Raw genomic sequence first — 72,089 nt, forward strand, 5'->3', positions numbered from 1 at the left:
TATTTCCTTACTATATGTAACCACATGTGATATGGAATCCTTCTACTATCGCATGTGGAGATATTTGATCCTCGTAGGATCCTTTGGGATTTGTTAGTCCCTATATATTCACCTTGTAATAGCTAGAGATTTCTTAATGAATACAATCCTAATTTGATTGTCCAACATGGTATCCAGAGCCATATTGCTCTAACGAGAATTACCTTTTTTTTTTTTCCTTCCTCCATTTTCGTTCTCACTAAACCATGGCTGGAGCAAACGACTCAGCCCCATCTGATAACACAATCATGGACAGCAGCAGTGACCTTACCACGCTTCCTTCTGGCAACCCTTCTCTTCATCATGCTCATCACTATCTCTTTGTGAAACTCACCTCCAAAAACTACCTGTTCTGGCAAACCTAGGTAGAACCGTTTCTTGATGGCCAGGGATTGTTTGGCCATCTTGTTGGGATGACTCCTTGTCCAACCGATCCAACTGCTATAGCAACATGGCGATGCCAAGACTCATTACTCTGCAGTTTGCTATTGTCTTCTCTCTTTGAGGAGGTCTTCCCATTGATCCTTGGGAAGCGAACAAGCAAGGATATCTAGGACACCTTGCACACAGACTTTTCTTCCCCCTCAGAGAGCCGAATAATGGCCTTAACTATGGCTTTGTAAGAGTTGGAACAAAAATCTGACGAATCTGTGTCTGCATTCCTCCAACGTGCAAAGACCATATCTGAAGAATTGAGTGTTGCTGGACATCCCTTGCGCCAAAGTGCTTTCAATCTCCATATTTTCAAGGGATTGAAACCGGATTTTAATGATATTGTTTCTTCTCTCCTTACCAGGACCACACCATTGCCTTATGATGACCTGCATGCCATGCTTTTGAGTCATGAGTTCTTGCATGGCTCTAAGCTCTCGAAGCTTTCACTCACTGATGGTAACAATAATAGTGCATCTCCCTCTACCAATCAGGTCCAGAGGAGCTCTACACAAGGTGACAGCCATTCCACTTCTACTGGCCGAGGGGGTGGTCCTTGATGAGGCCGGGGAGGCCATGGAACAGGTGGTCGTGGTCATTCTCAGGGCACCCGCCTTTGGTGCCATTGGTGCAATCTGGACACTCATGACACTCAAAACTATTACAGTAAACCTAAACCACCACCTAATTTCCACACCCGTCAACTATCTCAATTCCAATATCAGCCACATACCACATCAGCCGCACACTACATCACCTACCATAACCAGTTTGCACCACCTCTCCTTCCTACGCCAACCTATGGAACCAATCAATCATTACCGTGGTACCCGGACACGGGCGCTACTCACCATGTGGCGCCTGATCTAAGTGCCTTAACCTCATATGACCCTTATATTGGTACAGATTCTCTGCAGGTCGGCAATGGTAAGACTGTTCCCATTTCACACATTGGTAGTTCTTTCATTCCAGCTAGTTCATCATCTAACAATTTCATTTTATTTGATGTGTTGCATGTCCCAGCAATTTCTAAACCACTTCTTTCTGTTAATCATTTTGCATCTGATAATGATGTATTTTTCGAGTTTCATCCATCTTCTTTTTTTGTGAAGGATCGGAGAACCAAAACCACCATCTTGTCAGGTCTGAGTAAAGGCGGTCTATACACCATTCCTGTGCCCATTTCTCCATCAGCTAATCTTACTTGTCGAACTACTCTTGATGGCTGGCACCAAAGACTTGGCCATCCACATTCGCAGCTCCTTTGACAACTAGTTAAAAATAATAATTTGCCATCTTTAAATTCCTCTTTGAATAATTTGTGTAATGCTTGTCAATTGGGAAAGGCTTGTCGCCAATCCTTGGGCGAAACATTTTCACGCAGTTTGTTTCCATTAGACCTTATATTTAGTGACGTTTGGGGGCCTTCCCCTACTCCCTCCCTTGTGGGTCATCGTTATTTTGTCATTTTCGTTGATGACTACTCTAAGTTTATTTTGTTTTACCCAATGGTTCGCAAATCTGAGGTTTTTGGAATATTTGTTAATTTTCAAAATCTTATGGAACGTCAATTTGACCAAAAAATTAAATCTGTCCAAACGGACTGGGGGGGTGAATTTTGAACATTGCCAAGATTTTTCCTTGATGTAGGAATTTCACATAGGCTCTCTGCGCCTCGTACACATGAGTAGCAAGGTGCAGTAGAACGCCGCCATAGGCATATTGTTGAAACTAGGCTGTCCTTGTTAGCTCATGCATCCGTTCCTACAGACTATTGGATTTTTGCATTTGAGACTGCGGTTTTCTTAATCAACCACATGCCTTCTCGTGTTTCTTCGGGAATTTCTCCCTATCAATTGCTTTTTCATCGTATTCCCAATTATTCTTTTCTTCATGTTTTTGGGTGTCTTTGCTATCCTTTGTTACGTCCTTTCAATGCGCACAAGATGGATTATAGATCCGCTCCTCATGTGTTCTTGGGTTACAGTCCCTCTCATTTAGCTTATAGATGTCTTGACAGACCCACTGGTCATATACAGGTGTTTTGGCATGTTTCCTTCTCAGAAAATGTTTTCCCATTTGCCACGGCTGCACCATCTCCTATGTTACCAACCCCACAGACCCTTCCATGGGCTGTCTCACCAAATATTGCTGCACCATTTCCGCAGACTGTGCCACCTCCTCCACCACCATCCCCACCATCAACCGCACCACCCACACCTCAACCAAATTTTCCAACCACCTAACCAACCCATCACGGCCCACCTTCCCCTCCCTCATGGGTTCCATCAGTTGAGCCAAGTCCATTGACCAGCCCACCATCACCACCACACCGCACCCGTCCCTTGGCTGATTTCTACCTAGATCCGGTTTCCTCGGATCCCCCACCATCTCAGCATTCCATGAGCCTATGCTCCAATAAGGCTGCATTACACACTCAGCCCTCATCTAATCACCCGGTTGAACCAACTTATTTTTCCCAGGCTATCAAGGTCCCTGAGTGGCGCCAAGCTATGGCTGATGAGTTCAATGCCTTTCTTCGTAATGGGACTTGGAGTTTGGTACCACCATCTCAAAATCAGAATTTAGTGGGATGCAAGTGGGTTTTCCACATCAAAAGGAAGGCTGATGGGTCCATTGAGAGATACAAGGCCAGGCTTGTGGCCAAGGGTTTCCACCAACAACAAGGGGTGGATTATGGAGAGACTTTTAGCCCAGTGGTAAAACAACCTACTATTCGGACAGTAATATCATTGGCGGTATCGAAAGGTTGGCCCATACACCAACTGGATGTCTAGAATGCTTTTCTCCATAGAGAATTAGCCAAAGAGGTTTATATGGCCCAATCCCCAGGCTTTGAAGACAAGAACAAACCGGCCCATGTTTGCAGATTGCATCATTCTTTATATGGGCTTAAGCAGGCCCCTAGGGCCTTGTTTCAACGGCTGTCCAGGTTCCTTCTCAACACAAGCTTTATTGCATCCAAAACTGATACATCTTTGTTTATCTCTCGACAGGGCCGATCAGTCATATATGTGTTAGTTTATGTTGATGATATCCTTGTGACTGGGGATTCACAGGCCAATATTTCAGCACTACTTGCCAGTTTGGCCCAAGAATTTTTGATTAAGGACCTGGGCCCATTGCATTATTTCTTGGGCATTGAGGCCACTACTACTCCAGGAGGGCTGGTTCTGTCTCAGCAACGGTATGTTACTGATTTATTGGACTGGGCAGGTATGAAAGATTGTAAACCACTATCTACCCCCATGTCCACCTCTACCAAGGCATTACAAGTAGGGGGTGTATCTTTTTCGGATCCCACTCAATACAGGTCGATTGTGGGAGCATTACAATATGTTACACTGACACGCCCTGACATGTCCTTCGTGGTGAACTGCGTTTGCCAGTTCATGCACTCACCAACAACAGATGATTGGAGCAATGCGAAATGGATTCTAAGGTACCTAAAGGGTACGATTTCGCATGGTCTATTTTTTCAACGATCACCATCCATGCAACTTCAGGCCTACACAGATGCTGACTAGGCCGGCAGCCTGCTTGATAGGTGTTCCACTGGGGGTTATGCAATATTTCTGGGCCCTAACCTTATTTCATGGAATTCAAGAAAGCAAAAGACAGTGTCCCATTCTTCAATGGAAGCTGAATACAAGGCACTAGCCGATGCGGCAGCAGAGTTGATTTGGTTACAGGTCCTGTTTAGAGAAATTGGGATTTCTCAGCCGGCTGCACCGATTTTGTGGTGTGACAATATCGGTACCACATATTTGTCAGCGAATCCCGTGTTCCATGCGCGCACCAAACATGTGGAGATCGATTTCCACTTCGTCCATGAGAGAGTTGCAGCTAAGGCCCTACAAGTACAGTTCATCTCCACTCATGATCAAATCGCAGATGTTTTGACCAAGGCATTGCCAACCGCTCGATTTCAGTTTATGAGAGACAAGCTAAAGCTCCATCACAACGGCCCTTCATCTTGAGGGGGTGTATTGACCAATATAGCCGTTCTCACTTGGAATGTGCTATATTGGGTCCTCTGCTTTGAAGATTTTCTACCATACTTATCTCCTACCATTTGTATCACTTACCATGTACTAACCTACCGTATACAGCACCTACCATGTATCCACGATTGTATGTATATTTCCTTACTATATGTAACCACATGTGATATGGAATCCTTCTATTATTGCATGTGGAGATATTTGATCCTTTGGGATTTATTAGTCCCTATATATTCACCTTGTAATAGATAGAGATTTCTTAATGAATACAATCCTAATTTGATCGTCCAACAGAGCCACATGCGATGATGGAAGAGGGTCTTGTGATGTTGAGTGGGTTCCCTAGTGCTTCTGCAAGTAAGGAGAGAGCTACAGTTGTGGTTGGGGATCCTATTGAGATCCCTAACGACAATACAAAGGGGGGCATGTGCAACGGTGGTTTAGTGGATGCTATGGTGGTTGGATCTTCACATGCGGTATCGGATGGGAATGGCACTTGTGTCCCAAATTTTGGGATTTTGGGCAGTTCTGAGCAGGCATTTTTGGAGGTCATTAGCGAGGAGAGTTCGGTGAAGAGGCCATGGTTGTCGGTGGCTAGGTAGTATCAATTTCTCGGTCAGAAGGTGGGTCTCCAAAGGCTTTCTTTGGGTTTAATGGTGCTGTCCAGAGAGCCAAAGATGATTTACTGTTGACAAAGGTGAATGGGGGTGGTTACAGATAGAGATGTTATGCTGGAGAAGTTGAAAGCTTTCAGTGCAGCGTTGGAGGGGAGACTTCGTACGACTTTTGAGAATGTGTAAGTGTTAGCTCCTATGATACACACAGGGGTTGGGCACAGGAAGGCTAAGCTTACGGCTGTTTTGAAGGGGACGAGCCAGCGGCGTGTCACTATGTCGTGGGACCCACAGCTAGAACAAGGAAATCCCATTAATGAATTACCTATTTTGGAATGCACGAGGGATAGGTAATAAGCCTACTTCTAGGCATCTAAAAGCTTTAGTGGACATGCATAAGCTTGATTTAGTGGGTGTGGCAAAAACTAAAGCTCAATTTTCTAAAGCGAGGAAGATTATGAAACGAATTGGCATGGATTCTATATGTTCTAACGGCACAAATTATGGGGAACGAATCTATATTTTTTTGGAGGAGTTCTTTCCAAGTTAACATTGTGGAAGAGAATCACCAGTTTGTCACTTTGGAGTGTACTGAGTCCACCAAGGTGATGAGGCTTTTAATAACTTTTGTTTACGGTTTTTGTTTGCTGGCGGACAAGAGAGATATGTGGGAGTGCTTGGAGTTGTTTTCTAGAACTACAACTATTCCTTGGGCCATTGGGGGTGATTTCAATATAGTGTTGTCTCCCTCAGAGAAGGTGGGTGGTCGCCCTGCATGTTCTTCATCTCTGGAGGAGTTTGGCAGCTTTGTAGATAATGCAGCCCTTATCGATGTCGGATATACTGGAAATGCCTTCACTTGAATGAATAATCAAGAGGGTGGGCGTAATGTCATGGCTCACTTGGACCGCTTTCTGATAAACAATTCTTGGTGGACAACTTTCCACTCTAGTCAGGTAAGCCATTTATACCGAGTTTGTTCAGATCATACCCCATTATGGCTAAATGTTTCTATGTATAGTACTTCCTTCATCTCCTCTTTTAAGTTCCAGCAGATGTGGTTACACCACCAGAACTTTCATGCTTTTGTCAAAGAGCAGTAGTCTAGGCCTATGTTTGGATCTCCGCTATATGTCCTCTATATGAAATTAAAGCTTTTACGTAGTGGCCTTTGTACATGGAACAGAGAGGTTTTTGGTGACATCCATCAAAATCTTAGGAATGCCGAGGATGAGGTTAGTAGGGTAGAAGCATCTTATGACCAGCTGTCTAGCCCCCAATCAAAAGATTTATTGAATGTGGCTAAGGAAAACCTACAGAGGGTCCTTCTTCAGGATGAGTTTTTTGGAGACAAAAGTCAAGGGTAACTTGGCTTAAGGAAGGGGAAAGGAATACAAAGTTTTTCCACACAATGGTAAATGTCAAAAGGAAGAAAGCCACAATTAGTAAAATTAAATTGGGAGAGGGGGTTTGGACTTATGAGCCAGATGAGGTGAAAGCTGAAGCAGTTCGACATTTCTCTAATACCTTCTCTTCTCAAGGTAGTAATGTGGATGAGGACCTACTTGATTGTATTCCTCAGTTGGTGACAAAAGAAGATAACACTGCCCTCTTACATTCCCCCTCCTTGGAAGAGGTGAAAGAGGCGGTCTTCTCGCTATCTAGTGATAGTGCTCCAGGTCCGGACGGTTTTTCTAGGTATTTTTTTACTTCTCGTTGGGATCTTGTTTGAAGTGATGTTTGGGCTTCGGTCAAGGATTTCTTCGCTGGAGGTTTCGTTCCTAAGAGCAACACGTCATCTAATCTAGTGCTCATAAAAAAGAGAACCCTGAGAGGAGCAATGAGCTTTTTTGCAGGGCAGATGCATTCATGATAATATTGCCCGTATCCAAGAAGTGGTGCAAGATTTGAATAGAAAAACTAGAGGTGGAAATGAGATTCTTAAGCTTGATATGGCTAAGGCGTATGACCGGTTAGAGTGGAATTTCCTCTACTTGGTGCTGAAAAAGTTCGGCTTTACGAATGCATGGATTGATTTAATTAAGAAAACCACGGAGAACTATTGTTTTTCTATAACTTGGGGTGGCGGTCTAATGGCTACTTCAAGTCTACACGGGGGTTGCGCCAAGGCGATCCTCTTTCTCCCGCCTTATTTATTATCGCGGAAGAAGTCCTTAATAGAGGCTTGAGGAATCTTTTTGTGGATGGGGCGGGCTGCATATTTTCAACTGCCTAGAGGCTGCCCAAGCATCTCCCACTCTTTGTTTGCTGACGATACCATTATTTTCACCAAGGGTTTGAAAATTTCTTTGAAGCAAATCCTTGGTTTTCTAGGTAGATATGAAGGTTTTTCTGGGCAGCTGGTCAATAAACAGAAAAGTTGTTACATCTTGAGTTATAAGACCACTGAAGCTAGGGCAAGAATGGTAGGGAACACTACAAGTTTTGTCAGGCATTCCCTCCCTCTAATATATCTGGGGCCCCCCCTTTTTACAAGATGAATAAAGACCTTTTTCTTTGATGAGCTATTGGGGAAAGTCAGGAATAAGGTTGCGGGTTGGAAAGGGAAGCTTCTATCTGCAGTGGGCCGGGTAACGCTCCTCAAACATGTGCTTTCCTCTATGCCAATCCATGTTCTTGCTACCTTGGATCTGCCAAAAGTAGTTTGTAAATTTTATGGAATCTGTGCTGATTTCCTCGGGGGAAGTTCAGATTGGGGTAAGTGTCATCATTGGGTGAGTTGGAGAAAAGTGTGCAAACCATTGATGGAAGGAGGGCTGGGGATTAGGTGTTTGGAAGATGTTGGCCTTTCACTGCGGTTAAAGGGCATTTGGCGTATTATTTCAGAAAAATCCTTGTGGAGTACTTTCTTTAAGGCAAAGTTTTTCAAGAATGCTCATTTTGTTTTAGCTTAACCGAGCAGAATCGGATCAAAATCGTGGAGAAACACTTTAGCATATAAGGATTTCATTCTCAACAGATCTAGGTGGATGCTCAATTCAGGTAATGTCAAGTTTTGGCTTGATGACTGGGTTGGGGTGGGCCCTCTGATCGATTTTATGGATAATGCCCTTCAGGTGGATCTCTCTTTGTGTTAATTTCAAAGAGAATGGTGAGTGGGATTCGACTGTCTTAAACCGAGTTGATTTAATGGCAGTAAGGGATAGTATTTCCAAGGGGAATTTTTTCATTACCAACAAGCATGATAGGCTGGTTTGGACTTCGTCCAGTGATGGGCTTTTCACTATCAAATCTGCCTGGAATGAATTAAGGCAACAGATGCCTGTTACTCCCTATGCTAAGTGGATTTGGAATCAGTCCATTCCAACGAAGGTTGCTGATAAACCCAAAGTTACCCCTGACCACTCAAGGATTGCCACGTGTCCTAGCCCAGGAAGGAGGACCAGCTAGGGACCAAGACCAAATAGGCACGGACCACGATGAACAGGCACCGATCAAGCACAGGCATGGACCCGTGGCGGATGGGCATTGACCGAGGCACAGGTGCTGACCGCGGACCTTGGGCGTGGCCGTGGGCTTCAGGCGTAGATGGCAGACCCAGGGCATGGACAGGCCCCAAGCACGGACCCCCTCGGGCATGGTCATCACGAGCGCAGTCTACCCTAGGGACGAACCCCTTTGGGCACAGTCTCCCTCGAACATGGCAGTAACCACCACCATCGACGAGATAAATCACATCACAAAGGACTCTAGGCCACCGCCTATCAGTCACATAGTCTGAACGGACTCATATACCAGGAACCTCATCTACCACGAAGATAGGTCTATCCAACAAGGATACCAAGTCTATCATGACACTATGTCTCACGGGAAGACAACCAATCAAGCATGAGCCCTGCTACTCAGGGACTCTATCAACTACGAGGACTACTCATCATCAACTGGGACTTTCCACACCGCCATACTCCACTATAAAAGGGAAGGTACTCTACCCCATCAACCCATCTTGAATTCTACTATTTGCTCAGAGATATCTGACTTTGGCATCGGAGAGTCCTAGGCCGGAACCACACCAGTTCTCCTTTGTCACCCTTGGTCCTTTTGCAGGTGATGGCACTTGAGGGACCGCTAAACGATTTCCTGACGCAATAGATTGGCGCCGTCTATGGGATTGACGCTAGCCATCATACCTACTAGCTTGTTTCCATAACTGTTCAACCATGGCACCACGAGGCAAGAAGACCGCTCCCTCCACCAACAATGCTGCGAGGGAGGGGAACGTATCACCACCTCTAGAGAGTTCACGTCGCAGAGCCACAGATTATGCCTCTCAGGAGAGGGAGGTCCCTAAGAACCAACAAGTTGGGGTAGACAACCTCAACCCTGAAATAGCCGTGGAAGCTACCCCTGTGGAGCCAATACCTAACCCCAACGCACTAGCGATGGTGGGACAGATCAATGACTTGCAGCGACAGATCCTCCATGACCAACAACTCTTCCGCGACTACCTGAGGCAGCGTGCAACATCACACCATTGTAGGATGGATCCTCGACGGGAGCAGAGCCCCAGGAGGACACCTCGTAGGGGTGATAGGTCAGAGAGGCACGCCAGCCAGTGGGGAGAGCCTTCCCAACCTCAGAGGAGAATGGTAGACCTTCTAGCACGGTCGGACCAGGGGAGAACACCATCACACCGATCCGTGGTACCTAACCCTGAAGGGTCCATCCGAAGATCGGTGTTCCAAGGTCGACTTAGAGGAAGTTATGTACCAGAGCAAAGCTGGACTTACCGTGAAGAAAACCCCTTGCGTTCGAGACAAGATTCATCATGACGTGACCCTTCCCCATCTCGCCAACAGTTGAGATGGGAGGGGACTTCTAGGAGAGGACGCAAATGAGCTCGTAGCGAATGACCAGTAAGGCGTGGGGAACAAGCACGGGATGAAGAGTGAGACAAGAGACTCCGAGAGTTGGACGAGAAACTAGAAGGGTTGAAGAGGCAGACCAAGGGTGAGACACACTCAATCCCTGGACAGCACCCATTCTCAGAAGAGATCATGTCCACCACACTTCCATCCAGGTTCAAGTTACCCACCTTAGAACTCTACAGTGGTACCACCGACCCTAATGACCACATTAATTACTTCAATGGGATGATGACCCTCTACGGTGTATCGGACGTGGTATCCTGTTGAGCATTCCCTACATCCCTCAAGGATGCAGCAACCTCATGGTTTTCCAAACTATGACCACGGTCAATTGGGTCGTTTACAGAGCTAAGCGAACAATTCGTGACCCGCTTCTAGAGCAGCGTCAAGCAGAAGAAGACCATGGTCAATCTACTTAACATGGTGCAGAACCCTGGGGAGTCCATCAGGGAGTATGTCAATAGGTTCACTAAGGAGTCCTTAGAAGTCAGAGACCTAGACGACCAGACCCAACATGCAACCTTGTCTGGGGGCATCAGAGACCTGGAGTTAATCAAGGACCTGGCACGCCATGAGACCAGGACCATGAAAGAGCTCCTAGAACGATGTAATGAGTTCGCCAACATGGCTGAAGTACTGCAGGCTCGGAAGAAGGTAATTGAAGCCAAAGCACAGGACATTAAGAGGTCAGCACCAGACTATTGAAAAGAAAGTAAAAGGTCGAGGACTGAGCATCGATAAGAGAGAGGCGATCGCTCGTCAGGAAGAGGCGATCGTCGCCCAGAGAGGAGTAAGAGAGCAAGTAGTCTAGAGTTCACACCGCTGAACACCACCAGGTCCCAAATCCTTATGCAGATCCAGGATTGTGATCCGATGGCCACGACCCATGCTAGCAGGACTTGAGAGGCGCAATCCCAACAAGTACTGTCTCTTCCACAAGGACTACAGGCATGACACGGAGGAATGCTACCAACTAAAGAAAGAAATAAAGTAACTTGTGAGAGTAGGAAGCTTGGACAAGTATGTGAAAGGAAGGCGTAATGGCCGTTCGGGCCAAGGAGATCGAGGCCGTGATCGAGAACAAGAAGAGCTGAGAGGGAAGAAAGAAGGGCGAACCGAGATAGAGAGAGAGAGACCGCACTGACGAAAGAAGAGATGTACCGGAACCCAGTGGCACCAAGGGAGCTCCCATCCTCACCATACTTGGAGGACCGGGGCAAGAATCAACCAGTAAGGCCAAAGCCCATGCTAGGTTCGTGGGAGTAGCAGATAAGCCAAGCAAGATAGCAAAGACTGAGATAGTGATCTCCTTCTCGGATGCAGACTTGGAAGGCGTGAGCTTTCCACATGAAGATGCCCTGGTCGTACAGGTGGAGATAGCCAACTGACCCGTACATAGGGTGCTGATAGATACAGGGGCATCCGTGGATGTGCTCTCACTGAAAGCCTATCGCCAATTCGGATTCGGAGACGATTAACTCAAGCATGAGCCCACTTACCTCCATGGGTTCTCGGGTGCCACTACCTCCATCAGAGGCACTATAGAGCTACCCATCACCTTTGGAGAGTGCCCTCAACAGGTGACCATCATGGTAGACTTCATGGTTGTCAGGTCCGTGGTCTCATTCAGTGGCCTCTTAGGGCGACCATCTCTGATAGCCCTTAGAGGTGTCGTGTCTCCACTCCACCTGAAGATGAAGTTCCCCACTGACAACTGAGTGGGGGAAGTCCGAGGCGATTAGAAGAAGGCCAGAGACTACTATGCCACCTTGGTGAAAAAGAACAATGGCAGCACACGAGGGATGGCGCTGTGCATGGAGAACCTGGTCAACGACCAGAGAGATGAACTAACAGAAAAGAGAGGAAGGCCAGTGGAGGACCTTATCCCATGGCCACTCAACAAGGATGACCCTTCCAAAGTCGTACAGGTTGCCTCATTGTTGAAAGATGAACAGAAAGAAGAGTTGGGACACCTCCTCCAGATCAACATGGATGTCTTCGCATGGTCAACTGCAGACATGCCAGGCATACCCAGATCCATAGCAGAGCATAGATTGCATGTAGACCCTACCAGGAAGCCCATCCAGTAGAAAAGGCAGAATTTTACCCTCGATCGACAGGCGGCTATCAAGGAAGAGGTCGAGAAGTTGAGCCGAGCAGGGTTCATTAGAGAGGAGAAGTTCCCTACCTGGCTCGCGAACGTGGTCATGGTACCCAAGCCTAATGGGAAGTGGAGAATGTGCGTCGACTACACGAACTTGAACAAGGCATGCCCAAAAGTCGAGTACCCACTACCCAGGATTGATCTGCTGATCGATGCCACCGTCGGACATGAGATGTTGAGTTTCATGGACACCAACTCTGGTTACAACCAGTTCCTCATGCATGAGGATGACGAGTCTTACACCGCCTTCTGAACGGACAAGGAGAACTATTACTATCGCATCATGCCATTTGGATTGAAGAATATAGGGGCCACCTACCAAAGGATGGTCAACAAGATGTTCGAGGAACAGATTGGGCGCAATATGGAGGTATACGTAGATGACATGCTTGTGAAAAGCATCCAACCTCATCAACACCTGGCCGACCTGGAGGAAGTGTTCACCGTGCTAAGAAGGAACCAGATGAAACTGAACCCTGCAAAGTGTGTAGTCGGAGTAACGTTAGGGAAATTCCTGGGGTTCATGGTCTCAGTGCGGGGAATAGACACCAACCCATCCAAGATCAAGGCCATCCAGGAGATGGCACCACCTTGGATGGTCAGAGAAGTGCAGAGGATGAATGGAAGGATTGCAGCCCTTTCGAGGTTCGTGTCACGCTAGGAGACAAGTGTTTGTCATTCTTCAAGATGTTGAAGAACCGCCGAAGTCCTAAAGACTTTGCATGGACGGAGGAGTGCCAAAAGGTGTTCGAAGAGCTGAAGGTATACCTCAAGAATCCACCACTGCTTCGGCGCCCAGAACCCAACGAAGAATTATAGATCTACTTGGCTGCGACCCCCGTCGCGGTGAGCGCAGTACTGTTAAAAGAGGAAGGTAAGATACTGAAGCCCATCTATTAGATTAGCCATGTCTTGATTGATGCAGAGACCAGGTACACAAGGATTGAGAAGGTAGCCTATGCACTGGTTGTTTGAGTTAAAATAATACCGCAAGCGTACGGGTCAATTGTAGCTACGGGTCGAACACGAGGAGATATACGTCACCCTATTTTACTAACTTAAAAGTAATGCAAAGTGAACCAATTTAAAGTGTTAAATTAAGCTAATTAAACTAACGGAAAATAATGCATCCTAACTCATAAGCATCTAACAAAATTACTCATCTAAGGGATTAAGTTGGCGTCCTAACACATGAGCATCTAACCTATCAAACTAACGTGAATTGGAAGGAATAAAAATGCAGCCACACTTCACAACCACACAAAAAAATAAAAGACTTCACAACCACAAGAAAAAAATAAAAGAAAGAGAGGGAGAAGAAGAAGAAGGAAGAGAGAGAATGAGATAGAGGAGAGGGAGAATGAGATTAAGGGTTTAGAGAATAAAATCCTGGATGTGCTTGAACCGGATTGAACTTGCTTGCATTAATGAATTAAACCTTGCATGAACACTTGAATAAACTTACCATGGCTTCCTCTTCTAAACCTCCAAGTCTTGTCATCAACATAGGAATTTAGACTAGAAAGCTTGAAACTAAACTAGAATGATTATAACCATATTGAAGACATGAATTGAAAGCATGAATCAAAAGCATTACAACCATAAAATAAATATCATAAAAGCAAACTAGAACTTAGAAAGCCAAAAATCACAAAGTAGAAGGAGAAGAAGAGAAGAAATTTCACTAAGTGAATGAACTAAAAATTACACTAAAAACTGAATTAAAATTGAACTAGAAACTAACTAAAAACTGAACTAAAAAACTAACTTGTTACAACCCAAAGGGCAAAGGGTATTTATAGGGGGAAGGGAGAAGAGAGAAGAGGGGAGTGGTAGGAGAAATGTTCCCTAAGAAAAGAGAATATTCTCTTCTCCTTCCACCTTTACAATGCTTTGATTGTAAAGTGAGTGAAAGAGGGAATTAGGTGCCCTAGCATGCGAATCTTTCGGCTGACAGAAAGATAACTTCTGATAATTATGCTAAGGCCCCTGGAATCAGAATTTCCACTTTACTTTGTCCCTGTCCGACTGTCAATAATTATAAATAAACCCCTATCCACAAAAATGGCCGTAACTTCTTCGTTGCAACTCGGAATTAAGTGTCGTTTGAACAGTTGAGAAGGTGACTCGACGGGCTACGCATCCATACTATTAACACCTCAAAATTATGCTAAGTGGCCCACTGTAATCACGTTCAAATTTGACTGATTGGCATGATTCTTTCAGTGCTCAATCCAAACTTGATTTTCTCGACTCTTGGGCGCTTCCGGCTACTGCCAAACACCACTAAACAGCTTAAAAACGGCTTCTTAGCATCATTTGCTCCATTTTCACAAGAATTCACCTAAAACCTAAAAAGCACAAGAAAGCACTGAAGTAACTTTGTCCAATGTGGTAAAATGTATGCTTTATGCCCTAAGATTTCACACATAAATGTGCTCATCAGATTCCCCCACACTTGAACGTTACTTGTCCTCAAGTAAAGCAAAAAAAAAACTAATCTAGAATGCAAAAAATCCTAACTCACTTTTGTAGGAATCACGGTTGCACTTAGCATGTGCAACAAGCCTTTGAACCCCTAGGTTACCCCTAGTGGACGAGTTGTGTCTCGTGGGTGTTTGCAATGAATATACACCCAAAATTCAATAAATCAAAAAGAATGATGTAAATTTTTCTCATGGCATAAGTAAGATAGTGCACACAACCTCAAAGAAATACTCAACTAAAGATCAAGGAGCCCAAGATTCCCCCATACTTGAATTTTATCACCCCACATCAATTCAAGTAACAAGCATGCATCAAGGTCAAGGGATCTCCTCATATTTTCTTAACACTACTCACCTTCAAGTAAACCACTCATAGCATCGATGGAACCAAAGACTTAGGCATTGAGTATTTTTTACCATACTTTCTTTCCAGGAATTAAGGCAAAAGCTTTTCTTTTTTCTTTTGCTTTCTCAACCACAAACTCTATTTCTACTCCACTACTGTTCTCTGAATGACATGGTGGAGCATACACCAGACACCCAAATACTTGGTAGCTTTGCTTTTTTGCATATATCCATAAGACATTGAAACATTGATGCAAGAAATTTTTTTTTTTTTTTGAGTTTCTTTCCAAGGAATTTCAATCAAGTCACCCTGCTTCATGAGGCACAGTGCCCTGTCTAGTCCAAAGGAATTCCACTTTCTTTTCTGTTTTTTTTTTTTTTTTTTTTTTTCATGCCTTGCCTTGCCACAAACAAATTGGTCTCAACTACTAGCCAAAAGATCAAAGGGTCCATAAAACACATAGAGAAATCTAGCCATCAAATAAAATAGCGCTCATATTTTCCAACTCAATCCCTTTCACCGGATACAAACCAACTACCATCCTTGAAAATAGATTTCTTTATTATTTCGCATGCTAGGGCACCTAATTCCCTCTTTCACTTGCTTTACAATCAAGGAAACGTATGCACCAAATCAAACTACCATCACAATCAAAATTCACCAAATAAGCAAGCTCACACACCCCCCAGACTTAATTCATGCAATGTCCTCAATGCATGCAGAAAAGAAAGAATAAGGACAAGGGAGTAGATAAGGGGGCTTACCAGATATAATCAACAAAGAGGATCATGAAGAATCATGATCTCTACAAAAAGTACTAGGGGCAGCAACAGAAACCTCAATCCATGGCCAGTAAATGTAGAAAGAACTTCAGAACCAGAAAATACTCAACCATGAATTTTAGTAAAGCGAGAAATAATATAGAAGTTAAGCACAACTGAGAAATATTCAACAGAAAAATCTGTCTACATGGGACAGTGGAAAATGAAGGCATTGAAACTCAGGCCATAAATCCTTCCATTCCCTCCCGTTTGCAATGTAGAACATATGTCATTATCGCAGAAATCAACCAAGAATGGATCACAGTAAGCATAAAAAAGATTATGAATAACCTCATCTAAATAATCATAAAAAATGGGAGGTTTACTCAAATCCATCATAGCAATAAAACTATCCGCTCTTTGCAGAACTTGGTTTGCCAAATAAGGATCACGATAATATGCTTGAAGAACATCATGACTAACATTGTCCTCCTCAATAAAATCATCAAACCTAGGAGGTTTGGACAAATCAATATGTGGGACAATTGAATCCTTAAAATGACAATCATTTGGATTTTTTAAAGAGAGAGGGGGCGATCGAATTTTTTGGGTTTCTATGTTATCATAAAAATCTGATTCTAAATCAGTGGAAACACTAGGCTCACTAAGATCAGAAATTTTAGGCAAATGGTGGACTTCCCTAGGTAGCTCATCAAACCTCGCTTTACTAACATCTTGAGGAGACTCAATCTCAACAAATAAATCATCCTAAAAATCATCATGTTGGGGTTGACTCTTGTTAACCTCAAACTTGGGTGGTGGACTTTCAACATCAATAGGCGGGGGATGGGGTGGTTCATTCGGAACTGGAATCTGGTAACAGAGATTAGGTTCAAATTGACTAGGTAATGTACCCATTTCCTCCTCCTGTAACATGGTGACAATCTGGGTGAGTTGCTTCTCTATAAGGGCAAGCCTGTTCTCCATCTCACTCATGCTTGTGGAATTCATTGGAGGGTTGGGCATTGGAGGACCAAACTGATCATGACATTGGAAATTGGGTGGTCCAGCCTGGTTATTCCATTGATCCCACAAGAAATCGGGATGAGCACTCCACCCCTGATTGTGAGTGCCAAAAGAATTGTACTGAAATAGAGGACTCATATTCTCATCACCAACGCTACCCCCATAAAGATTAGGACATCCTTCCACAATATGGATAGTCTGGGGATGTGACCAATCAAAATTTCCCAAAAGCCCATAGTTGGGTTGGGGAGCAAAATTGTACTGGGGTGGTGCAAAATTGTTCTCTATCTCACTACTTTTGGCTTCCCTAGCCTGTTTAAACATTTTTCCCAAAGTCATGGTTGCCTTAGCATAGTTCCATCTTTCCCCCAAAGTCATAGGTGGAAGTGTATCTCCGATTATTCTAAACTAACCACCTATCCCAAATTGAGGTCTCCCTTAGAAAAATTAAAGAAAAATAAAAGAGTAGAAAAAATTCACTAAAAACATGAGGGAATAAATGGACAGTTGGTGCATTGCCCTCAAAAATCGAAACAATGGTCAAAAGCTGTAAGGTTGCCATATAGGTTGACAACAAGGGAACCCGTATAGTCTTCAAGAGCCACCTACGGGCGACTCCAATTGGATTCTAACGTAGAGTGGAGGACTACTATACGTTTCTGTTTCCAAGGCACTCACTATGTCGCTTTCCTGTTATCAAAGTTGGTCACCTCCAAAGATAAGTCATATGCCAATCCACCCAACCAAGTCAAGATGCAGCGTCATAGGTAACTTAATGTTATGAGGGACACCAAAAGAGGTTAGATTTGAGCATGAGAAGGACTTTAGATTGGGCGTACAGTCTTTGAAACAGAAGAGAAACAAGATGAGGTTTTCAAAAACTATTTTTTTTTTTTTGAAGGAAAAAAGAAAAGAAAAGAAACTAAGCACTCCAAATTAGTTAAAAATCAGAAAAGTAAAGTGGACAATAATCTCCCCGGTAGCGGCGCCAAAAACTTGTTTGAGTTAAAATAATACCGCAAGCGTACGGGTCAATCGTAGCTACGGGTCGAACACGAGGAGATATACGCCACCCTATTATACTAACTTAAAAGTAATGTAAAGTGAACCAATTTAAAGTGTTAAATTAAGCTAATTAAACTAACAAAAATTAATGCATCCTAACTCATAAGCATCTAACAAAATTACTCATCTAAGGGATTAAGTTGGCGTCCTAACACATGAGCATCTAACCTATCAAACTAACGTGAATTGGAAGGAATAAAAATGCAGCCACACTTCACAACCACATAAAAAAATAAAAGACTTCACAACCACACGAAAAAAATAAAAGAAAGAGAGGGAGAAGAAGAGGAAGAAGGGAGAGAGAATGAGATAGAGGAGAGGGAGAATGAGATTAAGGGTTTAGAGAATAAAAACCTGGATGTGCTTGAACCGGATTGAACTTGCTTGCATGAATGAATTAAGCCTTGCATGAACACTTGAATAAACTTACCATGGCTTCCTCTTCTAAATCTCCAAGTCTTGTCATCAACATAGGAATTTAGACTAGAAAGCTTGAAACTAAACTAGAATGATTACAACCATATTGAAGACATGAATTGAAAGCATGATTTAAAAGCATTACAACCATAAAATAAAAATCATAAAAACAAACTAGAACTTAGAAAGCCAAAAATCACAAATTAGAAGGAGAAGAAGAGAAGAAATTTCACTAAGTGAATGAACTAAAAATTACACTCAAAATTGAATTAGAATTGAACTAGAAACTAACTAAAAACTGAACTAAAAAACTAACTTGTTACAACCCAAAGGGCAAGGGGTATTTATAGGGGGAAGGGAGAAGAGAGAAGAGGGGAGTGGTAGGAGAAATATTCCCTAAGAAAAGAGAATATTCTCTTCTCCTTCCTCCTTTACAATGCCTTGAATCCCAAGAAAAAAGAAAAAAAAATAGAAAGAGGGAGAGAAAAGAATCCTAGATACATAAACCTTCTATTTATTAAAAAGTGACTTTCTAATTCTAACTTGTGCTTCATTTTCTTTGTAGGTGTCTTCTCCAAGCAATGAGATCAAGGCATCTTTGACTTTTCAACCTTTCATAGATGAGAGAATATCTTTCAAAAGAAATCTATCCCAAGTACAATTTCAAAAGTGCCCTTAAAATGTTGGAGGAGAGAGAGAGCAAGGGTGATGACTAGGATTCCACTCATAATTAATGAAATATCAAATATGTCCTTCAAAAAACATGGAGCATGGGATGCTTATATGGGCCTCACTGTTGTATTTCTTACAGAAAATCACCCAAAATAGACCCAAATTTTGTCTAATTTGGAGTTCGGGAGCCCAAGATATCTCAAGTTGAAGTTGGACTGCTCTAGAGCCTTCCAAATGAAATCTTTCGGCTGACAGAAAGATAACTTCTAATAATTGTGCTAAGACCCCTAAAATCTGAATTTTTGCTTTACTTCGTCCCCGGCCAACTGTCAATAATTATAAATAAACCCCTATGCACGAAAACGACCGTAACTTCTTCGTTTCAACTCAGAATCAAGTGTCGTTTGAACCGTTGCGAAGCTGACTCGACGGGCTACACATCCATACTATTAACACCTCAAAATTATGCAAGTGGCCCACTGTAATCACTTTAAAATTTGACTGATTGGCGTGATTCTTTCAGTGCTCAATCCAAACTTGATTTTCTCGACTCGTGGGCGCTTCCGGCTACTGTTAAACACCACTAAATAGCTTAAAAACGGCTTCTTAGCGTCATTTGCTCCATTTTTACAAGAATTCACCTAAAACCTGAAAAGCACAAGAAAGCACCGAAGTAACTCTGTCTAATGTGGTAAAATGTATGCTTTATGCCCTAAGATTTCACACATAAATGTGCTCAACACTGGTAATCGCGGCTAGGAAGCTCAGACCCTACTTCTAAGCCCGTACCATCATAGTCCTCACCGACCTACCATTGAAGAAGGTACTGCATAAGGCAGACATCTCTGGACGATTGATCGCCTGAGTAGTCGAGCTGAGCGAACACGATATCAGCTTCCAACCCAGAACGGTAATTAAAGGCCAAGCCCTGGCAGACTTCGTTGCTGAGTGCACCCTACCTAAGATCGAGCCAGAAGCAGAGGAACCAGAGGAGCATGATCGAGGATCGTGGGAGATGTTCGTGGATAGCTCGAGTAATGCAGCAGGAAGTGGGGCTGGCTTCATACTCACCAGCCCCGAAGGATTTCAAATCCAGTATGCTCTCTGATTCACCTTCCCAGCATCCAACAACGAAGCGGAGTACGAAGCACTACTGGCTGGACTCCGGGTAGCCAAAGCCATTCAAGTCGCACAGCTCTCTATCCCGAGTGACTCCCAGCTCGTAGTGAACCGGGTGAACGGAGAGTATGAGGCGAAGGTTGAGCGAATGGCGTCATACCTAACACATGCTCAAGAATTGATCAGGGAGTTTGTGAAGTTCGAGATGGTTCGGGTCCCCAGGATCGAGAATACCACAGTCGACGCACTGTCCAGGCTAGCAAATGATGAACTCAGAAACTTGGCCAGCGCGGTGTACGTTGAAATACTACATGAACCAACATACCAAGAGAAGCAGGTCAACGAGATTTAAGAGGGGCCTAGTTGGATGGACCTTATACTCAACTACCTACAGAACGACGTCTTACCAGAAGGCAAGGTAGAAGCAAAGAAGATAAGGATGAGAGCTGGAAAGTACACTGTCCTGGACGGAGTACTGTACAAGAGGGGGGCCACAGCACCACTACTTCGGTGCCTAGGACCCAAGGGAGCCCAGTATGCCCTGGCAGAGATACATGAGGGGATCTGCGAAAACCACATGGGAGGACGAGCTCTAGCCTACAAAATCCTCTGTCAAGGACTCTACTAGACAAGAATGCAAGAGGAAGTAATACAGTACGTCAAGGCTTGCGAGCAATGTCAATTGTTCGCCCCTATACCCCATCTACCCACCACCAAGCTAACATCGATCCTCAACCCCATTCCCTTTGCCATGTGGGGGGTGGACATCCTAGGTAACTTCACAGCAACATCAGGTAACCGCAAGTACTTGGTGGTCGCCATACACTACTTCACCAAGTGGGTAGAGGCCAAACCACTGGCCAAAATTACAGAGAATGAAATGGAGAAGTTTGTCCGTGACAACGTCATCTACAGGTTTGGAGTGCCAAGGATACTGGTCTCAGACAATGGGAAGTAGTTCAACAACCCAAAGATGGAATAAAGAAAAGACTGGAAGGAGCCAAAGGAAAATGGGTCGAGGAACTACTGAGTGTTCTGTGGGCATACCACACCACAGTAAGGACACCCACATGGGAAAGCCCATTCCGCCTAGCATATGGCACAGAAGCACTAGCACCAGTAGAGGTCCTCGCCATGTCCCATAGAGTATTGCACTTCAATGAAAGAACCTACACATATGGACTGCGAGCAAACCTAGACTTCCTGGATGAGGTACGTGAGAAGGCATTGCTGAAGAACGTGGCCTACCAGCAGTGAACAGCCAAGTACTACAATACTAGGGTGTAAGAACGATTATTCCATCTAGGGGAAAGGAGGGCAAGTACATCGCAGCCAAGGAAGGAAGGAAAGCTATCAGTAAACTGGGAAGGACCTTACATAGTTTCCAAGCAGATACGTCCAGGGACATACCGCTTGAAAACTTTGGGGGGCAAGAAGGTAGACCGTATCTGGAACTCTATACACCTGAAGAAATACTATCAGTAGAGGTAACAGCAGCAACACCGCCATCAATAGCAGTAGCAGTAGTGGCAGTGGTAACAGTAGTAGTAGTAGTAGCAATAGCAGTAGATGGCATTACAGTTTCAAGGAGAATTTGAAAAATTTTTATTTGAAGTAAATAGTTGGTTTCAGGAATACTCGTCTTCTTCTACTACTCAATCGAATAACTGCCACCACACCAAGGTCCGTTGACCACCAAGGCGTAATGTCACCAAGGCCTGTTGGCCACCAAGGACTATTGACCACTAAGGCGCAATGCCACCAAGGCCCGTTCACCACCAAGGCGTAATGCCACCCAGGCCCGTTGGCCACCAAGGTCCGTTGACCACCAAGGCGTAATGCCACCAAAGCCCGTTGGCCACCAAGGTCCGTTGACCACTAAGGCGTAATGCCACCAAGGCCCGTTGGCCACCAAGGCGCAATGCCACCAAGGCCTGTTGGCCACCAAGGTCCGTTGACCACCAAGGTGCAATGCCACCAAGGCCCATTGGCCACCAAGGCGCAATGCCACCAAGGCACGTTGGCCACCAAGGTCCGTTGACCACTAAGGTCCATCGACCACCAAGGGTTGTAGACCACCGGGGGTTACAAAGTCAGAGAACCATCGAAGCAATAAAGATCAAATATATGCCATATCCGCATCGAAGAAAGTAAAAAGTTAAATACACACAATCCAAAAAGAGAACACAAATCAAAGTTCGAGATCCAAAAGTTCAACGTCCAAGAACACCTATAAACTCAGGGAGCATCTGATGGAGGAGCCACATCCGACCCTACAGGGGACATCATATCGGCCTTAGCTGGGCGAGCAACACTCTCCTCTAGCACCACAACACCATCCTCAGGAGAGGCAAGGGTCACCGCAGTGGTCGCGGGTAACAGCGTAGTGACCTCCAGGAACCTCGAGAAATCATAGTCGGGGGTCTTCTCCAGAACGCAAACTGCTAAGTCCCAGATGCCTGCATCATATATCTCATGGTTATACTTATAGAAGTACACGGTGATCTCAAGAGACTACTGATACGCTACCACCACTCGCTCACCAGCCTCACACACCTCAACCTCATGGCTCTGCCTCAAGGGCACGAACTCTAGCCGAGCTCTGAGCCTCATCTGCAGTCGCAACCCTGAGCTCCTCAGCCATACTCCTCTCACGGGCAACAACCTCCTCTCATGCGGCCTTGTGCCCCTGAAGCTCCTTCTCTAGGCCCTACAGCTTGCGGTTCAGCTGGATCTCCCAAAAAGCATGACCCTCCAGGCAGAGCACCACCTCCGTGATACGGTGCTGGACCTACAACCAACATAGCCACTAAGAAACATCCCAAGTACGAGAAAAGCAACAACATAAAAAGCAAAGGATCGAGAGACACGACTCACAGAAGCCATGTCCTGGTAGAGGGTCTGTGTTAAGAATGCGACGCTAAACCCCTGTACGACTGAATGCTCGCTGGGAAGCCTTCCCATATCCAGCCACTCCCGGCACACACCACGATTGGTCAACGCTCCCTCCTGAAGATCCCAAGACAGCACCAAAGGGGAGGAGGTTGGTGGATCAGCAGTCACGCCAGCAGAAGAGGAGACCACCCCTTTGCCTCTGGAGGAGGGTGGAGCTAAAGATCCAGGAGAAGCGACGATAGGAGATGACCGTGGAAGGATAACATGTGGCCATGTCCTCACTGAACTAGGGGGATCAGGACCCCCCTTTCGCTTGGTCCCAACGACCACAAGAGGAGAAGAAGTAGAAACTGGAGGAACCACACTGGAAGAACCATCCCCAGGGGGAGCCGTCTGAGTATCCCCCTTTCGCAGGTTATAGCGGAAGACACTGAGATCCAGTCGTATGTCCACTGCACAACGACATCCAATCAAGAGCATAAGACAAGTCAGGCAGTGGGTACATAGAAGAAAAATGCAGATGTAAACATCAAAGAAACCAAAAATCTTACCAGGACTCAACTTCCAAAGACATAGGAAGGCCTCGGAATCCAACTGACGGACGTCGAACGGATCGCACCCCTGACATCGCTGGAGGGAGTCGCACTCAAAGTCGCTCAACTCAAGAGAGCGATTCACCCTCTTGATATCAATGGCCTCCCAGGTAGACCGTAGTGCACATCGAGGGACCGTGGCAAAAAAAAAAGCGGTCCCTCCAGTACTTCACCGAGCTAGTGATCCCCACAAGAGGATCGAGCATGGCGAGAGACCCCCTAGGGAGACGATGGGCGAAGTGGTAGAACCCACCTTCCCCCTTCTTCAACACATAGAAGTACGAGAATAGGGGAACGGTAGCAGCACGCCCCATCCGGGCGAAGAGCACATAGAAACCCAGGATGACCCGCCAAGAGTTAGGGAATACCTGCCCAGGGGTAAGACGCCAGTGCTCCAACACCAACTCCACAAAGTGGGAAACAGGGAATTGAAGACCATGGGTGAAGAAAATACGGGAGAGGCAGACCTCATTCGCACGATGGGAAAAAGCATGATCGTCGGGTCCAGGGACGCGAAGCGCGACCTCAGAGGTTATATGGAACTCTCGTCGAAGAGACGCCAAGTCTGAGGAAGTCATGATGCTAGGGATGTGAGCCAACTTACTCCTAGGATCACCAACAGAGGTAGAAGCCCTGAAGACCCTATGACCCCTACTAGGGGTGGAATCTCCAGAAACCTCCTCCTCCCATCACTAGCAACAGGGGAAAGCAACGAGGGAGAGGTGTCCGCAGGGGAAGACGACCTTGAAGAAAGACTCCTCAGAAGACCCAACCACGACCATAGTCGGATCAGAGTCATTAGACAATGACATGAATAGACAATGAAGCAAGCTAACTACTTACTCAGAATGATGGTCTCCCAAAGCCAAGCAACCAACGTGAGGAGAGGGATGCCAACCTACAACCATCAATGCAGAGCCAATAAAAAAAAATAAAAAAAAAAGAAGAAGAGAGAGAAAAGAAAAGAACATACCAGGTGCGGATCAGACGTGCCCAAAACGTAGCCGAATGGGCGTCGACTGATGTCGGGCATCGACCGAAGATGGGCGCTGATCGAGATGGGCACGGATCAATGACGGGCGTCGAACCAAAGATGGGCGCTGATCGAGACAGGTGCGGATTAAAGATGGGCGCGGATTGATGACAGGAGTTGAACCAGGTGCCAACCGAAATGGATGCGAACCGAAGGGCGTGGACGAAGACGGGCTCTGATTGAAGGGCATGAACAGAAGGGCACGGACGAAGAAGGGCGCCGATCGAAGGGCACAGATCGAAGACGGGTGCGGATCAAAGGCATACGAGCGCAGACCGTGGAGGGCATCGATCGAGCAAGTGCGGACCACGGGTGGCCGTCGACCAAGCGACAGGCATAGATTGTGGATCTCGAGCAATAGACGAGCGTCAACTGAAGCAAGTTAAACATAGATCAACAGGCACGAGAGCGTGAGCATAAAGCAAAGGCCAAGCACCAAGCCATGCATGCTACAGAGCAAGCCAAGTCCAAAGGCAAGGTTAATGGCCAAGAGGAATCAAGCAAACAAGTAGAGGACACTATTGTTCACTGTGACCCAAGAACAAACACATGGGGGGCACAGAGAATAGTAACCAAGCTCAAAGCCCAAACAAAAAGGGTAGATGCAACAAAGCAAAAAGTGGAAAAGCAAGAGAGAGAGGAAGAAAAACGAAAAAGGGAAAAGTGAAAAGAGAAGAAAAGGACAAGAGCATATATCTACAAAAAAGAAGAGATAAAAGGCAAAAAAGATGGGAGAGGAGAGGTTTGAACCCACAACCTCTCCCTCACCAAACAATTTGCAGGCACACCCTCCAAGAAGAGACAATTAGCCGTGAACCCCTCAATGGATACAAGAATACAGGGAATACTCTCTTGAGCACTCTGTTCCAAGAGAGTGGGGGGTAAATGATAAACCCAAAGTTACCCCTGACCACTTAGAGATTGCCATGTGTCCTAGCCCAAGAAGGAGGACCAGCTCGGGACCAAGACCAAATAGGCACAGACCACGATGGACGGGCGCCAATTGAGCATAGGTGAGGACCCGCGGTGGATGGGCATTGACCGAGGCACAGGCGCGGACCCCCTCGGGCACAGTCATCACGGGCGTAGTCTACCCTAGGGATGAACCCCTTTGGGCACAGTCTCCCTCGAACATGGCAGTAACCACCACCATCGACGAGATAAATCACATCACAAAGGATTCTAGGCCACCGCCTATCAGTCACGTAGTCTAAATGGACTCATATACCAAGAACCTCATCTACCACGAAGATAGGTCTATCCAACAAGGATACCAAGTCTATCATGACACTACATCTCACTGGAAGACAACCAATCAAGCATGAGACCTGCTACTCAGGGACTCTATCAACTACGAGGACTACTCATCATCAACTGGGACTCTCCACACCGCCATACTCCACTATAAAAGGGAAGGTACTCTACCCCATCAACCCATCTTGAATTCTACTATTCATCTATTTGTTCAGAGAGATCTGACTTTGGCATCGGAGAGTCCTAGGCCGGAACCACACTGGTTCTCCTTTGTCACCCTTGGGCCTTATGCAGGTGACGGCACTCGAGGGACCGCTGAATGATTTCCTGACGCAATAGTTGCTTTCTTCACTTGGCAGCTCCTCAATGGAAAAATCCCCACAGATGACTCTGTGATGTCCATTGGCATTCCCCTGGCATCCAAATGTGTTTCTTACGGAAATCCTAAGAGTGACACTTCAATCCACTGCCTGGTGGAGGGAGGTACTGCAACAAAGGTATGGGTTCATTTCTCTAATGTTTTTGATTTTGCTCTGATTCATAATTAGGATGCGAGGAGCAGAATTATGCTATGGCCAAATTCGGCTAGCCCTAAAAGCCTTTGTGGAATTATTACGGGCCTATTGCCTTCCGTTATTATTTGGGAGCTTTGGCGAGAAAGGAACAACAGAAAACATGGTGAAAGTCCTCGCATTGTAGGAACAATTATTGGAAAAATCAAGGAGTGGGAGCACAGCCTTTCTTATCCCTCCAAGTTTAAACAATCGACTAGCCCTAGAGAGACTCTAATTTTACATTGCTTTGGTTTAAAGGATACTACCCCTAGGAGGAAACCTGCTATTCCTGTTTATTGGTGCCTGCCCTTTATGACTATCAAACTAAATGTGGATGGTGCTTGTAAAGGAAATCCAGGCTTAGGGGGAGGAGGAGGAATTATTAGAAACCAGGAAGGTGTTGTTATAAGGGATTTCTCTAATTTCTATGGAGAATGCACTGACTCAATGGCAGAATTAAGAGCTTTGCCAGATGGACTAAAAATGTGCATAGATCTGGGCTTGGTAGATTTTGTGGTTAACTCAGACTCAGCCATGATTGTTAGAATGATTAACCAGAGGAAGTGTAACCGTTGGAATGGGTGGTACTAGTTTCAGGAAATCATGACAATGTGTTGCTCCAACCAGCTTACCATCACTTTTGCTTTCTGGGAAAGCAATAGAGCAGCCGATTGGCTTGCTAATTTGGCATGTGAGACATGTTCCAACAATGTCTTCAACTTTGGGTTTGATCTCCCAAGGGGCCTTCAGCGAATTCTATGGGAAGACAAAGTTGGTTTACCAATTCTAAGGAAATAGGTTTTTTCTGTTTGTTTTCTGATGTAAGGGCTTTGGGTCTTTGTTAGAGTGTTTGAGAGTCTTTCTTGTTCTCCTTTGGGTTGGGGTAAGGCGGCTATGTCTCCCCCTTATACTTGCTTAATTACCACTTTACTTAATAAAATATCAGGGGCCTCCAGGGTCCCAGATAATATTCGGGGTAAAAAAAGAAAACAGTTTAGTTGTGTAATTCCACTGAATTAAGAGAGCCACCTGTTTCCACTTGTTAAAATAAAGTTGCTTCATTCTTGAGTTCACCACCTTAAACTCACATACAGACCACCTGATTCCATAGTTACATTTAAATATCATGTTCAACCTGGAGGCAACATTTTTAATAAAATATAATAATTAATTTTTATTAAAAAAATAAAACACTAGTATTTAATTAAATAAAACACTGATAGTTAACAAAATAAAATATTATATATTATTAAATAAAATACCATTTTTTGCTAAATATTATGCTTATATTTTTTCAAATTAAACAGTAATAATAAATAAAATAAAAAACTAATATCTAATTAAAAATCTAATATTAATTAAAAACTAATATTAATTAAAAACTAATATTTAATTAAAAAATAATATTTTATCAACTAACAAACTCGGGATAGCCAAACAGTTTTTCAGGAGGATTCACGTCACAGAATCATGATATCCAAACAGTTTATTTTCTAGAATAACGAATCCACAGATGGTAACTCTATGGGCAACCATCCAGAATCAATACAGGCTCCAACATATTTACACAACCATACACACCCTAAACCTTCAATCAAAAGAACAAGGACGATAGGTATGAGAGAGAGAGAGAGAGAGAGAGAGAGAGAGATGGAAAAGAATCCTGCAAAAAATTCTCAAGAGAAGCAACGTAAGACAGAGAATCTTCTAGACTTAAATGTTGAGTTTTTTTTTTGGAAAACCTTAAAGAGGTAAACCGGTAACTTGAAACATTAGTTAGAATTAAATAATAAAAATCCTATTTAATTATAGGAAGTAATTTTAATTCCTATGTGATATCAATGGTCATTATTACATGATTCCAATCCAAGGACTAAGAGATTTGTTGCATTGAGTATACACCACCAACGCAATCAAACAGACTTCTTTCTCCCAAAAAATAATGATGAAAAAGAGAAAAATTGATATTCATCAAGTCTCGTACGTACATTCCAACCCACTACCACCCGCCTTCACCCCTGTTGGTTTCATAAGTTCATTGCAAGTCTCATATGTAATTCCAACCCACTAGCTGCCTTCACCAATGTTATTTGTTTTTATTTTTTTATTATTTTTTTAATTAAAGAGAAACATAAGACTTGAGAAGTTCTTCCATAAGAGAACCAACAGCAGGCAGACGGTAGGCGGGACAGTAAGATGCAGGCACGCAAGGTTTTTCTTAATGGCAGCAGTAGGTGGGCATGGCAGCAAGCGTGGGTAAGGGACCAGCAGAGTGGCAGTGTCGGGCACACGCACGTGCTGGCCTCTATGCGGTAGCGACAACTAGCTGTGGTGCATGCGCATTGACATGGCAACATGCACCACCACTGTTGCATATTTCAAGAACCCCCCTTAAGAAAATTCATATCTCTCTCTTTTTAGATTGAAAGCGATCCAAAACCCTAATGGCTTTGATACCAACATAAATAAATCAGCACCCGTTAAGGTGTTACCCAAATGAAGATAGGAACGCAATGGAAGGATCTCATACGGATTTGGTTACAAGCTTTACGAACTCGAACGATCTTTTACAATCTCTAGATATCTTGAAAGGCTTTTTCATTGAGAACTCAATACTACAAATCCCTGAAAAACTGATAGAATCCCACTGAGAACACAATAGTAACTTAGAAAGCAACATTGAGGATGAGAGAGTGAGAGAGAGAGAGAGAGACTAAATTGCAACAACCAGGATTAGGGCTGAAAATAGATAGGTGTAGACACTGAATTTTGTCACCCCCCCAACGATGACGACAATCGAACGTAGAAAACTGGCAATGTCTCTGAAAACCAAACACTGTATCAGAAAACATCTCCACTTGTCCCATAAAGAGTACATCGTGCGCACGACCCCCCAGGCAGCCCACGCAACCCCATGAGTGTCATGGTCGTAGCCCCGCAAGGCACATGACATATGTGGAGAATTCAGAAGATGAAGAAGATTTCACGGTTCACATTCAACCCATTGAGGAGGGGTCGTCTGAAGACAGCATGAGAACAATTGACGAGGTCACACCAAGTCTGATCTAAGCAGTATCTGCACTAGCCATTGGTGAAACTCTATTTGGAGACACTTTCCTTATCCAGATGGGAGGAGGTGTTGGGAAAAATACTTTCTGTCCTTTATAATTATTTGGGAAAATATCATCCCCCTCCCCTCTAAGTTTCCTTAATATCTATCCAATCCCTAAGTTTTGAAAAATGATAATACCCTCCCCTACTTTTTAAGGATTCTATCAACCATACCCTAGGTGACTAATTCTGTTAAAACAGTATATGAAAAGATGATATTACACTCCTCTCTAACCTCAATTCTTTCTTCTTTCTTCTTTCAGTAGCCATGGTCACCACCGCCGCCGCCACCACCACGGCTGTATCCACCACCGCCGCCCTCATGATGTCCATAACCAATGCCGCCATCCTATAGCCGTCCAGTCTGATGTTTACGTTGGAGCCGCCTTCTCTCTCTCCCCTTCTCCCAGTAGCCTACCACTACCGTCTTTTTCCACGAAGAAATATGGTCTGACGATCGTCGATGACACCGCCACCAAAGATCTCAGGCGTCTGCTCCACCTTGATTAGTATTTTAATTCCAAGATTAAATTCATGTCTACTTCCCAGTGTTATGGCTAACAGGCGAAAGACATAGGTAATATTTAATTCCAAGTTGCGGACATGTCGTGGCGGAGGCATCAAAATTGATATTTTCAGAGACAGAGGCTGAGATGGAGATTGAAGAGTAGAGTCTTACCTTTTCCCTGGTCTCCCTCACCTCTAGTCCTCTTTCTCTTGTCTAGTATTCTGCACTGCTGTACGTTACATAAAGAAGGGTGCTAGTGGGGTAGCTCTCCATGGCCTAAGGCATGGCTTCCCAGCGGCGGCGCCACTAGCAATAGCACCACCACCAATACCTCTATTGTCTGATTCCGATAATCTCAGCCGTCTCTGCCGCTCACCTCCCCCTCCTTGCTCTCCTTTCATTCCTTGCTCCTGCTCCGGTAGATAATGTCCCCCTCGGCCATCGTTATCTCCATCACCACACCTCTATAAGACTTTTCACCCTTTTTTTCTTCCCTTTTTACCGTTTTGCCATCCTTTAATTGCCTCTGATTTACTCTTCTTCTCCTTTTGTTTCCCCTTTTTGTGTTTTCAGTTCAATTTGAGGCAAATATCAAACAAACAAAGCAAATTATGACGTACTCATTTTTTATCCAAGCAGTGCCATTGATTAACCCTAACGATCAAATAAGAAAGGAATTGAAGAAGTGACGATATAATGGAGGGATAAAAATAAAACCCTAATTTTAAGAGAATATTGCAGAGGATAGAGAGACAGAGGGAACATATTGAGCTCGGAGATGAAGAGCAAGAGCATAACGATGGAGGAGGCGATGGGGTTGACTCCTCCAAAGAGGGTTCTGCTATTGAAATCCTCGTTGATCTTCGGGTAGGCATCCAAGTTTTGGAGCTTGTTGAAGATGTCCATGGCGACTCTCTAGAACAGTACAGAAGCCAGAGGCACCCAACACGTGGCAGATAGAGAGACTTTGTGTGGAAGTAGAATAGGCACTCTTAAGCGGTGGCAGTGGTGCCGACGATGGTGGTGGCGATGGTGGTAACGGTGGTAGAGGAAATGGGAGAAGAACACCTAAAAGGGAAGGTAGGGAGGGCAAAATTGGAATGGAATTATATTAAGGGCATTTTGGAGTTTTAGAAATTTTATTCATGCCATGTCATCACTTAATGGCATTTTTTAACGGTTAGGGTACGGTTGATAGAATCTTGGGAAAATAGGGGAGGGCATTATCATTTTTCAAAACTTGGGGGTAGGAATGATATTAAGGAAACATAGAGAGGAGGGGGATGATATTTTCCCTAATTATTTTGATAAGAACAAACGTGCAAGCACAAGAGATTGTGTTCTAGTATGGTTAACAGGTTTTGATGATGGAATCAAGTCAAGAAATAAAAAGCTTAAAGCTCAAGGATGTTTAAGACAAAGCATGGACGATCAAGACTTCAAAGACATGTCAAACCCATTAAGCAAAGAAGTTCTTGAAAAGACCCTTCAAAGATTGAAGGAACATCTCTTGAAGAAAATTGAAGCTCAAGACTAAAGTTTTAAGTACTCACTTCAAATGCACCGTATGACATGAATTTTAATAAAACTTGCATATCATTCATTCATGCATAATTAGAGACTCTAGGAGGTGAATTAAGGACCCCTAAAAGCCTTAGCATAAGTTGGAAAAAGACCAGACCAAAGATCATCAGAGATAAGCAGGAAAAATGACTAAAAACACTAAACGATCGATCCAACCGGTCAACTGGCTACAGGGGCTTTTTTACCCACTTGGTCACAGAGGCTAACCGATTTCAATCGGTTGTCCAAACGATCGCCCACCGATAACCGGTCACACAACCGGTCGATCGACGATCGACCGTTTGGTTAAGGCTGACTCCAACGGCTCTTTTTCTCCCAATGGTCATATGAAGTGGTCGACCGGTTCACCTAAAAAATTAGCCATTTTCTACCCGTTAGAGCACATTTTGCACATGTTTTTAGAGCCTTAAATGAGGCTATAAATAGAGAACATGTGAAAGCTTTTCACTCATCCACTACAGTCCAAAATACTACTTTTGTGAGAAGTGAAAGGTCATTTTAAAGCTCCATTGGTTGAAGTCTAGTAGTCTCCATCAAGATTATCCAAGATTGACTTCAACACTCAAGACCTCTACTTTCTTTCATTCTAAAGAGAAGTTCTAAAGAAGGCCAAGGCATTAAGCATCATTACATATCATTCATCACTTGTAAGGAGTATATGTCACAATCCTTGCCTAGGTAACTCTTACCTTTCCCATTATTTTATTTCACTGTTTATGCTTTTGATTTGAGAAAACATTAGTGTATTAATCTAGACTGTACTTAGATTAATACGTATGATCCTCTTATGCTGTGAAAAAGAGTTAGGATCCTCTTATCCTATGAAAAAGAATTAGGATTCTCTTATCCCGTGAAAAATATTGTAAAGGTGTTGTTCCCACCTATTGTACCGAAAGGAAGATACTAGTAAAATTCTCTCAAGATTGAGAGGAGTTGTAAGTTTGGATTTAATGAACCACTATAAATCTTGTGTCTTCTTATTTGCACATTTTATTTTTAATTTGCTTTACTCAACTTCAAATTAAGTTGCAATCTGTAACCTATTGCAGTGTGTTGGATGAATTGGAAGAAGTCTATCTGCTGCACATCTTTTGAGAAGAGAAAATCCGATGTTTGAATTGATAGAGAACTACAACAAGCTTTAGGTTCATCAACATGACTTTGATGAAAATTAGCATCTGAAATAGTTGTAGTAGATCTCACAATACTAGCACTCCTACACCTACTAAACATATCAACTTCAGTAAAAGAAACCCCACTATCATGCATAACTGTAGAACTCCTACTGTCAAATGTGACTCGGCTATGAGATGCACTAGTTGACCCAAGAACAGCAGTCTGACTGCTATTATGCATCACAATAGCACCACCCTTCTGAACATTCATGTCATCATCACTTTGACGATTTCTGGCACCATCCCTTTGAATATTTCTGGCACCATCCCTTTGAGGATTACTGAGGCCACCCCTTCTTATATTAGCCTTTGGCCTACTACTTGTAGTAGACATATCAGTAAGGGGGAAAAGTTGGATATGGCGCTCCAATCTCTGGTCTATTTCTTGCAGTATCACCCACAAACTGGACATGGTGTCCATTGATGGTAACCTGGTCAATGTTGTTACCAACTTGGACATTGTAGACATACATGTGGATACAATCCACCTAATAACCAAGCATGTCTACCATTTCCATCACATCTTTATTTGTCTTCACTACCATTTCTTTCATATTGTCAGTTATCATATATTTGACATTGAAGTCCACAGATCTCCCTTTGGGAAAAGTACTCAAAAGTGAGTTATATATGTCAGATATCATATCTAGGTAACCATATCGTTCAACATCAATAATCTTTGTAAATGTGCCTTGAAGATAGTGGTACTGTACTTCAGTCGTTGTCATCTTGAAGATTAGAGACTGTTTGGCTGCATGGTACATGGATTTTATAGAAAAGTGGGAGAACCAACAATTAATCACATTAGTCAAGAACAGTCATTAAAATTCTAGTTTGACAAATTACACCCAAGTATCAATATTATTAGATAAACTTGTGCAAACCATATGGTGAGGTATCCCCTTATCATTATAGTCATGGCCAAGCTGCTTACTAAATATAACAGATATATACAAAAAAAATACCATTCAATGTATTCAGCCTTTAAATGGACATAAAGACATGATAGAAGACCATGATCTGAACTTCAACGGAGAAGGTTAAAATCATTAATATCTTAATCAGATTAAGCTTGATGGTAAAACTACGACACATCTACATTATTAAGCAGATAGGTGACATTGACACAACAAATAATTATGTATAAAAAAAGTTTGCATAAATGGAGGTTGAGGATAGCATCAATTCACATTTAATAGATCTCCCACTACAGGGATTGACTGTAGCAGACAATCATAGCACGTTTTTAGATTCTTGGTGAAAGCACAGACTTTAAATTGCATCACAAGGCATCACCGACAGCTCTAAGCCTCTAATGCACTTTATCTATCTTGAGGAAGCAAAACATGGTTCAATTCATAGATCTAGGGATCAGATTCCTGAAACAAATCTAGGGTTTAATGAGACAATCAGAAAAACTTGGTTTTTTAGGGTTTAACAAAATTAGGCATTGTGAGCTTATGTTGGGCAGCGTAATTTCATTTACAGCAAATACACTTCCGGTGAAGCAAGATATCGTGATGTTATGCCCTAATCAAAGAGAGAAAATAAGGAGAAGAAGACATGAATGTATTATCTTAACTTCACCGAAAATTGCAATGTGACCTGAGACGATGGAGATAGTTAAACCAGAGAGTTGGCTGAGATTCGGGGATGGGTGCTGTAGCACCGCCGCCGAAGTTCTTCCTCCAGTTTGCTGCAACAGGTGAAGTGAAGAGGAAGTTAAGAGGAGGAACCTTTGAAGTTTATTTCGTTTTGACATAAAGGTATTTTGGTCCTAAAAAATCCGTGACAACGGTACACTCTCACGACTAACCCCCTTCGTTACGGGTCTGTAACGGTGGGGGTCAGTTAGTTATTAGTATGCAACAGGGAAGGGTTGCAGTTGTTTGAAAGTTTTTTGGGGGGTAATAGTAAATATGAAAGATTTTGGGGTGGTAATTCTAAAAAACCCTATTTTAAAAGATATGGGAAAGGAAATTTCATTCCTAATAATGCATTAAGCCTTTTTAATTCAAGTCTCTTTCTTTTGGACCACCATGGTTAAAATGAATCTTCAATAGTTCAATCGAAGGTACCTGGCTTTACAACAAAGTTGATGAGATTGCAAATGTAGATAGAGTGTAGGAGAAGCAACAGAAGACAACTCAAAAAAAAAAAAACCCCATCAATCCAAATCCCCCAAAGTAAAACCAAACCCTTTCTACGTCTCATCAATCTGTCACAGACCGTTCTCCAAAGCTAAGATTGATGAGACCCATCTGTCTTCACAGCCACCCATTTCTACAAAGAATGAGTTCTCCATAACTCTACTCTACTCAATCTCTCTCTCTCTCTCTCTCTCTCTCGCTAGCTGTTTCTTTATGTTTAGTATTGTCTATCAGTCAAAGAAGTGAAAAAGATACTAAGATAAATACTAATAAACAGATGGGTATTCTTCTGAATGGCTCCCCCTACCCTTCTTTAAACCTTCAAAAGGGATCAGGCAAGGGGATCCTCTGTCTTGTGCACGGAGGTACTCTCTACTAATCTAGCTCTTGCTATGCATGATAAAAAAATCAAAGGAATCAATATTAGCAGGGAGTGAAAGCATTTCTCATATGGCATTCGCAGGCAATCTCATTTTGTTTGGAGAAGCCACCATGATGGAAGTCAGAAATCTGAATGCTGTCCTGCAAGAATATTGCAAGTTCTCAGGGCAAGGTATCAATGTCAATAAGACAAAAGCATATTTCAGCCCGAATGTGGACTCTGAAGTGAAATGATAGTTGAGGGATTACTTCTAGGTTTGTCCATCCTCTGCAAATGATATATATTTGGGAATTCCTTATGTAGGTGGGAAGATCTCAAAGCATTACTTCTCGAAGCTCATTGATAGAGTATCCCAAAAGCTCTTACTATGGAAGACTCAATTTCTAAGTCCAGCAGGTAAATTGGTTCTGATTCACTCCACTCTATCTGCAATGCCACAGTATACCATGTCTTGCTTCAAATTACCAGCTTCTATCCTCAAGACTTTGAATGCGACTTGTAGGAGATTCTACTGGGCTAATGGTAATAAGAGTGTTGTCCCCACAATTTCATGGAATACCATTTGTAAGCCTAAGAGGTTCGGGGGGTTGAATGTCTAGCAGTCTAATTTGATGAACCAAGCTCTCCTGGCAAAGAAAGCGTGGGAACTTTTACATCCTAATCATTCCTTATGAGGAAAGCTTATGAAAGGGAAGTATTTTCCAAATAGTTCCTTCCTCAATGCCAAGTGTCCATCTACTGCATCGTGGGGGTGGAAATCCATCTGTTCAGGAAGGGATCTACTCCGTCAAGGTCTTTTCGTCTAGTTAGGTAATGGGCACTTCATCAATCCTTGGACTGACAACTGGATCCCCTACTGTAGCCTGGCAGCGGCTCCTTTTCCTCTTCCCAAAGAGGCCCCGGCCAACTCTAGTGTCCGATCTGATAGATTCTTTTCATAGATCTTAGAAGAGGGATATGATCTTTCATTGGTGGCCCCCAGATATTACTTTTAATATAATCTCGACCCCTATACCTATCTTCTCGATGGAGGACAAGTTCATTTGGGCTCCAACTGCTAATGGAGTGTTCACAGTAGCCTCAGCTTACAGTCTTGCAATCAATGGGTGGAAAGAGCAGCAACAGTATCCTTGGCTTCGAATCTGGCATCTACCTTCTCTCCCCAAGATACAACATTTACTTTGGAAAATTCTACATCAGAAACTCCCCTTGCCTCAGCTCCTTCGAAACAGGGGACTTGACATCAATCCTCTTTGCGCTTTATGCCTTAGCATACCAAAAATAGCATAACATTTGTTTATGGACTGTGATCGCATAAGAGAGGTGTGGTATCAAGCTGGATTACTTCATATTTTGGAACAACATACTATTATGACTCTTATATCATCACTCATCAGTGGATCAGTCCACCCCCATAGGGATACCATGCTTTTGCGGGCCTATTGTTGTAGCATATTATGGAATATTTGGGTCAGCTATTGAAACTAGATATTCTCTAGGGAGCAATTTAACCCGAGGCTAATTGAACTCCGTTCAATCTCCATTGCAAAAGAAGTGATCAAGCACTACCACTTCAGATCATTAAGAGAAAGCAGAATGGTCAAGTGGAATCCCCCTCCTCTAATGTATTGAAAATTAATGTTGATGGCTCTAGCCTAGGGAATCTAGGTCTTGCGGGAGTTGGAGGAGTGTGTCGAAACGCTGATTCCTCCTTTATTCTTGGGTTTGCTTCTGGAGTTGGATGGAATCACGCTCTTACAGCAGAGGCTATTGCAGTAAAATTAGCACTGCAGATTGCTTGCTCATTAGATTTCTCGAGGGTTATTATTGAGAGTGATAACCTCCTCATCACTCGTTTGTTGAATAGGGCTTCAACCACCACTCCTTGGAGAATTGTTCATATTCTTAACGACTGCTTCAACCTATTTCACAGGTTCGATAGCATTTCCTTCACCCATGTCCTTAGAGAGGGCAATGCGATAGCGGACTCTTTGGCCACTTTTGCAACTCCTACACAAGGCTCTCATATATGGTTCTCCTCCCCCTTTGTCTCTAATCTCTTGTATGCTGACTCTATTGGAACTTGGTTCCCTCATCAATAAAGTGTGCTTTTATAAATTAAAAAAAAAACAAAAAAACTTATAAAGAATTGGTTCTTGAAGCACAAAAACCCAACATTCATTCATTCAAATCTCTGTTTGTCTTCCTTTCAGGTCCCCTTCTTTTTTTTTTTTTTCATAGAAAAAGAGTTTCAGAATTTCAAATAGATCGGATCAGATTATCAGAATCAGATCGATCACTCTACACATTAATCGAGGAGTGAAATGAAGAGTGAAGCCTCAAAACCATCCATAGACTCACACACAAGTATGTGGTTGCTGCTACCTACTGCGAATGCTTCATAATTTTTGCTACAAATTACTACTACACACGCCAAACTAAGCTGGCTACCTCGATGCACTATTTTTTATTTTTTATTTTTGTGGGTTTTAGAGAATTCATCCATTCTTTCTTTGTTATCTCGAAAAAAAGCCAAAAATCATAAATTCTGCTCTACAGAGCAGTAAATGTTTCTTATTTAAAAACTGTAACAACTCCTTGTAGGTCAAACTACGGTTCAGGGATCAAGCCATGGTTCCCTAGGGAAACCAATTATAAACCAATTAAGGTATTGCACACCTGGGTTAGCCCATGGTGTCCCATGGGTGCCCCATTTTAATTTTAGGGTTTCCCATGGTTGCCCATGGGAACTGTTTGAGTTAAAATAATACCGCAAGTGTACGGGTCAATCGTAGCTACGGGTCGAACACGATGAGATATACACCACTCTATTTAACTAACTTAAAAGTAATGCAAAGTGAACTGAATTAATTAAAACACTAAATTAAACTAATGACAATTAAACTAATGGATCCTAACTCACAAGCATCTAACAAATTACGTATTTAAGGGATTAAGTTGGCTTCCTAACACACGAACATCTAACCTATCAAACTAAGGCAAATTGGCAGAAATAAAGAAAACCTATCAAACTAACGCAAATTAGAAGTAATAAAAATGTAGCCACACATCCACATCCACGTAAACAAAATAACTACATAAACAAAAATAAAAGAAATAGAGGGAGAAGAAGAAAGAGAGAACGAGATAGAGGAGAGGAAGAATGAGATTGAGGGTTTAGAGGATGCAAACCTAGATGTGCTTGAACCGGATTGAACTTGCTTGCATGAATTTAATTGAAGAAGCTTGGATACTTTAACAAACCTTGCATGGCCTCCTCTTCCAAATCTCCAAGTCTTGTCATCAACTTAGGAACTTAGACTAGAAAGCATTAAACCTAAACAAGAATTAAAATATTACAACCAGAAGACATAAATTAAAAGTAGAGCTTGAATTAAACCTATTACAACCATTAAACTAAACTTATGAAATTAAAACTAAGAACTAGAAAGCCAAAAATCACAAATTAGAAAGAAAAGAAGAGAAGATTTCACTAATTGAATGAATAATTTTACAAGAGAAGAAGGGGGTATTTATAGGGGAAAGGGGAGAAGAGGGGGGGGGGGGGGCTTCCACGTTTTGGGAGGAGTCCCTCCTTCTAAAATCGTGGAAGGTGGAGAGAATCTCCTCATAAAATATTCTCTTATCCTTCTTTTTGTTCTTTACAAAGTGCTTGAGTCCCAAGGAAAATAAAAGAGTGGGAGAGATTTTAGGAGAGAGAGAAGAAAATGAGGAGATAAAATAGAAAAGAATAAAAAATAAAGATATGGGAGAGAGGATAACGTGGGAGGGAGGAGATAAAATAGGGAAATTTAAAGTGTTGGGGAAACCTTGGGAGAGGTATTAGTAAAATGATTTTAGTAGAGAGAAGAACTAGAGATGCGAGAGAGAATCGTGGAGTGAGAGATGGAATGTGAGTGGGAATTGAGATGGAAGAGAAAAATAAATAAATAAATAAATAGGGGAGAGGTGGTGAGAGCCGTGAGTAGGAGGGAGAAAGAGATGGATTAGGAAAGAGGGAGAGAGAGATTATCTCTTCTTATTTTTATTTTTTTTGTTTAATCTCTTTTTCCTCCTATCTCTCCTACTATTTCTCCCATCTTGGCCGATCCTTACTTGCAGCCCACTAAACTTCTAATTTGGATATGAAATTCCTCCTTTTTCCTTGGTAGCTTCAGTGAGAATTATTCCCATCCTACCCTTGGTCACATGTGAACAGGTGTAGGTCCCATGTGGCTTTTCTCTCTCCTCCAATAGTAAAAAAAAGATGCAAAAAGAGGTAAATGCTTGAGAAGATCTCAACCCTTGATCATAATCATCTTCCTTGATGCCAAATATAAATCTCCAAAAATTCAAACTGACCCGGGCTTGTGTTTTGGCTCATTTCTGGCCCATTATCATTTTTTGGGCTGAAAAGAACAATTGACTGTACGGTGGCCTAGACGAATGCGTACTTGCGTTCCGTCACGTCCAACCTGCTCCAAATTTAGTCCTCTTTACAGCCATGCAAAAATATTAGGCAGCTTTACGTGTAAATTTTGAGATATAGTCTCCGATAGTCCAGAATAGCAATAAATAGTCCAAAGACCTGAAACGCACAAGAAAGCACCAAGTAACTCTGTCCAATGTGGTAAAATGTATGTTTTATGCCCTAAGATTTCACACATAAATGTGCTCATCAGGAACCCTGGGGCATCCCTGTTAGGGTTTCTCCTTCCCTCATGTGTCCCACGCAATTATAGAACACATTAGGGACAGAGAAAAATACATCTCTAGTCATCACATGGCATGAGGGATCCATCCCATACTCAAATGCGTAGCGAAAATAAATCGATTCGAGTTTCTTTCGCATCCCATAAATATTAAATAATTAAAATTGAATGAATTAATCAAGAATTGCTAACCTGGTGCGCCTCAAGTGTTTCTCCTCCAATAGACAATGGCTCTTCCTCCAGTGAACGCTCCAAGCAAACAAATCTGAACCTCCAATGGTGCTACCAAGGTTCTTCAAGTCAATCCCAGATGCTCTCAAATTCTTCAGCACAGATTTGGGTTTCTAAAACCCTAACTCTCAAACACAGGTGAGAGAAACTAGAAGAAGAAAGAGAGAGATCACAAGAGGGAGAGAGAGTGACCAAAACACAGGAGAGAGAGGGCCAGGCTGAAAACGCAGAGCACTGCCCCCTCTGCGTTTTTGGTCCCCAATTTATAGAGCTTGGGTTTTCTAAAAACCCTAAATGGATTAGAATTAATCCCAGTGAGAGTCTCTCTCTCTCTCTCTCTCTCTCTCTCTCTCTCTCTCTCTCTCTCAGTTTGACAGTTTTGCTTAAACTCAGAGTGCTACAAAAAGGTGAAGAAGCAGAATCTAATAGGGAAAGTATTAATTAGTTACTTTATTTAACTAGTAAACTCACACGTGCAAATGCACGTGGGGCCATATGTTGGAGTGCGAGAAAGCATGATGTGTAGTCTCACATTATTAACATTTTATCATTCAATGTGTAAGTCTTGTAACTAACTCGAGATCTCCTAGTGTGTAAGGCATGAAGCATACCACAGCTTAGCAAGTACGCTAGGCAGTTGTTGGTATATAATAATCCACATAAAAAATAATTTGAAGTTAAAATTAAGAGTTATAAATTGAAAACACTACTTTCAGTAATAGTTACAATGTTCATTTACATCAATTCTGAATTTACTTCTAAATACACAGTTTGTAGCTATTCCATTTAGCTTTGCCTATCTATTCCTTCTCAATTCTTTCCTTCTTCTTTTGCTGATCTTGATTGTCTTCTAAATCAATGACTCTCTTCTTTTTTGCATATCTTTCTTTGTGTTTCTCTGTAACAATTCTTTTTGATGTTCTACTTGAATAGTTTCTATTATCAATTTTGAAGTAGAAACTATAAACTTTGGATATGCAACACTTCAAAGCATCTTTGCGGTGCAACTAATGCAGTCCTACTATAATGTGATATTCAAACAAAAATATATAACCCTCAAATTCGTTAGTAAATAAACAACTGAGACTTAATATTTTGTATGACAGGGATTTATGATGTCAATGTGCTACTCAATAGTAAATCCATAAATCCATAAACTATCAAAAAGAACATGACTTCAAAATTTAAACTGAGATTTGTTATCTATTTTGCGATATACTCCACATTTTTTGTCCCTCACCCCTCAAAGTCCCAACTCCCAACCACTAACAACCTCTTCTTCGCTCCCTCCGGCAGCAGTGCTAATACATTTCTCAAGTCTCACCATCACACTCGATCAAAATTAGTATCTCTATGCACACGCTCCTTTTAGGGATAGGACCATGATTTCTCCTTTAGTCCTTCAAACAGTCACGTCTCTCTATCTCTCTCCACCATCTCTGGAGGTCGAATGCATTTGCAAACATTTCTACAGATCACCAACCCCTTCGTGCTCTCTTCAACCAGCTGTTGCTCACATCTCTTGTTGTTGAGGCTTGTCTCTTTTAAGTTTCAAATGAATCGTATTCTATCGATTGCCTTTCTCTCGCAAGCCGCTGCAATTGATGGAGTCTCCGCTCACATCGAGGCTTGTCTCTCTTAGTATTTGTGGTTTTTAAATCCTCCTCACTATTGTCTGTATCTGAAGAACCAAGCAAAACCTTCTATACCCATTCCCTGATATGGCGGAATAAGTGGTTTCAATCTTATTTTATTTACTCCACATTTCTTCTCGCTGAAATCCATGAAGAGGACCAATTCTTTCACTTTCTCCATCATGAAACCCCTTCCTCTGGTATTTTCTATTACCCTTTCTCCCTCCCCATCCCAAACTCCCTCTTTTGCCTACTCTTCTCTCTCCTTATAATTCTCAAACTGTCTCTCTCTTTCTGTCATCTCTTTTATTCTACAACCAATTTTGGTGGTGATTTTTCTAAAATTGTAGTTCTCGAAGCATTCTATTTCTTTGTTCTTTGGTTATTTTTATGGTTTTAGGTGGCTAATATTTTCTGTTTTTTTTTTGGTTTTTTCTCAATTACTATCATCAGAGATCAGGACTCTCATTACTGATTCGGTTCTTCCTTAGTGCTTCTGTTTTTTATTTTCCCTTTTTATACATATGAGTTTTTGGATTTGTTCCAGTAGTGAAAAACCGATCAATTCAATGATCAGCCGGAGTCGTTTTTAATAACCGTTTCCAAGTGTACATTTACAGATACCTAGGGAAAAAATTGTAAGAGAAGGTACTTTCTCTTCCTCTTTCTTTCATTTTCCATACAATCTCAGTTTACAGCTGTTAATTCCTCAAAATTTGTATTATCAAATGGTGTTTTTATGATTGGTAAGAAAGTAAAGAAGACAAATGTCCCAATCTCAGTGTGTGTTTATGAGGAAATTTCACCTGTTGATGTGGTGAAAGAGTTGGAAATGGTGCTACCAAGTCATGGAGGAAACAAAGGACATGGAGAAGGACATGGAGAAGGCATTGGAGGCTAAGTTTATGATGAGAGAAATAAGTTAAATATATCCACACATAATAGATAAAATAATATTGTGTTAGAAAAATTGTACGTACCAATCTTGAACTTGAATCACTTTTGCAATCTTCCCTTATTTCTGGAGCCTAGTGAAGAAAACACAATATGCTGGGGGAGAGGTTACGAAAGGGATTTTATATAGCCATCGTTTCCGGAGTATGAGAGGGTGTGTCTGTTAGTGTGGGAAACACAAATTCAAAAAGACTCAGGGAACTTTTGGCAATTGTTATTCATAAATTCTCTCACGGAACTTGTGTATGAGAGAGATAGTGAGAAGAGTTGTGCGGACACGTCTATTCAAGTGGGAATGTGAGTTTGGAAGAACACCCTAACGGTTCCTAGATTCTCTCACTTGTTTTTTTCCCCCACAGAATTAATTAAAAAATATATTATATGACGGGCGGGTATTGGTATCGTTTCAATGGGCCCACTCTTGGCCGTTCCAAATTCCAACGGTTTAATAAGAAAATAAATAAATAATAATAATAAATATATTATATGACGGTTCCTAGTTTCTCTCACCTCTTCTTTTTTTTTTTTTCCCTCCACATAAATGATAAATTTTAAAAATTAAATAAATTGATTAGATGACGGGCTGTTTCTTTGGGCCCACTCTTGGCATTTTCTGAGTTGGGGTATTTACGGTTCCTAGATTCCCTCATCCGGCCTGTTGGTGGCAATGTTTCAAAGGGCCACCTCTTGGCCTTTTCTAAGTTGGGGTATTTTGGACTTTGGATGGGTGGATTTCAGGGGCATTTTGGGTATCTGAAAGATTTGACAAAAAAGAAGGAGAACGTACTTTTATAGAATACATAGATATTTATGGATAATTACAATTAGCACTATATCCATTAATTAAATAAAGAACCAATTAAAATAGCAAATTCTAAATAACTTCCTATATGATAACAATTTATCATATACAACCCCCCCACTAATCAACACCATCATTATCGAATCTAGGGCATGTACACATGTACTGCCAAACCCCAATCCATAGTACATGTTTATATAAGAGCGTTTGTGCATCTGATCGGGTCCCGCAAAACTCGATAAAATACTTTGTTCAAATAATCATATATAATCTATTATTTTATGTAAAATAGATTTTTGCAAAACCATTTCCAAACGGTACTGAATCCAGATTTTGATCCGACCATACACAAACAGTCTCAATCTTGGTGTTCCCCAATCGGGCAATGGTGACTGATAAGGCATAAATCACCCCACCAATCAGAAGTTGACACATGGCCAAGCCGAGGACAGTTCGCCGAGCAAACCGACCCGTGTGGGGTCGAGCCGATCCGACCACTAACAAATCGAACATTCGGACTTCCGTGTACTGAGCACCCGAGCCATGGAGCGCCACCCTCAAGGCTGACCTCACACCAGTAGGCCGAGCTTGGGGCCCAGCATTGAGGCCACGGCCACCAGCAAGGCCGACCACTGAGGCCGAACCCTTCACCCGAGATATCTTAACGGCCCGCCGGAAATCATGGGGCCACGTCAATATAACCCGAGAATCACGGGATAAGGATCGAGTCACAATCTCGGCACGATACCGAATCATGCTCCCATTAGGACTCTTACATTAGCAAGAGTCTGACTCCGAAAATAACTCTCCACCTCGCTCTACGCGAGAGAGCCTTCCAAAAGAAGAACTCCTGCCATACTAGGACTCTCCCAACCGCCTCACCTCTTCCTATAAATACCCAGGTATGGAGCTCAAACGCTCATCTCACTTTTACTAGCTGTTACGCTGTTGCATTGGAGACCTGACTTGAGCGTCGGAGATTCCTAGGCCAGAGCCACACCGACTCTCTTGCACTCACTCAGTTTTTACAGGCTCATCTGTGGGCGAACCGGGCACTGGAGGTTTTCACACGCAACAGATTTGGCGCCGTCTATGGGAACAACATCAGCAAGTCATCGTCATTTCTACCCATCTCAAGACTAGAGACAATGGTGCACACGAGATTAGGTCAACATGGTTCAACCTCTCGCGGAGATGAGCTGCAACCTGAAAGGCAGGAGAGACACTTGCCACTTCCTGAGGTGTCGCTGCAAGGCGCGATCAAAAGACCTCCGAGAGGGGGAGTAACTCAACGCAGTGCAGGCGCCACCGCCAACCCAATTCCCCTACCGAAAGGTGGGAATGGTGGAAGTGTGCTGGACACAGCAGTGGCTGACCGGACACAGGTCGAGCCAAACTTGAATGGGTTGAGCCTACCACCGCCGCCACCCTTATCGGAGAATTTGGATCCCGAAGCCCCGACGAATAACCGGCAAGTTATGGACTTGCAGCTGCAGATGCTCCATACCAACGAGATGCTGCATACTTTCATGACCCAGATGGCCCGGGGTGGGCTGATGGGCTAACCACAGGTCGTACCCCCTCCAGCCTCGGTGCGCATAGAGGAAGACCTAGGCAAGCAGGGTGGCCGGCGTTGGATCGAGCCAAGTCGGGCCGCGTCATCACACCCGTCTCGTCAAAAGACTCCTCCATGCCATAGTCGAGGCGCTCGAAGGGATGAGCAAGAGCATCATCGGAGCCCGAGGGCAGGATGAGAAATTGAGCCGGTGGCATCGGCCACGAGAAGATCGGTATTCTTCGATCGGCTCAGAGAGGACGGACAGCTCAGAGAAAACCGAGGGCGAGGTAAACAACTCTGTGGAGGATAAGACACGAGGAATGGGGAAAGATCTCGCCATAGCCCTCGGCGCCGAAGCCCACCTCTCCAAGAAGAGCAACAGAGAAGCCCCCACGGGTCAAACTTCCAAGGGGAAGGAAGAGTTGGGAGGGGTGAGGCTAATCGAGCCGAGCACAATGGCCGACCTCGACGGGACGACCGCGTAAACTAATCTCGAGTCAAAGAGTAGAATGGCCAACCTCGGCCAAACAAGCAGGATGACTTACACCGGGCGGACGAGCCGAATGGCCGAGCACCTGAGACTGAAGTGGAAAGAAGGTTGCAAGAGTTGGCTGAGCAGGTCGAAGGACTGAAGAAGCAGGCAACTCCGGACGCCTACTCGTTGGTCGGACGACACCCATATCCTCTGGAGATCATGACGGCACCCTTACCAGTGGGGTTTAAGCTGCCTCCTTTTGATTGGCACGACAGCACTACGGATCCAACCGACCACATCAATTACTTCTACGAGGTGATGACCATGTATGGGGGAACCGAGATAATTTCTTGCCGAGCCTTCCCTTTGTCGCTTAAGGGAGCTGCAACCTTGTGGTTACCACCGAACTCCATCACCAGCTTCGGTCAGCTCTGCAGGGCCTTCGTCATGCACTTCCAGAGTAGTGTGAAGCACAAGAAGATGGCGGTCAACCTCCTCAATTTAAAGCAGAGGTCCGATGAGTCGATCTGCACGTTCGTCTCTCTCTTCAATAAGGAATCTTTGGACGTCAAGGATTTAGACGAGGCCATGGCCCATACCACGATGAGCAATGGGCTCACCAACATGGAAATAATCAAGGACTTGGCCAGGAAGCCGAGCAAAGGCATGGCCGAGCTCTTGGACCGGTGCAACGAGTTTGTAAACATGGAGGATGTTCTCCAAGCCCGCAAGGTAAGTGAAAGCAAAGGAGAGAAGAAGAGGTCGACCACCGACGACCAAAAGGATGAGAAGAGGACCAGGACTGACCACCAAACCGAAAGGTCACATCGAGCCCGGAGTCCTGATTACACCCCTTTAAACACGTCACAAAAGGAGATCTTAATGCAAATCCAAGATGGTGGATACATCCGCCGACCTCGACCAATGCAAGCCGGGTCATCTCGGAACCCTAACAAGTATTGTCTATTCCACAAAGACAACAGTCACGACACCGAAGATTGTTATAAGCTAAAGCGAGAAATTGAAGAGCTGATCAAGGTGGGTCACTTGAAGTGGTACATCAAAGGAGGCCGAGAAGACCGCAGAGGTCGAAGGCCCGAAGGCCGCGACCAAAAGAGAGCCTAGCCGAGGTCTGAGAATAGACGAGCTGAGCATGACGAGGATAAACCCCAAGCTGAGAAGAAAGACGATGGATCCGGGCCGAGTAATGACAAAGGAGCTCCCATACATACTATCCTGGGAGGGCCCGGGCAAGAGTCCACTCGGAAAGCCAAGGCAAATGCGTGGTTCGTCGGGGTCACCGAGATGCCGAATAAGAAGTCGAAGTCCGAGATGACAATCCCCTTCACTGAGGCTGACCTCGAAGGTATAAGTTTTCCTCATGATGATGCTTTGGTGGTGCAGGTAGAATTGCAAAAAGACTCGTCCACCGGGTATTGATCGACACGGGTCAATTCGTGGACCTTATGTCGCTAGACGCATATCGACAATTCAGCTTCGGCGATGATGCGCTCAAACCAGAAGGCACCTCACTCCATGGGTTCTCGGGGGCCGCCGCCACCATCAAGGGCTCAATTGAATTACTAGTCACATTCGTACAAGCTCCATGTCAGGCGATAATCCAAGTCAAATTTATGGTGGTATGGTCGGTGGTGGCCTTCAATGCCATTCTCGGCCGCCCATCACTGACCGCCCTCCAAGCAATTATCTCGCTGACTCACTTGAAGATGAAATTCCCCACGAAGAATGGCATAGGGGAGATCTGGCGTGACCAAAAGATGGCTCGAGAATGTTACGCTACATTCGTCAAGCAAAACAAGGGCAACGTCCGAGGAATGGCAATGTGCGTCGAGCACCTCCCTGAAGACCAGCGGGATGAGCTCACGGAAAGGCGCAGAAGACCCGTAGAAGACCTCATCCCATTCTCCCTCAGTGACGAAGATCCAACGAAGATAGTACAGCTTGGGTCATTGCTGAGTGAAGAACAGAAGAATCGGCTCGATAACTTCCTTAAGGCGAATGCCGTCATCTTCGCCTGGTCGGCCGCCGACATGCTCGGTATACCTCGACATATAGCCGAGCACCGACTCCACATAGATTCGAGCCGAAAGCCAGTTCAGCAGAAGAGAAGGAAGTATGCCTTTGATTGCCAAGCCGCCATCAAGGAAGAAGTAGAGAAGCTACGCCGATCAGGGTTCATCCGGGAGGAACAATTCCCGACCTGGTTGGCCAATGTTGTCATGGTTCCTAAGCCGAACGAAAAATGGAGAATGTGCATCGACTACACCGACCTTAACAAGGCTTGCCCAAAGGACGAGTACCTGCTACCTCGGATTGATCTCTTGATTGATGCCACGATGGGGCACAAAATGGTGAGTTTCATGGACGCATACTCCGGCTACAACCAAATCATGATGCATGAGGAGGATGAGTCGTACACGGCATTCCGAACTGACGAAGAAAATTTTTGTTACCAGGTCATGCCATTCGGGTTGAAGAACGTCGGAGCAACATATCAGCGGCTGGTGTACTATATATTCCGCGAGTAGATCGAAAGAAACATGGAAGTCTAAGTCGATGACATGTTAGTAAAGAGCTTGAAGGCTAAGCACCACTTGGCCGACCTGGAAGAAGCCTTCGGCATGCTAAGGAAGAACCAAATGAAACTGAACCCCGCTAAGTGTGCATTCGGCGTGACCTCGGAAAAGTTCCTCGGCTTCGTGGACTCCGTCAGAGGCATCGAGGCCAATCCAGCAAAAATCAAGGTCATCCAAGAAATGAGCCCGCCAAGGACGATCCAAGAAGTACAAAGGCTAAACGGGCGAGTGGCGACGTTAGCACAATTTATGTCGAGGTCGGGCGATAAGTGCCTACCAATCTTCAAGGCCCTCAAAAACATCTGGAACTCGAAGGACTTCATTTGGTCGGACGAATGTCAACAAGCTTTTGAAGAGCTGAAGAAATACTTGGAGAACTTGCCTCTTCTCAGCCGACCCGAGCCAAAAGAAGAGCTTCAAGTTTACTTAGCCGCAACCCCGGTGGCAGTCAGCGCAGTGTTGGTTAGGGAAGAAGGCCGAGCTCAGAAACCTATGTACTACATCAGCCATGTCCTTGTCGATGCTGAGACGAGATACTCCAAGTTTGAGAAGGTAGCATTCGCTCTTGTCACAGCCGCGCGAAAGCTAAGGCCATACTCTCAGGCTCATCCGATCGCGGTGCTGACTGACTAGCCTCTCAAGAAAATATTGCACAAGCCAGATGTGTCAGGTCGGCTGATCACCTGGGCGGTCAAGCTGAGTGAGTACGATATAAGCTATCGCCCGAGGACCACAATAAAAGGGCAAGCACTTACCAACATCATCGTCGAGTGCACAATACCTGACCTCGAGGTCGAAGAAGAGAAGACAGCAGAAGAAGCCAATGCAGAAGCTAATGCCAATCCGACCTGGACCCTGAACGTTGACGGCTTGAGCAACCCTGGAGGAAGCAGGGCTGGGCTGATCCTGGTGAGCCCCGAGGGGTTTCGCATCCAATATGCCCTTTAAGTTCCTAGCCTAGAATAATGAGGCAGAGTATGAGGCCCTCCTGGTCAGACTCTGAGTTAGCAAAGCTATAGGCATTAAGCAATTGAGGGTACAAGGAGACTCGCACCTTGTAGGCAACCAGGTCAACGGAGACTATGAGGCAAAAGATGAAAGAATGATAGCCTACTTGAGCCGAGAACGGGAGTTAATTTTCGAGCTTGAATACTTTGAGATAACCCGAGTACCGAGGAAAGAGAACGTCGTGGCCGATACTCTGTCTAGGTTGGCCGAGACCGACCTCCCAAATCTAAGCTGATCAGTGTACATTGAGATTCTGGAGAAGCCATCCTTGCAAGAAGAAAGCATCAAACACATTGAAGAGGACGGGCTGACCTGGATGGATCCCATTGTCAACTACGTAGAGAATGACCAGCTCCCAGAGAATCGGGAAGAGGCAAGAAAAGTTAAAATTTGGGTTGCCAAGTACACCATGATCAATGGAGTGCTCTATAAGAAAGCAATCTCAGCGCCCCTTCTCTGATGCCTCGGACCGAAGGGAGCTGAGTACGCCTTGGCCGAGGTGCACGAGGGAATATACGAAAGCCACATGGGCGGTCGAGCTTTAGCATACAAGATATTGCGACAGGGATTTTATTGGCCGAGAATGCAAGAAGAGGCCATGAGATACGTCAAGACGAGCGAGAAGTGTCTGCTATTTGCGCCTGTTCTGAGCTGACCTGCAACAAAGCTGACCCCAATGCTGTGCCCGATCCCTTTTGCTATGTGGGGGATGGATATTCTCGGAGATTTCACCCTGGCATCAGGGAACCAAAAATATGAGGTCATGGCGATCGACTACTTCACCAAGTGGGTCGAGGTTGAGCCCCTGGCAACCATCACTGAGAAGAGCATGGAGAAGTTCTTCTAGGATTAAGTTATCTACCGGTTCGGACTACCAAAAGTGCTCACCAAGGACAACGGCACGCAATTCAATAACCCAGCCTTCCAAGAGTTCTATAAGCACTTCTATATTGACTTTCGACCGGTCTCGATAGCTTATCCATAAGCCAATGGACAAGTAGAAGTGTCCAACCGAACACTACTCGCAGGAATCAAGAGAAGATTGGACGAGGCAAAAGGAAGATGGGTGTAAGAGCTCCTAAGTGTCCTATGGGCATATAGGACGACTGTAAGAACACCCACCGGGGAGAGCCCTTTTCGGCTAGCATATGGGACCGAGGCCCTCACCTCGGTTGAGGTCAAGGCATCATCGTACCGAGTGCTCAGCTTTGACGAGAAGACCTACGAAGATGGGCTGAGAGCCAACCTTGACTTCCTCGACGAAGTTCGAGAAAAGGCCCTACTCCGAAACACGGCATACCAACAGAGGATAGCAAAATACTATGACTCAAGGGTGAAAGAGCGACACTTTCGCCAAGGGGACCTCGTCCTCAGAAAGCTCAGCGCGTCCCAGCCAAGGAAGCAAGGAAAGTTGGCCCCAAATTGGGAAGGCCCGTACATAGTCTCCAAACAAATTTGCCCAGGGACGTATCGCTTGCAGACTCCTGGGGGCAAGAAGGTACCGAGGCCTTGGAACTTGAAAAACTTGAAGAAATTTTTTTAATAACTTTCTTAAGTATTCTGCTCGGCATGGTTTATGGCAAGCATTTTTGTACTGGGCTTTAGCCTCGACGTTCATGATTCAATAAAATAAAGTCTTTCTCCACTACTTAGTGTACTTTCAAATTCCAAGTATGCCGAGTCGTAAGACCAGTCCTCATAGACCTGGCTGACTTTAAAGCCTGACCCTCATAGGTCGGCAATCAAGTCATAAGACCAGTTCTCATAGACCTGGCCGATGTTAAAGACCGATCCTCATAGGTTGGCAATCAAGTCGTAAGACCAATCCTCATAGACCTGGTCGATGTTGAAGACCGACCCTCATAGGTCGGTAATCAAGTTGTAAGACCAATCCTCATAGACCTGGCCAACGTTAAAGATCGACCCTCATAGGTCAGCAACCAAGTCATAAGATCGGTTCTCATAGACCTGGCCGACTTCAAAGACCGACCCTCATAGGTCGGCAACCAGGTCATAAGACCGGTCCTCATAGACCTGGCCAACGCCAAAGACCGACCCTCATAGGTCGGCAGTCACGTCATAAGGTCGACCCTCATAGGTCGACTACTAAGTCAGAAGACCGGCCCTCATAGGCCGACGGACCCACAAGCACAAACTCTCACCATGGCCGAGCCGAAGGAAAGCCAAAATCAAGCAAAAATATCTTAGGCATTGGGCTCGGCCGTAGAGCCAGCTTGACCGAGTGACCCCAGTGGCCACCGATCCGAGTTGACCGGCAAAAACTTCAAATTGATAAACACTATAAAGACGAACGAGACCCTGGCCTTAGACCATCATAGACATTTTATGACCAAGATATAAGGCCGACCTGACCGACCCATTACAGCATAGATAAAAATAACCTAGTCCTTGGGCTCAGCTAAGGGACCGGATCATCAGCTTGGCCATGACACTCAGACAATAAAAAACAACATATGTAAGGAAAGAAAGGTGAACGGTTGTCGAGCTCAAACACTTAGACAAATGTGGAGGAAAAAAAAAAATTTCATTCATTAAAGGCTGACGGCTCGGCAAGGTTACAAAAGTGGGCAGCTCGGCCCAGTACATAAAAAAAAAAAAAAATAAAGAAAGTTATCAAAACCCCAAGCATGGGGGTATGTACATCAAAAAAGGAAAAAGGGGGTCCTCGGCAGCAGGGTCCTCGGTGGCAACCTCCTTAAAATTGACGTCCTCGGTGAAAGGGGCGACCTCATCCTGCGGAGCACTCCCGATTAGGCCGACCTAGTCCACCTCCACCCCAACATCGTTGCCCAATTCCTCGACCACGATGGTCGCGTCATCGTCGAATTGAGCAAGATTGAGGGAGGGGTAGGCGGCCTTTATCTCCTTTAGGACATCGGCTCAGCCAGCATCGTAGCCCTCGCCGTATGGCGGCTTCCTTATTTTATGGCACACCTGGGCATATTCCTCCGACATGAGGTAGTCGGTAACCGCCTCGGCTCGAGCCCGTGCCAGGTCGTCCTTGGCCTTCTTGGCTTGGTCGAGCTGAGCCTTCAAGGCCTCGACCTCTTCCCCCTGCTTCGCTCCCGCCTCCTCCAAGTTCTTGACCTTGTCCTCAGCCTCGGTGACCTTGTTGGTAGCCTCTCGGTGCTCTTGGCCAACAGCATGCGCGTCCGTGTTGGCTTTCTTTACTTGACCCTCAAGAGAGGAGTTCGCGGTTAGAAGCCATTCGAATTGGAGGAGGGTCTCCATGGCCTTGGAAAACCCCTATAAAAGACGTCCGAGCATTAATGAAGCCGAGCACAATAGGTCGGACCTTTAGTAGGAGCTAAGCAGGAAACTTACCATATTAAAGTCTTGGAACAGGGAGGAGAGGAGCTCGGGGTCGGTCAACTTCTCGAGCATTTCCCTGTCTCAAGGAAGTCGACTTATGTCAAGCCATTGTCAAGCCATTCCTTCGCATGCGCGGCCGACGTCAGGGCTGAGTCCCCTAGGAAGAGGCGCCAGTTCGGCCTCAGCGGGACATTATTGGCCGAGGCCCTACGCAGGACGTACCGGGAGACATCGGTCGGCGAGGCCACGGGCGGAGGACCCCCACCCATCAGATTGATCAAGATCTTCTGGTATTTGATGTCCCTCGGCGGGCTCAGCTCGTCCTTCTGACCCTTCCCCCTTCGGGAGGGGCTCAACAGGGCTCTATTCTTCTCGGCCTCGAGGCTGACCACCGTGTTAGTTGGGCTCGGTAGCACAACCTTGCCCTTCAATGTCTTGGAAGTCTCGCCTTGAGACTTCTTCTCGGCATTTTTTCTCCTCTTCTCCACAATGGTCTCAGCCCTGAGCCAAGCCGTGTCCATAGGAGGAATGTGGCCTACCACTACAAGAAAGATAACGCATTAGAAACATGCCAAAAGGAAAAAGACAAAGTAAATGGATCGGCTCGGATGCCTAGCCGACCCTCAATGGACCAAAAGAGACTCAGCTCGGACTACTACCGGGGGTCATATGCCACCTCTGAAGGAACCCCTCGTCCTAGAGCTGGAGGACATCGAAGGGCTGATGTTGGCGGATCCGGTCGAGTGAGGTCAGCTCATTCTCGGTCAGGGGCAAGGCCCTATTGACGTAGTTTAAATGGATCTCCTTCCACTCGGCTCGGAAGGGGCAATTCGAAATGGAAGCAAAAAAGAATTGGGGCTTCCATTGGTTGTTTGAGGTCGGCGTCCCCACCAGAACTTGTAGCCTCTTAGGGCCACATTCTTCCCAGTTCGGCGGGTGAAGTAGTACCACCCCTTTTCGGATGACTTCTTCAGGAAATAGAGCCAAGAAAAGAGAGCTACACTCGCACCAGCTGACCTGGTGACAGGTGGAAATGGTCTAAGATCTGATCCACCAGGTTGAGCACAGGGAGCCTGAAGGCGTACTTGAAGGGCAGCTCGTACAAGGCCACCTCACCAGGCCTGATGTAGCAGGCCATCTCCTTTGGGTTGGGTGCTCGGAGCTGGACGTCCTCGAAGATGGCGTAAGTCATCCTGAGACAATGGAGGTCGACGTCCGTGATTGTGCTCTGGACGGTGCCAACACTCCCCTCTTCAGGCTCAGGAGCGTCAGCAGACAAGCTGACTGAACCGACCCCCCCTCAGGAAGAACTTCCCTCGCCTGACTCCTCGTCATCTATCGAAGATGATCCCAAGCTCTCGATCTTCAGGAATTGGTTGGGCCTCAAGGCCGGACTCCAGGGGTAGGGGAGGCTCGGCGACGTTGACCTGACGAGGCTCCACTACACCGGGCTCATTGAAAGTCGAGCCCAATAGGTCTATTATGGGTGAGCGAGCTGGGAGCTCTCAGCTCGGACTCACGCCCTTGTCCGCCCTGGCGAACACCTCGCCCACATGACTACTACCAACTGACATAGTGGGCAGAGGGGACTTACTAGTTGAAGGAGATTGACGACGAGCAGAACACGAACAAGAAGAATGCAGACGAGTTGAGCATGAGCTAGGAACCGCCGAGCACTGGAAGAGCAGAAGAATCCGAGCTAGCCGAGCAGTAAAAAACTTGAAACAATGAAGAATGAATGAGGAAGAGTCATCTACTTATAGCCTTTGGGCAGAGAAGATCCAACGGCCGAGAAGAACTCAACAAGATCCAACGGCCCAGATCAAAAGACAATTCAAATTCCTGAGCCTGCCATAATGACTCCAGTTGACGTGGCACTGACACCCCAACTGTCAGATCGTACAACGTCTAATCGCCGATGAAGCAAGCTCGGCTCAACCGTAATGAGGGACAGCCTAGCAGACTGAGATACTTCACTCATCAGTGCCGTGCTGACCCCTAATGAGTGGGGGGGGGTCTATGATAAGGCATAAAACACCCCACCAATCAGAAGCTGACACATGGCCGAGCCAAGGACAGTTCGCCGAGCAAACCGACCCGTGCGGGGTCAAGCCGATCCGACCACTGACAAATCAGACATTCGAACTTTTGTGTATCGAGCACCAGCACCACGGAGCGCAGCCCTCAGGGCTGACCTGACACAAGTAGGCCGAGCTTGGGGCTGAGCATTGAGGCCACGGCCACCAGCAGGGCCGACCATCGAGGCCGACCACCGAGGCTAAACCCTTCACCCAAGCTATCTTAAAGGCCCGTCGGAAATCACGGGGCCACGTCAGCACAACCCGAGAATCACAGGATAAGGATCGAGTCACAATCTCGGCGTGATACCGAATCGCGCTCCCATTAGGACTCTTACCTTAGCAAGAGTCTGACGCCAAAAATAACTCTCCACCTCACTCTACATGAGTGAGCCTTCCAAAAGAAGAACTCCTGCCATACTAGGACTCTCCCAACCGCCTCACCTCTTCTTATAAATACCCAGGCATAGAGCTCAAATGCTCATCTCACTTTTACTAGCTGTTACGCTGTTGCATTAGAGACCTGACTTGAGCGTCGGAGATTCCTAGGCTGGAGCCACATCGGCTCTCTTGCGCTCACTCGGTTTTTGCAGGCTCATCTGTGGGCAAACCGGGCATCGGAGGTTTTCACACGCAACAGTGACCATGTTGGATAACTCCTTCACTCACAAAGTGTTCACGCATTCCCAAAACACCGGATTTAACTCGCTTGAACCAAAGAATGCGATCACACTTTGCAGTGACAGGGTTCCCTCAGGCATAGGGTGTCGGTGACACATGTCGATCCCTTTCTACATCTGACAGTCATACATGAGGGAATCGACTAAATAGATTCTTCGACAATTCACACATCAAACCTGTGAGCACTCGCATTCGTACCCTGACATCACATGTCTAGGCATACCCAATGCGATGACCATATGATAAGGGTGCCCAGCCCAAAGCCTAATCGTGACTACCATTTTAAGTAAAACTTATGGACACATAATGCTCAAAAAGTTTATATCGCATGTGACAACATCAAACTAAAATGTATAAATGTTCAATACAAAGGTGAATTGGGTTGAACTGAACTGAATCGGATTTGATGGACACATACTTGTCCAACACTCCCCACCTTCAGTCTGTATCATATGTTCTCTAGAAGTCCATTAAATATTGGGATCATATCTCCCTTTCTCACTTGATCCAATTTACGTTCTGTTCTCTTATTGGTCTCTATCTAATTAATGCATCTGTAAATGTGTGGTTGGTAGCCCCAAACAAAAATTTAATATGCCTCATGGGTTTCATATCTGCTAAATTTAAATTTAATGCATCCAATTTATGTTCTCTCTCTCTCTCTCTTTTAATTTGTTATAGGATGAATGTTTCCCAAGGGAAGAAATAGGGTTCGTACCAAATAACCTTATATCGGAGGGTTAATAAAATCAGGGTCCACATGATGCCGATGAAAAAACTAATAAATGACATTTTACACAAGTTGTTACACACAAAACCCAATTAGTATCCTCTTCAATTCCTTAAAGCTTCGCCGTGTTAGGTGAAGATGCTGACACCTAACAGTTTGATACACCGTCATGTATCAATCTGCCACGTGTCAACATCTTCACTTAACATTGTATCTTACCATTAAACAAGGACTCTCGGATTGTAAGCCATCTAAGCGGTCCTCGGCGGTCGATTTTTTCTCATTTGCAATTCTCCTTTTAACACCACGAGATCAGTGACTGCTGGAGAGGATTAAAACTGGGAAACTTGATGCCTTGTCTCTTAGGCCTATCTTTGTCCGCCACTGTAAAAGCAATCTGAAATTCTTTTGCATGGTTTTTGTTTAATAACTTTTTTTAAGTGAGGTATGTGTAAGAGTATGTGACCCGCCCGTTTGGACACATGGGACCAAGGTTCAAAATCCAGGTATCGGACTCGGGATCAGTCATGGTCGAAACCTTTTTGGATCAGGATCGGATCGGTCAAAAAAACTCCCACAAAATTGTTTTTTTATGGATCGGGTCTTGTATCGGTTAGAGTTGGTGGGTGTTGTGATATTGGGATTGGATCGGCCGATATTATCTGGATCGAATTGGTCAATATCGGTTGAAATCGGTCAAGATAATATAAAAAATTAAAAAAAACACTTTAAAACTTTAAAAAAAGGGGAAAGGTTTTGTACACGGTCGTGTAAACCGTGTACATGAAAAGGTCTCTCACAAAAAATTAAAAAGTCATAAATACCCCCAATTAATTAATGCATTCTAACTCCCCGATTTTTCTCCTCTCAGTTTCCTATCTATAAGTTCTTGTAAGTACTCCCTTAGAATCATGACACGTGGCATTGCTTAATCCAAGGGTCATGACCATCCAACCTTAACCCAACCCTAACCCTACTGTCTACCCCGTTCTTCTTTCTTCTTTCCAGCTGATTTCGGCAGCAATCAAACAAAATAAGGAACTCAAATCAAAAGGGGAAAAGAAAACCAGAAATCTGATTTCTTATTATTAAAAAACAACAATTATTTCCACGTGTTTTTCATGCTCTAAAGTCGAGAGATCGAAGTCTTCTTCTCCTTTACGAAACGTAGTCATTTTTCTTCTTCGTTTTTGTCTTCGATCGCACATGATTTCATTGTGCATCGCTTGGAATACAGAAGGTTCAGCCGAATCGGAGGTTAGGTTCGCGTGGAATGAGATCTAAGGAGATAGATTTGGATCTCTGAAGCAGAACAATAAGAAGAAGAAGAAGAAGAAGAAGACCAGATCTGGTCTAATTTATAGAAATTGAAGACGAATTGGAAGATTAGTTGGGTAAATCTGTCATCGCTTTGGCCTTCCTACAGAAAATAGAGATAGATCCATAGATTGCAAAAGAATTTAGCTTGAATGGCAAAATAGAAGTGAATTGGAAAGTGATCGGTGGAAGGATTTGTAAAAGCATAGAAGGTTGGAATGGAACGTATCTGAATCGTCAAATTTTCAAGAAAGGAAAGAGATTGATTGAAGTGATCAGGACATCAGGAGAAGAATCGGTTAATTGCTGATATGAGCGGACAAGAACTGGCGAAGCTCGATGATGAGCAGATTGCAGAGTTATAGGATATATTCCGCTCCTTTGACCGGACCGACGATGGTAGCTTAACACAGTTGGAACTTGAATCGCTCCTGAAGATCGAAGGAATTGCGAGGTACAGCGAAGGAAGGAAAGACGTTCAAAACAAAAGGGAGAAAAAAATCAGAAATCTGATTTCTGTCGGAATCAGCTGTAGACAGGGAGAGATGGGGAGGAGTGAGAGAGGAGAGAAAATGGGTTAGCTTAGGGTTAGGATTGGGTTAAGGCTAGATAGTCATGACCCTTGAATTAAGTAATGCCATGTGTTACTATTCTAAAGAGGTATTTACAAGAACTTATAATGAAGGAACCTGAGAGGAGAAAAATCCCTCACATACACGGTTTACACGACCGTGTATGAAACCTTTCCCCTTAAAAAAATAAAAAAATATTCAGTTGGATCGGTCAAGGATCGGATCACATTGGCCGATCCAACCGAGTTGGGCGATTCAATCAACGATCCAGTCAAACCTTGTTGTATCGATCAAATATCGGGATTGGCCTCCATCGATACCGATCAGATCCGGCCAATATCGGCGGATTTGATCCGATACCTCAAACCATGCATGGGACATAGCCATTCAGATCGGAATTAGCCTGAATCAGTGCTCAGGAACCTTAGAATCAGTTCTCATCCAAAAACATGGAATTTATAGGGTTTTGGATGTGAATCCTAAAAACTAGGATTGATCACAACTGATTCACCGGGTGGAATCGAGTGGATCAGCTGCTCCATTTTTCATGATATGGGAATCGGGTGCAAATAGGTTGAGTTTGATGGCTATAAAAAGAAAATCTTAAGAGAATCGGAGCCAAAACATGATGTAAACGGCAAGTTCATTCAGTTTTAGAATAAGTTTGGGGGGGGGGGTGTTGACTTAGGATTGTAAATGGATCGGATTCGGCTTGGATAGTGCTATATCCGCATCCGCATTCGATTAGCTATCGAACGGATTCGGATAGTGCTGAACAGATACGAACATGGATATGGATAAGATATTTTATCCGTTTACATGTAAATACAGCTTTTTGGATAGCTATAGCCTATCCGTATCCGCATTCAGTTAGGTATTTCCTCCTCCTTCTTCTTCTTCTTCCTCTTTCTCTCTTCCTTCTCTCCAATGAAAGAAATAGGAGAGGTTTCTATTTGTGTTGGCTTATATATACAGGTTTGCCTTAAGGCCTATTTGGTTAAAACTGTTTCTATGGAGAATGCATTCTTGAAACCCATTCTCCAATGCAAATGGTCTTAAAGTGGGCCTCACCTTATCACATTGTTAGGGTAACATCCCCATAAGTCATTCCAGGTACGGGGAGGTGATCTGGGGTGCGAGACACTGGACCCCACACATCAGAGATGCATTCTGTGCAGTATAGCAGTACTGGTCGATCCAATAGACCAGTAGGGATGGACCAGTAGGTAAAACCTTACTGTTTTTGCATTTGGGTCCCATTGAGGCCAGTGCCATGCCTAGGGCATTGTCCTTGCACAATTTGTGGCCATTAAACCATGTTTAAACTTTTAAAATTGAATTTAATCCTGGTTTGGTTAAGCAGGGGTTGTACCTTAGATTGTCCATTAGTTGGTGTATGGAACAACAACATAGGTCTGGTAGCTGCCTCTAGATTGGTAGGTATGACATCACCAGAGATTTCCCTTAAAAAATGATCACCGGATCGGAGTATCACAGGTTGCTAGTGGGTAAGACCCAGGATCCATCGGGTTCCGAACCTATATTCAGAGTTTGGGTCAGGGTCCGGGCATAGACGTAACAAACAATCAGAGGAATGGTAGTGAACAAAATCAAAGAAACAAGGGTGAAGTTGAGATGGGATATGCACATAATGGATCAAACATAGTGTACCAACATGAGATGGTTTATTCTAAGCAAGGAGAAGGGGAGCATGCAACAGATTGTAACAAAGTGAACATGAGATCACAATGTTCGATCTAAAATAGAATAGCAGGTGATTAGGCCATGGCAGCACAACAAATAACAATGTTTCATGGATTCAAGAATGAGCAAAAATAAAGGAAATGGGGACAGATTGCACATATGAATCAGAATAAAATAGAGCAAATCAAGTGAGGATAAGAATATACCTGAGGGTCTTCATGTGGCCCCACGATGCAATCGGCAGTGAACTTTGAAAGCAGGGGATAGGGACTTATTACATGTTCGGAATCAAAATGGGGAAGGGATTATTACAAACCTACTCAAAGAGAAACAACATGATAAAAATGAACAAAACCAAATTAAGGGAAGAAGATAACAGCGTGAGTCGCTATAGCACCAATATCTCTTTTCACTCCATGGACGTTGCAAGCCGGGCTCTCTGAGCTTGAGTGGCACTGATAGTTGTGATTAGCAGATGGAGATGGTGGGTTTAGGGGAACACGATTGAGGTTCTAGCTAGTGGGAATCGAGAACAGAGATGGGAAAATGGGTTTTATGATTCGATTGTTGGTGGACTCCGACATGAGAATGAAGGTTTCAATCGCTAAAGCGAGATGGATCTTGGCCGGGTTTTTTGAGGTTACAGGCACAGAAGAAAAATGAAAAGAAGAAGAAGAAGAAACGTGATCAACAACCGGTTTTCCTAAGGCTCAGGGGAGCTTCTGGCAAGCTTTGTCTCAGTCCATCTCAATCGCTCTTTTCTCCCTCTCTTTCTTACTATGTTTTTTTAATCCTCCTTCCTTCCCACCTCTCTATTCTCTGAGTCCTTGTTTTTGCTCTCTGTTTCCCCCCTTGTGAAAATCCATTTTCTTTACTCTCTCCTCTCTCTTTTCTCTCTTGGCTCTCCCTATCTTTTCTCCATCCATTTTTTCTTTTTTGTCCTTTTGAATTCTCTCTCCACGTTTTTGTAGAGAATGACGACCGCCTTTAAAAACATCTCATCCTTCCTTTTAAAAACACCCCCCTTTTTTTTTTTTTGGTAAAAAATGAATTTATTCAGAGATAGAGGATGAAAAAGCCGAGGCATCCAGATTACAAAGATCCTGGAGCCAAGGAGAGGATATCGGCCAAGCTGTCCTACATCCAACGGACATGGCCTTCCTGGCTAGATGGTCTGCAACATAGTTAGACTCTCTAGGAATATGGGAAAAGGAGCATTCTTCAAAGGAGGAAGCTAAGTGACAAATATCAACAATGATAGGGAAGATTTCCAATGGCACCGGCTTGCTGGTAGCCAGAATGGAGATGAGATCCAAATTATCGGATTCCACATGGATTCTGTCGAAACACTCCCCTATACAGATGAGGAGGCCAAATCTCACGGCTAGAGCTTCTCCCATCAAGCTCGATCCAAAGTGACTTGGTTCAGAATAGGCAAGATGACAATGGCTCTGATAATCTCACACAACATAACCCAAACCTCCACTACTAGAATCTGCCGCCCAAGAGGCATCACAATTGAGTTTCAAAAAACTCCATTCTGGAGGTCTCCATATGGGGTTTCTCGGCCTGGGGGTAGGAGCCTGGGGCATTACACTTGTTGTTGTCACTTTGAGAAATTCCCTGTGGGCCTCGTGGGCCGATTGGATGACCTCAATCGGGGTCCAACTTCTTTGATTAAAAATAAGGTCATTCCTTGCTCTCCACAAGGCCCACAGATAATGGATGCAAGGCCCCACACCTCCCTAATTTCCTTTTTTGTTCCAATCTGAATAGCATCCCAACTCTTGATCCACACATGAAATTTTGGATCCCCAGTTTGGGGGCTGAGGTAGGAGAGAAAACTGCCAAACCACAGTGCTCTAGTGAACTCGCAACCAAGGAAAATGTGGTCGGCACTTTCAGTTTGAGCTTCACAACGCTGACAAGAATGATCAACTGGGATACTTTGGCATTGAAGAGCCTCTCCTGTTGCTAAGCTTCGTGCACAAACACGCCAAAGTAGATTTCTGATTTTTGGCAAGGTATGGCAACCCCATATCCTAGTCCACACACAATCTTGGATTTGTTCATGCCGATTCTAATTTGAGGAAGATGGGCTAGTGGATTCAACTTGAGCTTGGATATTCGACATGTTGTGATAGGCAAACTTAACTGAAAATAACCCATTCTTGGCCGCTCCCCATACAAGATTATCATCATTGGGAAAGAAACTTAGGGCAATCTTCTTAATGGCACACGCATCAACCGGTTGGAAGAAATTAGATAGCACATCCTGCCTCCAAACCCGAGCCTCAGGATCAATTAGATCTGCCGCTGTAACTAGGTTGCATATGGGAGGTCTGGAATGTTGGATTTTGAAGCCTACAAGGGAAGGGACCCAATTGTCCTCCCAAATCCGAACAGACTTGCCATCTCCAATCCGCCACAAAAGGCCCGCCATAAGAGCTTTCCTCCCTTCCAATAGACTTCTCCAAGCCCACGATGGCTGATTACCCAAATTGGCTTCCAAGAAAGAACAGTGGGGAAAGTAGATACTCTTGATAAACTTAGCCCAAAGTGAATCTGGGTGATCCTAAAGTTGCCACGCCACCTTTGCAAGTAAGGCAGAGTTGTGGGTAGACGTGTCTCTAAAGCCCAGGCCCCCTTTCCTCTTGGGCTTGCACATTCTGTTCCAAGCAACCCAATGAATTTTAGAAGTGCCATCTGCCTTACCCAAATAGAAATCTGCTGCCATCTTCCTCAGGTTGTTGTGAGTGGACTTTGGAACTTTGAAATGGGAGCATGCAAAGTTGGACATTGCGAATGCGACCGACTTGAGCATGACTTCACGGCCTGCAGGAGATAACAACTGGTGTTTCCAATTCTGGATATGAGCGGCCACTTTATCATTGATGTCTCTAAACACTTGGGCTTTGGAAATACCAAATTCGGTCGACAAACCCAAGTATTTGGTTGGACCGTCACCATATGGAACCTTATGCACTTTAGAAAACCACCGTTTAAACTTTGAAGGGGTATTGAGGCTAAATGTGATGGTTGACTTTTTCAGATTTATTGCTTGACCTGAGGCTCTGCAATAAAGCTTAAGGCAGGCTTTGAGGTTGCACACTTCATTAACTGAGTTTTGATCATTCGCACAACCCGCATTGGTGTATGTCTCACTCATATTATCATCCATCCACCATTATGAAACCAATTAATCAATAATAGATGGGTCCTTCCCTCCCAAACCAAAGGTTAAGATTTAAAACACAAACCACTTCCACTAAACCCCATTAGATATGAGTTAAGGACTTAATAGATGGGTCTCTCCCTCCCAGACCAAAGGTTAAGATTTGAAATAAGGCTTAATTTGGTATGATTTATATTTCAATTTCATGGGTTGATTTCTATTTTAGAAATTGTTTGGTTTGATTTTTACACCTTATTTTAGTGAAGCTCGGTTGGACTTGGACATGATCAAGTTGCAGTTAGTTGAATTGAGTAATGGGTAATTTTATCATTTGATTTTTGTACCGATATTTAATGAGGTTAAATTGGTAAATTTATTTTATTTTATTGTATTTTTTTCCTTCTGTTAACCGTGTTAGTCAATTGGGTTAGACTATGTATTTTTAAATATATAATATTGTAAAACCCCTGCCCAAAAATAGGGGCTAATTGGAATTTTTGTTGAAAGCCCAGAATCCGAGGTCAAGGCTACCAGTATACTGTGGTGCAATGGACCCGAGGTTGAACATGACAAGGTAGCCCATTGGTGAGGACCTACATACCATTAAGAAGGTAAACACAAACTCCTTGTGACTGTACAGCTCATCACAAAATGTACAGGCTAAGGAAGGTGCCATACCTTGATTCTAGGACCCTTGGACTTAAATCCTACTTCTAGGCTAAACTAATGATGACCCTCATCACCTTGAATGTTTTAGATAAAGCATTTTTGAACCCAAATATCAATTTTCATGGTTGGTTTGATGATGAGAACCCAATTCCATACATTCATCTTAAATTCCAACATAAATGACAAATTTTGCTAATTTACAGATAGACCTTCTCTTAGTTAAAATGATATAACTCCACCACCCGAACTTCATTTGAGTTGGTTCCAATTTTTTTAGAAACTAGACTCATAGGGCTGCATTTTGTTGGAAGACACCATTACTTATATCTGTCTCTAAGTTAGTTAAAATCTTAGCTCAAGTTTCTATCAAAATGGGATCCTGCTGTTTTGACAGGTTGACCTTTGAGTTGCTGTCAAAATGGGATCGTGCTGTTTTGACAGGTTGACCTTTGTGTAATAAAAGTAGCATAACTTCATAACCCAATCTTCATTTCATTTGATTCCAGTTTTGCTAGAAACTAGATTCATAGAGCTTCATTTTCTTAAAAGGAACCATGAGCCAATTATGTCTCTAAATGGATTGACATTTCATTTCAATAAAAAACATTTTGTAAATGAATTCTCTGGGTGACATCGCCCAGAGTGGGAAATTGCTGTATTTTGATCTGTAGATGTGTGGGGACCACCCATGTTGGCCATAACCACCATTCATAGGATGAGGGGAGTCTGGGGGACCATCTCATGCCCTCGGATCACTGTGGACCCCACCAGAGAGCCCGGAATGATTGAGAATAAGTCTAAAAACACATTCTTGAAGTGGGCCTAAGCAGCCAAACAGGACCTAGTCAAGGGCTGGTCTATAAATAGAGGACTCAGCCTCATTTTAGAACCTATTTGTACTGCTGAAAACGTGGGAGAGAAAAGAAGAGAGAAAAGAGAGAAAAGAGAAGGAGAGGAAGAAGAAAGGAAGGGAAAGAAGGAGAGAGAAAGAGGGGAAGCTGTCCCTACCTCCAAAGCCAGCTCCGGCAGCCATTCTTGGCTGTTCTCAGGTATAAAACTACACCTATACCTGCTACTATGCTACTGTTCTCTATTTCCTCTTTTGAATCTATGCTTTATGGAGGTAGATCTGGCCAAGGGAAGCCTAGAACAGCTGGGGGCTGCCTTGTGCTGCCTCAGATCTAGCATGCAAACCTGTTGCATGTAAGATCTGAGCATCTTTCATGTAATAAACCTGTTGTACTATTTTTCTTCTTAGATCTCTGTGGTTTTAATGGATTTTTGGCCATCCGACAGCCCAGAACAGCTAGGAACTACCTAGAACTGCTCCAGATCTGCCATGCAAGCATGGAGCATGGAAGATCTGAGATATTTGAGTAAAAATACAGATCTGTTTTGCTGTTCTTGAAGCCAAAATCTAGCTGTGCATGGCTGCACTGCCAGATGCACTGTTATTTGACTGTTTGGAGTCCTGAATGCATGCCCTGGCTGCATGGAACCTAACCCTAGGTGGTAGCAGCTTTGGATTACTATTTTATACCTAAAACCAGCTTTGCATGCAGCCAAAACCATGGCTTACAGCTGAAGCTATGCTGGGTTACTATTCACTGGGCTGTCTGGGCAGCTTCTGGCAGCCAAGTGGTTGGCCTAGGTGAAAATCCACATGGACCAGTGCAAAGTATACCCCTGGGGGTCCAAGATGACCTAACATGCATGAGGAGAGGATCCATGCACAGCCCGTGGTTCAAAACCTTGCAATCTCTGGGAGATGGCACTGGGCGATGCAGACATCACCCAGTGAATGAAAACTTCACTGTTTTGCTGATTTGACTTGGGGGACCTCCTCATATGGACTATAAACAGTGTAAGGTGGTGGAAAATGAACAAAATACCCCTCCTCACATCTGTCCATAATTATGTATACCTTAGGTACCTAAGTGGGTCCCGCAGGGCTTGGAAACCTTGTCTGTGTTGGTCCTGCAACACTACTGACCTAGGGACTGTGTTGTAAGACTATTGTGACTTAGAACTATGTATTACAATGGTAAAATACCATATTGACCCTAAGCCACATTCTCCGGATGATGCACCAGGACATGGGCCTAAAGCCCAGTGCAAGGCCCAGAGAATTCAAAGTGATCTCGGACTGAGCACCGAGTTAGACCTAGGAGCCTAGACTAACCTTGGGTTATCCAAAAATAGTTTTGAATAATTAAAATAACATATTTCTGATTTATTACTTTAGGATTTGTTTCTGTGCTGGAGGTGCACAGCAAGATATCGACTGGAACTGAACAAACATCTAAACCAGTAGGATCAAACCAAGGTGAGTGGAATTACACCATGAGTGTAGGTGTAACAAGACTGATGGGTCATGACAACAACAACAATATTTACTGTCTTTAATTATTTTAAATTGTTTTATATTCTCATTTGAATTTTGAATCTTATTTGATGAGCATTGGAAATGTATGATAATGCTTGTATGTGAAATTGCTATATTAGATGCCGTAGCCGTCTTGGAAATGAGGCCTATGGTAGCCAGTATTATGGGATACGGTTGACACCGCCTAACTCATACGATGCCATATAGACATGGGGCTAGAGTTTCATCACCCGTGCTACGCACCCTTGCCAACAGGGGAAGGTGTTGGATGCCTGTGGGAGCCACAATTAATGTCAGGAGCTATATGCCGAGCTTTAAGACACAATTAAATCATGAGCTATATGCCGGGCGTCAAGCCACAACTAAATCATGAGCTATATGCCGGGCTTTATGCCACAATAAAATCCAAAAATAAAAGGGAAAAAAATTGAGCTAAATACTGACGGTTACCCCATAGGTTAATCACAGAGGGCTGGTCGGGCTGACCAAGGACGAGTGCGCTGGGGCTGACTGGTCCTCTCCGACAACTCAATGGGTGTATCGCGGGAAGGGGTAATCAAGCCCGCACCAGGGATACATGTATTGGGGATTGTAGTAGCACTAATCTGCCTTAGTTGTGATGTTAGGTAGCTAATAAATAAAATGAATTGCACCTCATGTAGGACTTATTTGGTTGTGCTTGCATGTGCATGCATGGTTTATATTTCATTCACGGGCTCGGTGGAGCTCACACTCTTATATATTCTCTTTTAGTTGATTTTGCAGATACAGGTTTGCCAATAGGCGAGGAAGCTGTCGATGGAATTGCAGATCTTCCTCATCTCGTTGCTTAGCGACGATTTTGTTATTATTTAAGTTTCTTTCTTTCAAGAAGTGTAATTACTAAGACAATGTACTTATTGGACATAAAAGGATATGTATATGGTATAACATAGGTATTTGGGATTTTATTATTGGTAATATAAATCGTCTGCGGGTAGTTCGATCTTCCATTGCACTCTGATATTCTTTTAATATCTTTTTACCCTCATTGTGTGGTTTGTGACATATAAATACTGCTTCTAGATCCTTGGGGATTGGCGAATGTCGTAGGATATCCGGTCACTTGCCTAAATCCTCCCAGGGGGTGGTTTGGGGTGTGACAAATATAAAGGAAGTAAGGCAAAACTCAGGGGAAATTCGCGTAATTTACCCTTAACATTTGCTTTTTTGTTTTTTGGAAGAAGGAGCTATTGTAATATATTAATATGTTGTATGGAGATTACATACGATAGTATTTCCTCCCGTTCGAGTCATTCCGTATATTAGCGGAAAGAGCGTCCGGGAGACAAGTAGCACACAAGTGTAACTCTTGGCAAGTTGAGAAGTCCAACCAGGAAATCAGCACAGGAATTGATCTCACGCAGGTGGTGGGCGAAGGTGCATTGAGGGAAGGTGGTACGTAGCTCTTGAATATCTTCCACTATCCCAAGTATAGACCAAGGAGTTGGTATTTACCCGAGAAGGATCTATATGGCCATTAAAGAATTAGACCGGATCTGGACCTATAAAGGATTCATGGATTTAGCCTTCATCATCCCATAATGAATCGCCTTGAGCTCCATGTGAAGGATATTGCCATCTCTGACCGCACTCACGATAGCAAACATCGGCTTGCCTGCTGCATCACGGCTGATAGTTCCATAGCCACCCAAGTCTCCCCGCATGGATCCATCATAGTTGATCGCTACCCAACAAGGCGGGGGTTTGGGCCACGTCATTACCATAGGTCGATGGTAGATGTATGAAACCTGTATCTTCCATCGGTGGAAGAATCCCCTTGCACCTTCTGAGTCTTGGACCTTCATCTCCATGTCGCTGAACCAGTTCCTAGTATCCTGGACGATCCGAAGTAGTGTGCTTTTAGGACTGGTATTCTGCTACTGAAATATTTTATTATTCCGTTCACCCCAGATTCGATAGATTGTTGCTATCAAACTGAAACGACGAACCTGGTTGAGCATTGAATCACCCTTGAAGTGTTGTATCATCCAAGAAATCTCCTCTTGCCAGCTCACAAGGGGTGTCACATAAACCCATTCAACTTAAGAACCTCAACCCAGATGGTAGTAGAATAGGGACATTGGAAAAAGAGATGATCCAAGTCCTCAAACCCTCCCTGGCAGAGCACGCATGAGGTGTCCATTTCCACCCCCCACGTTGCCATCCTGCTCCGAGTTGGTAACCGTCGCCGCATTGCAAGCCATGATATGAAGGAAAATCTTGGTTGGGCTGTGGAAGACCAAATTAGGTCATGCCATGCTCCTTTATCGCTGTGTAACCGAACTGAGTGCCAGGCAGATTTAAGAAAAAACTGGCCAGTGGGAGTAGAAGTCCAAATAGCCAATGCTGAATGTGTATAATCAAACCTAACAAAGTTGCCCAAAACCCACTCACCGAAGTCGGGTGTCACCCGGCGTGGTTGACATGAATCTCACCGGTACACCAGCTATCCATCAAGTTGGGTAGTCTAAAAATACAAAATCAATCATTAAAAGATGTAAAGTGGGGTCCCATGCTAGGCCCCTAAGGTTAAAATCAAGTTTCAACCAAGATAGCACGAGCGGACTCATGGGCGGAAGCAACAGGGTGAGTCTGCCCCTGACTCCGTTCAGGCCAAAAGGTCTAAACACAAGGAACGGATCCATAGATGGAACTTCTTACTTAGATCCATTCATACATCCATTTGACTCCTAAGACACACCCGAGATCGAGCGGACCCACGGACGGATGCGCCATCTTAATTCGCCCTTACATCCATTCGATCTTTGAGACACACCCAAGAGCGAGCAGACCCGTGGGTGGAGGCACAAATTGAATCCGTTCCTTCATCCGTTCAGGTCAAGTCTTAAGGATTATGCTAGATGGACTGATGGATAGTACCACGATTGGTGGATTCGGTCGTTCGTCCGTCGGAGTTCTTTTTTGAGGTTTTAAATGGCTTTTCCTCCAGCTTGAAGCCTGGAGTTCTCCCTACACTCAGGATCATAGAGGGGGTGTCTAGGTCTCCCTAGGGTCACTAGAACCTATGTCAAACCCTGCTCCTCACTGGTTGGATTTTTGATTTGAAGGGCAGGAACCCTTGACCAGGCAACCAGGATCACTGTGGAGCATCACTCCACTCAATGAGATCAATGAGAATACTTTGAACAGGTTTCCCTATATACCTGTCAGAAGATGGATAGCAGACCCTTGCAACTGTGCAGCTCACAGCTTGATATATGGTTTGGATCCCAAGTAATCTCTCTCCTCTTAATAATGGTGGGACCCACCTTAGTAAAAGTGTACCAAAAACCCCTAATGGGCATGTGGGGACAATACCCTGACTTGGGGTCAAACCTTGTGCAAGCCCCATTGAATTTTAGCTTGCTGGAATTCTCTGGGCAATGGCACTGGCCAATGCAGCAAGGCCCAAAGACATTGCCCAGTGACTGATTCTACATATTTTTAATTATTATAATTATGGGGACCACCCATTATGGACATGGGCACCCTCCACTGATAGAGGGGAGTCTGAGGGACCACCTCATACCCTTGGTTCACAATGGATCCCATCAGAGAGCTCAAAATCGGTCAGAATCAGTTTAAAAATTGATTTTTAGAAGTGGCCTTCACAGGCAAACAGGCCTCAGTGGAGGGGGGGGTCTATAAATAGGGGGAAAAAGAGCGCATTTAGAGCTTTCTATCTGTTGGAGAAAATCGTGGGAGAGTAGAGAGAAAAGGAAGGAGAAGAAGAAGAAGAAGAAGAAGAAGAAGAAGGGAGAAGGAAGGAGAAGAGGAGGAGCTACAACCACCCCCATCTAGGCTGGAACAGAGCCTCTCTTGGCTCTGTGCAGGTATAAAAACACCCTTATATGCTATTGTTCCCTATCTCTTCCTTGCTTTCACTGTGTTTATGTTCTCTGCGCAGCCCAAACTAGCTAAGGTTTGCCCAGATCTGATCCTGATCAACCATGCAGACCTTGTGCATGGAGGATCTGAGATTTTTATAGAAAAATAAAAGTCTGATATGCTGTTCTTGAGAGCCGAATCTGGCTATGCCCTACTGCACTGCCCAGATTTGCTCTAAATGAACTGATTGGAGTCCTGGGTGCAAGCTAGGGCTGCAGAGACCAAACCCTAGGTGGTTGCAGCCCTGAACCATTATTTTTCAGGCTTTTCCCGCCTTGCATGTGGCTGAAATCAGATTCCCAAATTTGGCAAAACCCAGTAACACTATTCACTGGGACTGCTTGGGCAGCCATTGTCAGCTTGTGGGTGGATCTGATGGAGGATCCACTTAGATCAAAATGAAGGCCATCCCTGGGGCTGCCAAACCCCCTGACATGCAGAGGATCAAGATTAAGCTCAACCCATGAGGCCCAACCTTGGGAACTCAGCCCAACATCGATTTGCAGCCTCTGGGTGATGCAGACATCGCCCAGAGCCAACGCCCAATGAAGGGAAAATGGCTGGATTGGTAGACAAACCTAGGGGATCTCACCCACTGACCCCTGGACACTGTGGGAGGCTGGAAAATTACCAAAAAGCCCTTCCCCACATCTGCCCTTGATTGGAAAATGCTTTGGAACCTAAGTGGGCCCCGCAAGTGAAAGATACCCTGCTGTGCTTGGTCCTGTAGCACAGGCAAGCTGTGGACAGCATTGTGGACCTGATCTGACCTAGGGTCAGGTACAACCATTGAAATGACTATTTTACCCTTTGTGCCACTGACACTAGTTGAGGCACCGGGGCAAGAGCCTAAGGCCTAGTGCAAGCCCTGTGATCCCAAATGAGTACCAACCAAGTACCGGGTCAACCCAGTAAGATTAGGTTAACCCTAGGAGTACCAGTGATAGACTGAAACCTTAATCTAACGACTTTTGATTTACATCTAGGAATTGATCCCACGCTAGAGGACAACAATCAGACTGCTATTGGAACTAAGTTTGCTAACGAGTATCTAGAACCCAACTCAGGTGAGTGAATAATGCTATCATGTGTGTATGTGTAACTATGATACTATGCCGGCTAATTAGAATTGAATCATATATGCTGTGTTATTTATTTCTGTTCAAACGACTCAAATCACTGCATAATGACTATCTGTTGATCAACACTGTGAATTTTTATATGATGATTGTGATTGTTAGACTAGATGCCGTAGTCGGCTTGGAAATGAGGCCTGTGGTAGCCCGTAGTATGGGATGTGGTTGACATCACCTGACTCATACGATGCCATATTGACATGGGGCTAGAGTTTCATCACCCGTGCTATGCATCCTTGCCAACAGGGGTTTAGGTGTTGGATGCCTGTGGGGGTGACCATCAGAAAATGAGAAAAGAGAAAAGGAAATGAATAGAACACCGGAATGGTGCATGAAATGAAAAGAACACCGGAATGGTGATATGAGCTATATGCCGGGCTATAAGCCAGAAAAGAAAAGAAAGAAATGAAATGGATTGTCCCACGGGTTAATCACAGAGGGCTGGTCGGGCTGACCTTGGTGACTGATGCGGGAGCTGACTGGTCCTCTCCGACAACTCAATGGGTGTATCGTGGGAAGGGGTTAGAAGCCCGCACCAGGGATGCATGTATTGGGGATTGTAGTAGCACATACCTGACTTAGTTGTATTGTTAGGTGGCTAATAAATAATCTGGACTTGCATATCATGTAGGATCATTTGAACTGTGTATTGTGATTGCAAGTGCATGCATAATTGATGTTATTTGCTCACGAGCTCGGTGGGGCTCACACTCTATTATACATTGTTTTCTTAGATGATTTTGCAGATAGATGCCAGTGTGGCCTAGAGGGTTATATCAAGGAGGAGAATCCTGGTTGTTACGATTATGGTGTGGACCCTAACAGAGGCCATACCGATTCTGTATACTTTCTCGGTGGTCATTGATGAAGACCGTTGAGAAGTGCTTCTGATGCTTTTTGTTTTGGGGACTCATTTTTGTTCTTGCTAGGAGTTCATCCCCGTTCTGACTGTGGATTAGTTGTAGTTTCTTTTTACTTCTTTTTTTTTTTTGGGGTTGAGTATGCTCACCCTGTATATGTCTATGTATATAGTTCTGTTCTTATCAGCTTTATACTTATGCTTGTGGGTTAGAGGGAAATGTACCAAAACAATCTTTCTTATGTATATATTAT

At 44.2% G+C, this 72,089-nt stretch overlaps 1 long non-coding RNA gene across 1 annotated transcript; it reads right to left on the minus strand.

Moving 5' to 3' along the window:
- Positions 1 to 29,773: 29,773 nt before the first annotated feature.
- On the minus strand, positions 29,774 to 45,960 carry LOC122656819. The gene is made up of 3 exons (XR_006332176.1): positions 45,951 to 45,960; positions 34,564 to 34,573; positions 29,774 to 29,814 (listed from the first exon to the last, which is right to left on the minus strand). It is a non-coding gene; the product is annotated as an uncharacterized LOC122656819 (long non-coding RNA).
- Between the last annotated feature and the right edge of the window lie 26,129 nt (positions 45,961 to 72,089).

The sequence above is a fragment of the Telopea speciosissima genome, chromosome 3 (genome assembly GCF_018873765.1).
Source record: "Telopea speciosissima isolate NSW1024214 ecotype Mountain lineage chromosome 3, Tspe_v1, whole genome shotgun sequence".
Taxonomy (NCBI): Eukaryota; Viridiplantae; Streptophyta; class Magnoliopsida; order Proteales; family Proteaceae; genus Telopea; species Telopea speciosissima.